The 72,089-nt window shown below is 36.3% G+C and overlaps 3 protein-coding genes across 5 annotated transcripts in view; 2 read left to right on the top strand and 1 right to left on the bottom strand.

Annotated features, from left to right (window-relative positions):
• LOC121430455 (CUB and zona pellucida-like domain-containing protein 1) overlaps positions 1–7,340 on the top strand; it is a 19,973-nt gene extending 12,633 nt beyond the window's left edge. Inside the window, exons 5-7 of the mRNA XM_041627724.1 lie at positions 5,582–5,678; positions 5,876–6,095; positions 6,326–7,340. Coding sequence (XP_041483658.1) covers positions 5,582–5,678; positions 5,876–6,095; positions 6,326–6,480 — 472 coding nt within the window. The 3' untranslated portion in view covers positions 6,481–7,340. The remainder of the gene's footprint in view (positions 1–5,581; positions 5,679–5,875; positions 6,096–6,325) is intronic.
• Positions 7,341–16,125: 8,785 nt separating this feature from the next.
• LOC121431179 (ZP domain-containing protein-like) lies at positions 16,126–21,378 on the bottom strand. The gene is made up of 5 exons (XM_041628689.1): positions 21,002–21,378; positions 19,419–19,524; positions 18,458–18,665; positions 16,334–16,474; positions 16,126–16,252 (listed from the first exon to the last, which is right to left on the bottom strand). Exons 1-4 carry the CDS (start codon positions 21,376–21,378, stop codon positions 16,335–16,337), a joined length of 831 nt encoding a protein of 276 aa, XP_041484623.1. The 3' UTR covers positions 16,126–16,252; position 16,334.
• A 13,960-nt stretch (positions 21,379–35,338) lies between these two features.
• On the top strand, positions 35,339–66,221 carry LOC121430634 (stromal membrane-associated protein 1-like). Of its 3 annotated transcripts, XM_041627951.1 has the most exons (11): positions 35,339–35,577; positions 44,454–44,587; positions 46,492–46,577; positions 47,946–48,033; positions 48,531–48,632; positions 51,675–51,843; positions 53,102–53,344; positions 55,500–55,738; positions 57,558–57,605; positions 58,282–58,368; positions 64,476–66,221. In XM_041627951.1, exons 1-11 carry the CDS (start codon positions 35,463–35,465, stop codon positions 64,716–64,718), a joined length of 1,554 nt encoding a protein of 517 aa, XP_041483885.1. In that variant the 5' UTR covers positions 35,339–35,462; the 3' UTR covers positions 64,719–66,221. The 3 variants fall into 3 exon arrangements, with proteins under 3 accessions (XP_041483885.1, XP_041483886.1, XP_041483887.1); XM_041627952.1 differs by lacking the exon at positions 58,282–58,368 and having other exon boundaries at positions 35,340–35,577; XM_041627953.1 differs by lacking the exons at positions 57,558–57,605; positions 58,282–58,368 and having other exon boundaries at positions 35,340–35,577.
• The last annotated feature ends 5,868 nt before the right edge of the window (positions 66,222–72,089 follow it).

The raw sequence follows: 72,089 nt of genomic DNA, 5'->3' as shown, positions 1-72,089 counted from the left end.
TTGCCCCGAAGTTCCTGCAGTGATTCAGTGTTGGTATCTATAAATGGTACCACCAATACCATGATGATCAGCACTGCACCATTAGCACCATGGAGAAGTCAAAGCATTATACCGAAGACCGTAGGAAACGTGTTGTTGATTTACACAAGTCTGGTTCCTCTTTAGGAGTCATATCAAAGACTCTAATCATGCCTTGTGCTTCAGTGCAAACCATAATATGCAAGCATAACACTCTCGGCACAGTGCAGACTCTACCAAGATCAGGGAGAAAGCGAAAACCCAACCAGACAGCAGTACACAGGCTTGTCCGTACAGTTCAGCTTAACCCATGGATGACAAAAAAGAGATTTGCCAGGATCTTAAAGTTTCAGGAAGCAAGGTATTCCTCTCTACCATAAAGCGAGTCCTCCATGATCATGGACTGAGAGGCTGCAGGGCGGGGAAGAAGCCTTAACTCCAGGACCAACACCGTACAGCCAAACTGAAGTATGCTGATGAACACCTGGGCAGTGGCGGTGGCAGCATCGTGTTGTGGGGATGCTTTGCAGCAAGTGGTACTGGCTCACTCCTGAAGATTGATGGCACCATGAAGAAAGAGGACTACCTGAAAATTCTTCAGCTAAACCTGAAAAAGTCTGCTAAGAACCTCAATCTTAGCCAAAATTGGGTTCCAACATGACAATTGACCCGAAACACTAGAGTCCAGACCTGAACCCTATTGAGAACCTATGGACAGACCTCAAAAAGCATGTTCGGTCAAGGGAACCAAGGAATGTGACTCAAGTCAATGCCATCTACCAAGAGGAGTGGTAAAAAATCCCATTGGAGGTCTGCAAGAAGCTAGTGTCGAATTGTCACGTCTACTGAAAGATGTGAATACGAATGGAGGCAGTGCTACCAAGTATTAGGGCTGATGTATGTAAACATTTGACCCTCCAATAAACTGGAAATATATCTATTATGAACCATATAAATGTCTCCAAGTGTTTTTTTATTGAAGTATATGCCAGATATATTTAGAAAAGACCACACTTGTCTGCATCCATGAAATCATATGTTGGCAGGAATGAGTGAAAGTGTAAAAAATTGAGGTTCACTGTTTGTCTACTAGGTGTACGTAAACTTTTGGCCCCAACTGTATATATATATATATATATATATTGTATTACATAATATTACATTTCAATTTGTTATAACTGTATTTATGATGGGTTTTGTTAACTGTTTTGTTGGAAATGAGAAAAAATAAAACTGAAACTGAATTATTATTCAATTGATCATTAATTATATATACATATATATATTATTTTACTAACTTTTCACCATCAAGTCCATGATATAGAACTAATTAAATGGGCAATTTTATGATACATGTAAATCACGAGATAAGTAGCTTCCTAAGAAGATAATTTTCCAACATAGCCACTTGAAATATGCGGTATTAAATTCAACACCAAACATAGGGAATAGAAATGCGGTGTTGATCAACACTAAATATATTCACTGGAAGTATGTGTTGGTAAATCAACGCCGCTATGTGTTATGAGAAGAGCTGATAAATTAGATATTGCATAATTTAAGGAATAAAAGACAAAAGTAATAGTGAGTGAAGGACATTATCGACTGTATCATTTACATGTCACTGACTTGTGCATAATATCTGTCTTGTTAAAATAAGCGAGATTTTAAAAATGTAAGTTGCTTATTTTACATCCGAATTTGATAACATTTTCAGCATCATGCTGTTTCGATTTTTAGCGCTATGCTAAAGTATTTGCACGTATTTTGGTGAATTAATCATCCAGAGTGCCGTATGGGCATTGCGCATAATATGAGACTATCAAAATATTTTCATAATGTATTGACTTTTAATACAGTGTAAATGTATTTGTCATTTTTGGGAGCTTTGACACATATCTATAATAAGGTAATCATATGATAATATGAACATGTCGCACATACATGTATGTGTCAAGTAAAATCCTACAAGCAAAGGTCACATCAACCGATATAAGGCCATGCATTAAAGCAGACCCTAATGTTATTTTTCTAAAAATGACAACATCAAATATTTCAAAAGGAAGAGGATGTTGGAAAATGAATACAGAGGTGTTAAAGGAAAATGTTATCAAGAGAAAATGAAATTATTAATCACTAATATTTTAGAAAGTACAATTTTATCTCCTATCCAGATATGGGAAAACATAAAGATTGATGCACATGAATTCACACAGAGGTATTGTAGAAGCAAGGCTTGCAAAAGAAAGATACGAAGACTATTTTAGAAAAAAAGAAATTGATGTTGACATGGATCTCGGTGAACAGAAATAATACATATGTATAAAAAAGAATTGGAATATATGAAAGAGAGTGTAAAGATGATGCTATTAGAGCAAGAGTCGGGTGGTTAGAAAAAAAGGGGAAAAGTGCGCAAGTTATTTCTTAGGTGTAAAGAAATGTAATTCAGAAAGAAAAAAATATCACCCAGTTGCTATCTGTAAGCAAAGGTAAATATACGAAGTATACTAAATAAACAGAAATATTACAGAAAACAGTAAATAATTATATCAATTACATATATCAATCAGTATAGGTTCCAAAGCTGAGTGATGAGGGGAGAAATAAATGTGAAGGGTTGTTTACAAGTGCCGAATGCAAACGTGCTGCCTTTTCTATAAATAAAAACAAATCACCTGGTTTGGATGGTATTCCCATAGAGTTTTATCAAACCTTTTCGAACGACATCAAAGCTATTTTATTATTGAGCGCTCTTAATTAATGCTTCACACATTCCGAAATATCTGAAAGTCAGAAAGCTGGCCTTATTACAATGATTTACAAGAAATGAGATCATAAAGAACTTTCAAAAAAACTGGAGGCTAATCTCGCTTTAAAATTGCGATTATAAAATTATGCTCATAGTTTCGGCCGCACGATTGCAAACGCTTATCGGACAAACTGGTTGAACATCACCTGTCTGCTTCCAATATGATGTCATTGAATTTATGAAAAGGAAACACCCGTATGGTGCTTTAGTGATGTCAGACTTTTCTTAGGCTTTTGATGTAATATAGATCAATTTTGTGTCTTCATAGCTGGAAAAATGAATTTTGGAAACAATTTTCAGACATGGATGAAAATATTGTAAACAGATATTTGAAGCTCAGTATTAGGTAATGGCTGGATATCAGTCTTGTTCAATTCAAAGGGGAATCAGACAAGGTTGCCCAATTTCAGCTTTACTTTTTGTCCTCGCAGCAGAATTTATGTCTAATAAAATAATAAATACATAAAAGGTTAACCTGTTTTGAAACCAGAAAATAATTGTGAGGTCAAAGTACTACAATAATGACGAAGAAACCTTGTTCTTTGTGTTGGATAAAAGATCACTAGGATTGATGAATTAAGAATTTAAGTTATTTGGAAATGTAACAGGTCCAAAACGTAATATAATTACTAAAAACAGTGAAAATGTGGGTGGGGAAAAGTGACTCAAAATGGTCACTCAATGATGTTGTTCTATTATGGACAGATGTTCCTACGAAATACTTATAGGGTTTTACACCTCACCTGATATAGAAAAAGCACGTAAATTGAACTGGTAAAATAAAGTAAAGAAAAAACGACGATTATTGGATAATTGGGGAAAAGAAAGCTTACAATATTTGGAAGAGTAACCATTGTCAAATCTTTAGGTTTATGTCAGTTAGTTCACATTCTCATGGTTGATATTATTCCTGAGAAAATCTTTAAAAGACTGAATTCTTCAATATATACTTTTATTTGGCAAACCAAGATTGAAAAAGTTAACGGACTATTATGACCAAGAAACTGGACAACAGAGAGATCAACATGATTATCTACATACCCCAAAATTAAGCTTTCGACTAAGATGGCTGGTGCGCACTCTTGCGTCAAGTAAAGGAATTTGCTTAATATTTTAGGATGGTTGGAAACTGCTCCTTAATTCAGACTTTGATGCTTGGAATGTAAATCATATATGCAAGCACCAACTTCATTGCCTTTTACATTGAAATATTACAGGCCTGGCTAAAGATAAAGAATAATGCTTGTCTACAATATCGCCCTAAAGTAAATTGAAACTTTATTTACCACAATCTTCATAAAAAACATACAAATCAAGAATTATAAATATTTCAATAAAATACATTATAACAAAAGTGAGTATATTTAAGAATAGTGGAAGGATCACTGAGAAGTTACAAGGAACTTATAAGTTAGTGATCCTGAAATTAACACAAAACAACACAATAAAAAAAATGCAATCAGGAAATACAGAACAACAAACATAACAAAATTATACAATTGTATCTATAGTAAATTGTAAATGAACTACAATACGCAACTTTGTGGCACAATAAAAAAATGTTACCTTTCGCAACATCACCCTATTTTTTGAAGGATGGTATAAATCTGGAATAGTATTTTTGAAAAATATTCCCAGGAATGGAAATTTCCTATCTACAATGGAAATTTATTCCCTTCTTAAATCGCAGAAGAGTAAGCAAGTATTGACATTTGACTACACTTTACTACATCAGGTTATCCCTAAAACTTTAATAATTCAACACCTTGTACCAATCGCAATAATAAACCTCCATTGGAAATTCCCAAATTATATGTAGGAGCCAAACAATCATATTAAATATATTCATGATATTTCAAGTGTGGCATATGTGTGGCAGTGTATTAATACTATTTAAAAAAATACCCGACATTGTATGGAATGCGAGTAAACTTAGAAAGGGATATTTTGATAACTTTATGGAAAACAAGAAGGGAATACGTACCTGACAAATCAAGTAATGAGCGCATGCAGTGCGAGCTGAAAATATTGATACAGAGACAATAAAACGGACATTTTACAGAGCACGTTTTGAAAATCAATTTGTAAATAAACTAAAATAATGAAAGCCCGATGTCGGAGCTAAAATATGCTTTGTATCTTGACTTCAAAACTTTACATTTAAAGCTCCTTATCAGCCGATTGAGGAAGAATCTCATCAAACATGCGATGACATGAGAGATTTTTCAATTATATTTTCCAAATCTTCCCTTCACCTTATAGTATTCACTCGTCTTTCTCCATTCTTTTCTCCACCAAGGGGTCCGGGTCACTCGGGCTCCCACTTGGATCCGCCTATGTAAATTTGATAAGGCAAAAAAGGGTTTCGCTGCAAAATGAAGGTCGTTTTCGTGCCAAAAAAATTGACAAACCAAAAAAGAATAGGGCCTCAGCACAAGATGCTGGTCATTTGTTTATACGTTTTTCCTACATGATTGTGACACACCTACCAGAATTCCAGGGGGTACTTCGAATGGGAAATAATGCACGCAGCAGCCCCTGGGAAAATCTTTGGGGTGCTTCAGCACCCCCGCTTCCCAGGGCCATGAGTTTAATCACAATTAATGTACTCAAATAATTGAGTGATTATGACAAGATTAATAAGGGACGTAGGATCCATTATTTCGATACAAGACATGGTTATGTTCATTTTGTGTTTGCGACAATCGTTTATATTTTGATACAATCGCATTGTTCTGAATTTTTGTCATATAGATGCCCGGTTGACGAAACAGCTTTAGTTTACTTTCTTGAACCGCATCAAGAAGGCTTTAGCGTGGACTCTTTCCGTTTCGTCGGAGACCATGAAGAGGTATAATGCAACAATTTTACACATATTTGATATTTTTCAAAATAAAATAAATTGGAACAGTTTTTTCCCTGAAAATCCAGTAAAAAATTCGAAATCTAGCATTTCGAGGAAGCTTGAAAACCAGTACTATAAATTGGATCTATTTTTTTTTAAATCTCTAATTTGATTTTATCCATTGATCACATCCCATTGGACAGGTGTACTTTCACTCTGTGGTGAAGGTATGTGGTGCCAATAAGAGCGACGAGTTGCGATCGACAATCCAAGCTACCTGTGATTCTATAAATGGGTCTCATCCGTCTACCGGAGCACCTCCTCAAGATCGCAAACGACGATCTTCAGACTTCCTTTCCACTCAGACGATCAGCAGTGGACCTTTCCGTGTCCGTAATCCAACCAGCGATATGGCCACTGATGGTATGTTATTATTAACACCCTTCTTCAATCATGTGTTTCATCTTACGTTATCTTAACAATCCAAAACAGAGGTGAAAACGGGAAAAAAAATTAATTGATTTTTTAAATATGATTATGTGCGTGATATGAAAGTGATTAGGAATCAATCGTTCCTTTCTCTTGTTCACTAGATATGTTTTTGTGTAATCCACATTCATTTTTAATGCATTGTTTTATACCCCCTTTTTTAGATGTGTCTTCCTCCAATCCGTTTGCGATGCTCACTCTTGGTATGATCGCTGCAGTGGTTGCCATGGTTATTCTGATGGGCGTGGCCAAACTGGTCGGTCGATCAACCAACTACAACTATCAGCGTGTTTCGACCGAAACCATTGAAGGGATTTAGAGAGGCGAGAGCAACCATTGCTCATACAAAGAGGCCCTAAAGTGGATAGAATCTTCCACTGTAGAATTTGAAAATCTGTTTGCGCCTCCTCAGTCTACTTTTAGTTCTAAAATCTAAAGTGTGTAGGTGAGCAATGGAAACGAATACGGATGAAATTATTACTTCTGATACTGCAAAGAGCGATTAGTAACGATTATTTCTGTGAAAATAAACACAATGTATACCCTTCTTCAAAATTAACTGCAATGATGTTGGTTTGGATAATTTATGATTATGATAAGGTGTCGGGCATCGTGATGATTATTGCAATAATAGTAGTGATCAAGTTGATATTAATGATGAATGTAGTGAGAAACAAATAAACCACAATTCTAATCAATAATCTGATATATATATATATATATATATATATGACATATATGATTGTGGTGATGGTTATGAAAATAATGAATAAGTTTAAGTATAAACATTGAGTATTAAGACTGAGTGTGAAGTACGAGCATAAGCATTAAGCACTAGATATGAATATTAAGTATGAGTAAAAAGTAGATTTTAAGAGTAGCAGAAAAATCTAAACAAATATTGCCGAAGGTGTGAAAAAGTCCATGAAAGAATGAAAACGTTATTGGAATTCTAATATTTTGATTTGTAGCTTGACGTAATTATGTGAGCACTGAATAATCAATAAATTGTCATTTTCTCAGAAAATTTATAAAGGTTAATACTGTACCTTCAGTATATCAGTGGACTAATCATTTCCCATTCGTTCCATAAAAAACCACAAAAATAAGTTATAACGAACCATTAAAGAATTAAATTTAGGCTTTTCATATTACCATGATATCATAGCATATGGGAAAGTTGCTAGTTTATAACGTCACAAAGTTTCACAAATCCAAAACTTTAAATTTTGCCAACTTTCTTAGTCTTTAATGGATTTTCCTCAGACCTTCACAAATATATTTTATTATATTTTCTGCTTTTTGTTTACAAACAATTCTTCAGAGTGAACTTCTCCTTTGAGTGTGGATTATGAAATATGGAATTAAGCTACATGTATCGGTATTATGCCTATATTATCCTTATGTCAAGGAAATAAAATTTCCACTGGTTACATTCCAATATACGAGCATATTCATAACAAGCGAATCATTTAGTGAAACAATATGAATACAATACCTGAATATTATTTAAATTACGCTACAATATGATCACATTGATAATAACAATATTAATTATTTGAAAATTTTAGTTTTTATGTATTGGTAATTTTGATTTATTGGGACATATAATAATGACGGTGATGGTTATTTTAATGATGAATAAGGTAATATTAGTGATCACATCGATGTATACAATAATTAACGTAGTGAAAATCATAAATTTCAATTATTTCGTTTATATGATAATAATGGTGATGGGATGATAAAAACAAAAATAGTAATAATAATAATCATCACTGCTGAAGAAAGAGGTGGTCTGCCGCTATGCTGATAATAAAACCATGTCTTTTCTCATATAGATATATAAGATAGAGAAATAAATTGCCATTGGGGTAAATAAATGCATTACACGATAATAAGTTTAATGATTAATGTTTAAAATTTAATCCAGATTTTGTTAAAATCTTACTAATCTCACTAAGTGGTAAAGACTATTTGGTCTTAAGTGATATCCAATTTATATGCATGAAATTTTGATTTCTTTCATTTCAGAGAAATGGTAATCACACTATTATTCATATTCATGTGTTAAAAGATTGTTGGAGCTTTAAATTTAAGAGGTCATACGTTATGGTTCTAATTGATATCATTTTATTCAGTTTGTGAGGAAGATTCATTATCGACGATTTCATCTTTTTGAGAATGATAGTTGAACTAAAGTGAATCTTACTTTTTTAAAGGAAAAAGCACAGAGTAACTTCTTGACAATACCTAATTTTGAAGATATATAAATAACAAAATTCAGGGAAAAAACATGATAGCCTACTTAGGAGAAACCATATTTGAGTTCTCTCCTCGTTTGATGTAACTCTATACAGTATATAGGCCTCTATTGACCTTTACCTGTTATACAGTGCGTTTTAATGATAAGTTGACATTACAAAAGTATTTTAAACTGAACAATAAATCAATATGGTGATACAATATACAATGATACCAGAAAATGGTTTGCACAAACATTTGTATTTTCCTTTTTTGACGACTTTGCTACCACAAGTAAATATTTCAAACTCAGGTACACATGACTTTGGTCATTTGTGTCAGCTCGACAGAGGAAATAACATGAAACAAATCATTGTAAACAAAGTTTATTTTATACTTGTTTTTTTCTTCAAATCTTTCCCCGGGCATAACAAGGAGTATGTAAAGCGCATCATCGCATATAGTTTTAAAGGACTATTTCACAGTTTAAACCTGGTTTTAAACATACTGTATGCTGAAGAAATTATTATGTAACTGATCGTTTAGCGGCAGATCTCCTCTGGATGATGTGACTGAATAAATGAGGGTACAGCGGGATATGCTCTTGTATAGTTTTGTCATTGATCTCGACAAAGGATAGAGAAAGAGAGGGTGTATGTGAGGGTGTGTGTAGGAGGATGTTTATGAGTGTGTGTGTGTGTGAGAGAGAGAAGGGGGGAGACAGAGCGTGTGTGGGAAGATGTTTATAGGTGTGTGTGTATAATAATATCGGTATATTCACCCTTGATATCAACTTCAGTTCTGAAAACTGTTCTCCCAGCGGGCCCTGCCATTATTGTATGAGAGGTAGGGAGTGAGATGCGTGTGTGGGAGGTTGTCCATTAGTGTGTGTTTGGGAGAGAGCGTGTGTGTGGGGATGTCAGGGTGCGTGTGTGTGTGAGTGCGTGTGAGAGAGGCAGTGACAAAGTGATCTTGCGGGGGTGTGTATGGATGGGTGGGTGAGAGAGGAATAAAGATGTACAGAGAGATGTTTAAAGGGATGCTCTAGGCTTAAATATATATACACTCAGCAAAAAAGTTCTTGGACACTTATAAAAGTTAAAATATTCCATGTAGATATTTGATTAAAGGCAAATTACAACATGACCAGACAATATTCCTCTTCCAGTATGACATGGCATTTTCATGTGAACAGTCATGCATGGATGGTTAAATGCTTTAAACAATAGCAATGTCAGTAAAAGAAAATTGCAAGAAATGGATCAGTCAGTGCATGGCTGGTTACAGGCATTAAACAAGAGCAACGTCAGTAAAAGAAAATTGCAGGAAAACGATCAGTCATTCTTTCAGTTGTGAAAGTTTGTGTGGCATGAATATCCATTAAACGATAAAGACAAACTTAAAGTCAAATACCACTCTAAAAGTGAAGAGAAAGTTATCCAACTTGGATGCATCACTATTCCACTGGAATTTTAAGTCAAAGTTAGTCGATGAAAAAAAATGTCAAATTTCAGTATCTTTGCATACGCAAAATATCCTTTTCTGCAGGGGTGGTGGCCCTAGGTCACCCACTCTTAGGGCGGTCTCTAACTTTATCAGTAGCCATATACATGTACCGCTTGTTCAAATTTGACATTGTTTTTGGTGAAACTTGGAAATATCGAGCTACTTGTCTAAATATGATTACCCAGACTGCAACATTCCTATTGCTCTTGCACGCTCTTGGTTGGAAAGCTTCATCTTGAAAGTAGGTGTCCAAATGATTCATCTCATTATGCATCTCATGATGCATCCCTAAGTATTCAATTCAAATGATAACCACAGTGTCTTAAAATTGTTGAATGTATGCTTACAGGATGGCCATGATCATTAGCATTTGAATGGTCCATTTCTTACAATTTTCTTTTGGTGACATTGCTATTGTTTAAAACATTCAACCACCCGTGCATGACTGTTCACATGAAACTGTCATGTCATACTGGAAGAGGAATATTGTCTGGTCGTCATTGTGACATACAATAATTTGCCTTTAATCAAATATCGATATGGAATATTTTAACTTTTATAAGTGTCCAATAACTTTTTTTGCCGAGTGTATGTTTTGAAGAGATAAAGTAAAATGAGACAAACAAAACACTAAAAAGTGACCAAAATCGGCCAAGGACTCACACACATGACATTTTATCATGTTTATAGATTTGCCTTATTCTGGTGAAACAGTCCTCGGCATGTCTTCATGAATATTCATTCGACAAACTAATGATGTCATATCTCCACCCCTCCACTTGTTAATTGTGCTTTATATCGTAAAAATAGTTGTTCTTTTAATCCCTCCAAGAGCTAAACAATTGATTTATTGCATTAGACAGTTTTTGCTACAACTGCTACTACAATTTCATTATAATAGAGACATACCATACATACCACATGAATGCAAAAAATGAAATAATTATAATGATATTACGTACTAACATAAGCAAAAGGAAAATGGGTGTGTGACATGATTAACCCACCTAATGAATATTCATGATGATTAGCATATAACGTGTTTTCACAATACATTGGTAAACTTTAAATTGCTATAACTCCTCATATTTGTTTTCAGATTTTGATGAAATATTAAGTACTTTAATAATGGAGGAAAATGAAACCTCCGTGTTTTAATGCACTGTGAATTTTACTGTTTATTTAAGTATGTTTTCAGCCTTGAGAGACAGAAAGAGACAATGACCGAGTGGGATCGTGAGGGTGCATGTGTATGTGAGAGAGACATAAAGACAAACGGTCAGAGGGTGAGATGGGGTATGTCTGTGTGTGAGACAGACATAGATAAATAAATACATAAATAGAGAGTGCGGGGGTGTTTAATTATGTGTGAGGGAGAAGGAAATAGTTAAAGGACAAGTCCACCCCAACGAAAACTTGATTCGAATAAAAAGAGAAGTATTCAACAAGAATAACACTAAAAATTTCATCAAAATCGGATGTAAAATAAGAAATTTATGGCATTTTATAGTTTCGCTTCTTTTCACAAAACATTTATATGCACATCTCGGTCGGTATGTTAATGAGGAACTAATGGCATTACTCACTATTTCTTTTGTATTTTAGTATATGAAATATTTTTATTTTTTCGTCATTGTCATGTGAAAAGAAGTTTCATTCCTCCCTGAACACGTGGAATTCCATTATTTTAACATTTTGTGCTTCAGGCAAGGAGGTCCTAATCGTCAAATTCGTAAATATTGAAATATTGTATAATTCAAACAATGAAAAAAGAAATAGTGAGTGAGATCATGGACATCATTGGATTTAACTGGCTCGTTCATGTACTAACTTTGTTAAAAATAAGCGAAACTTGGAAATGTCATAACTTTCTTATTTTACATCCGATTTTGATAAAATTTTCAGCATTGTGCTTGTCTGATTGTTCTCCGTTGATTCAAATCAATACTTTTTTCTGAGGTGGACTTTACCTTTAAAGGGAGCGCGTGCATTTGTGAGAGACGGTGGTATGTATTGAGGATCGGTGTGGAAGGGTGTGTGTGGGTGTGTGTATGTTTATACGTGTGTTTGTGAGATTGTGTGTGTAGGGGTGAATTACAGAGGGCAAGAGAGTGAGAATGGGATAGAGGAATTTGTCTCTTTTTCATCACTGCTTGTGATCAATAGGACTAAGATGTCCCACTCCATCACATTCTTCTCGCCATACTAACGGACTGTGGCATATCATAATCTAAACTGTACCATTAGAGTGATAGAAATGACCAAACTTGACACTTCACATATCCCTAATTTAATGAATCCTTAAAGGGGAATGAAACCTTTGGAACAAGATAGCTTGTGTGAAAACAGAAAAATCACAAAAGAAACACATCAACGAAAGTTTGAGAAAAATCGGACAAATAATGAGAAAGTTATGAGCATTTGAAAATTGCGATCACTATTGCTATGGTAAAACTCCTACTGGCAATGCGACAAGGATGTGTGATGTCACATGTGAACAACTTTCCGTTTGATGGACTATAAAATATACCCAAAATGTCTATTTTTGTTTTTTCTGATGATAATACAAACTCTTTATACATAATGTATTCTTAAAAAATCTGTATTACGTGCCCTCCTATAGAAAGAACACATGATCAACTGATAGATGTGATAAAAGAGGCAGTTTAAGTGAAATATATACTAAGGTAGTAATGGGGAGAGTTGTTCACAAATGACATCACACATCTTTGTCGCATTGCCAATTTGAGGATCTCCAAAGCATTAGTGATCGCAAAATTTCATTATTTCGTTATTTGTCCGATTTATATCAAACTTTCGTTCATGTGTTTCTTTGATTTTTCTGTTTTCACAAAGCTATCTTGTTCCAAAGATTTCATTCTCCTTTAAATGAGGGATATAAGTGGGGTGTTATGAACACAAAATTATTATATGGCCTGAAAGAGTATGACCTCCAAAATAATTTGATACGATATTTATGTAGTATGTGTTAACGCTTCGATGATGAGGCGGTGTCATTTGCAGTGATGTAAATTTTGATTTGCGCCAAAGTAAGGCAAGACTGCAATGAATGAAAATCCGGATGTCAATGATATCATGATCCTACAAGGTTATGAATCCATTTCAAAATACTTTTCAATTGTTTACATTATTATTGTGTAATAAAAACTTTTTTCATATCGATTCTCAAGATAATCTTAAAAAGGGATTTGCAGATAATGCGTACCGAGTCACGTAGGATTATGACATCATTGGCATCTAGATGCATTCAATGCAGTCATGTCTTAATTTCGCGCTAGTCAAAATTTACATCACTGCAAAGAATACCTACTACTTATCCAAGTGTGAAAACATACAACATAAATATAAGATCAAGTTATGGGGGAGAAGATGCTATTTCCATCCATATATATATATATATATATATATAATGATTATGCATTCATAACATATTCTTTCCTTAAATTAAGGATTTGTCAGGTGTCATTCTTTTTAACTCACATGGTATAAAATGAGATTTTCAAAAAATGGAACTATGATATCTAAAAGCTATATTTAAGATAAACGATAAAATAAAGAAGTATGGAGATTAATTTTAAAAAGGAGTAAACAATATTGTAATCAATATCTTCCTATTTGTTCGCGAACTTAAATCATGGCCTTTATGCATTTTTTTGGTGTGCATTTTTTTTACCTGACACCCCTTCTCACTCTATGATTTCCTATCTCCCCATCTTTCTCTTGCCTTTTTATTCTTCTTATCATGTCTGCTCGTTTCTATATCTCCCTCTCTAGATCAATCTGTCTGTATCTTCTGTGTCTCTATCTGTATATCCTTCTATATCTTCTTCTATCGTCCATCTCTGTTTTTCGTTATCCTTCTTTCCTTTGAAACGTCTACCAACCTGAATCACTTCCCACCAGTCGTGTCTAAATGTTAATCTTGGATTTTCGTGGGCACATGGGCGGAAATCCCACGGGGAGGGGACGCGTCCCCCAACCATATGGAAGGGGGGCAGAATATCAAATCCGCCCCCTACTATTCAAGTCTTTTTAGGAAAAATGCATCGTTCAAAATCGAAATATGTAATAGAGAAAAAAAAATCTTTTTTGTTTGCTCGTCAAATTTATTTTGGACGAAATGACCATACCTTTTTGGTGATAGCCTTTCTTTTTACTTGTCAAATTTTCCGGGTGAAAAATCCTTCATCAGCGCCTGGTCCCCCCCCCCTACCTTGGGGGAGAGATTTCCGCCCATGCGTGGGCATATCGTCGGTGGTAGTAAAAAGCCGTATCTGAAAATGAAAGAATATTGATAGAAGATCCAAAAGGGATATATTCAAGAGTAAGAATAAATGACAAGACCTATTTTGCCTGGATGTACGGAAATTAGGAGAATGGTATTATGAGGCTGCTACATTGATTGCCATATTACTGAAATCTAGCTTTTTTTTTCTAAATGACAGTTCCCCCAAATTTCAAATTGTACCTATCGAGGATTTACCTCTTTATGAGACTGTTTTCAGAGGAACACGAGCTTCCTACATTGCCATGTTGCTGAAATACAGCTTTTCTGAGAGAGTTCCCCATTAGTTTCGAATGAGAAGATGCGGGGTTCTACCATCACAACGAAGCTATTCACCTGTAGCAAGGGACGTCTACTCAGGAAAGGGGATGAGTATTATTTCAAAAGGTGATCAGTACGGGTACAAAAGAAAAAAGAGACGACGAAAAAGAAAACATGAACCTAGAAGAGAAGGCCAATAAAGAAAGATTGTTGGGTGAGTCATAATATCCATATGATTCAATTTATGCATGACGACGCGTTCAGGCCATCTTACTCCCATCGGGGGGGGGGGGGCACTTCCATTCACGAGTGGATACCATGCGCGACCATGGGGTCTCGAAAAGCACCCTAAAGACGTATTTTCCATATTCTGAAAATGCACCCCTTAACAAGTATTGACGTGTGAAACCCTATCCTAAACAAGTATTGGAAACGACACTCTTGGTAAGTATTACACATCATTTGGTTAGTACGGCCCCACCTTCCACACCTCGCGAAAATCGGACTCTAAACACGCAGTCACAAAGGACATCCTTTATAAAAAAAAATGTTTTATCATCCCCCCAAATTTGACCTTAAATACGTACCTTTCCTAGCGAAATAGATACCCTTTTTCATTATTTTTGGGTTTTTGACACCCTTATCACGTTACGTACGTAACGTGTCCTATATTGAAAAAGACATCTTTTTACGTGTTTCGGGGGTCGTGCATGGTATCCACTCGTTAATGTAAGTGCCCCCCGGCTCCCATCGAAATGCCCCTCGCAGTCAATGCCTGTATTGTACACTAAATGGCAGTTTCTGTCATTGATTCTGACGTTTATACTAATATTCCGAAAACACAACACCTTTGTTGTTGATTTGACAGTATTTCGATACGAGTCAGGCTTGCCGGAATGTTTGTCGGCATGGAAAGAATAAAATATTGAATATTCTTGGCTGTAAAGATGTTTTTTATTGAATCATAGTTGACCCCCAAAAAACTAACAAGGAAGATTACCTGTTAATCGCCCAAATAGTTCACTTGGTCTTCAAAAAAGCTTGTCTGAAAAAGGGCTTATTCTTCTTTATACTTATAAAAAATCAAAGTTGTAAAGTTAATTTTTAAAAGAAATCAATATACACTGTACAGGTGTTTCTTGACAACATTTTTGTGGACTGATTTGAATTCAATTTCAGCTGGAGGAACCCCGAAATTCAAACATTGTTTCCTCTTACATGTTTGAAGCTCTTGATACGCTTCTGCATTCAATCAAGTAATAATTGTATGGGTTTATTGTTGATCAATTTGAACACGATAGTTCGATATCGCGTTTTCATATTTTGAAGATAAGGGTGTGTTTTATTTTTTCAAACTTAATAGAAACCTAAAAATATACAATTTTGGGCAACTTATTGTTCGATTTGGGGCTGACAGGTCATATATGATTGATGACCAAAAAACAACCACTTAATAATAGACTATAAAGGATACTTATTATTGCGACTCCATTTTATTCCAATACTGATGGTATCTCTAAAATAAAACATTCCAATATTATGTTTTAGATAACATAATTTGATATCATTTGTCAGCTTATACGTGATATTGTAGATATAAAGTAATCACATTACTCATTGTCATGATTATGGTTTTTCTGCGGGTGAATTATTATCACTCGGAAACAAATAAAGCTCCTCTTGATAAATCTAAAAAAATTGAAGGAATTCCCCTTGTTCGTTACTACAGATATTGATCATGCAATCACTATTACAGCGTTAAACAACCTGAACTCTTAACATGCCAGACGAGTTGTAGCTCTGATGTGTATTTTTGGAGCCAATTAGCATCACCAGCATGTTAAGAGTTAAATCCCTTAAATGGTCTCGGTCGACACACGGTGATAGTTGAAGTTGGTACCAACTAGCTTGACCACACCCATCAGAATAAGCATGGCAACCACTGCGGCGCTGATACCAAGGATGAGCATCGCAAACGGGTTGTACAAAGACACATCTGTAGAAGTTTAAAAAAGAATGAATAAGAATTGAATATGAATTACACAAACTCATACCTCGAGTTGGCAACAGGACGAGTGATAATGATTTTCTGTTTAAGCACCTAACGGTATTTTTAAAGTCCACCCAAACCAAAGGCGGCGTAAGCGGAGGGACGGGGGTCCTGCCCCCCCCCCTAAATTTGAGGTGGGGGACCCCCCTAAATTTCTTGTTGGAAACCTTTTTTTCTCTTCTTTTTTTTCCTTGTCAAAAAATGTTGGTTGATAGCTTTTGTTTTTGCTTGTCAATTTTGTTTCCTACGCCCCCCCTTTAATTCAGGTGGACACCCTAAAAGTTTGGTTTATAACTTCTTTTTTGCTTGTCAAATATTTTACCTGTGTCCATGCAAAAATTTCAGGTGGACCCCCCCCCCCTCTTCCCTAAATCATTTGGCTTCCACCAACAGAAAGCTAATTTGAATAGAAAGAGAAAATTAAACAAGTATAACACTGAAAATTTTATCAAAATCAGATCTAAAGTAAGAATGTTATGACATTTTTAATTTTCGCCTAATATCACAAAGCAGTTATATGCACTTCCTGGTCGGTATGCAAATAAGGGGACGGATGACATCACCCACTCACTATTTCTTGTGTATTGTATATATATATATATATATATATATATATATATTCACTCTCCATATATATTATATTATTATATTATATTATATTATTCACTCTCCATGCATATAATATTCTCATTTTTTCCTCATTGTCATGTGAAATAAAGTTGCATTCCCCTCTGAACATGTCTACTTCAATTGTTTTAACATTGTCTAGTTCAAGCAATATGGCCCTTATTGTCAAATCTGTAAAAAATGAAATGATATATAATTCAAACAATAAAAAACAAAATAAAGAGTGACATCATCGACTCTCTCATTAGCATATCACCGTCTTAAGCATAAAACTTTTTTTTCTTTAATTAGCAAAACTTTAAAATGTCATAACTTTCTTATTTTACATCGAATTTTAATGATTTTTTCAGCCTTCATTGTTCTTTTTTTTCCATCTATCATTATTTTTTTTTCTGAGGTGGACTTCACCTCAGACTTTGTGGATAAGTTTTAATCCACACATGTTGGCATTCACAAGGCAGGCCGCGAAATCCTACACGTATGTTCATAATTTTTTCGGTAAATTTTACGTAATTTTTCATTCATGAAAAATAACCGCTACGAAATTGAGTCCTCATTTTTAGTAACTTAAAAACTCCTTCCTAGCATGGAGCTTATAGATATATTATCCCAATGTTCCAAGAAACGTAATAATTTCGCTTGATAGTGGATAATGGCCCCCATCCACTCTTTTGATGAATATGATTGCTCTATATTCAAGGGGATCAGTACTTTTTCGTACTATGAATATATCGAAAAAATCTTCGAAAGTAGAAGCATTTACCATGGATAGTCCAACAGAAATTTGCCAGGATTTTACTTCAAATGAAACTAAAAGATATCACGCAAAAAAACGCAAGAACTATACAGCAGTTCACTTCTTTTTTTAATTCATTTTCACTTCTGGCCATATCAATTATGTGCAAATAACCATGATCATATTCACGGTTTCTTCGTGAAATTTGTACCACAAAACTTGTTTCCCATTTGAGAAATTTGAAAGTGTTAAAACACGTAAATGGAGAAAAAACGAAGCCAATTCATAGAACCAAATTTTTCAATTCAGAAAATCTCAATGTTTTTTTACAAAGCATTTGCTCTATTGTAATGAACTGTTCGGCTAGATTTAATTGGATTATGAATTTAAAATTCAAATAAACATGTTTTTTTACTGGAATTAAACAAAATGGTATCGTTTGACAATTTAACATTAATTCACACAAAGCATTTTTTTTATAAAAAACAGTAAATGTAAATAGTGTTTCGTTACAGAGATAGGAGCGATTCCATAAAAAAAGGCTTTTGAAGGATCAATTGGTATACCATTAGTTGCCATGCCACTGGTAGGGTTACGGATACGAATCGGACCACTACTGATCGTTTGAGTGGAAAGGGATGACGTAGATCGTCGTTTGCGAACCGGTGATGAGTTCCAAAATGCAGCTTCACCGTCGTTTGAGGGGCAGCCCATGTCTCGATTCAACCGAGCCTCCTCTGCACCGCATACCATCACTAAACAGTGAACGTATACCTACCAAAAAGAAAATGACATGAGCATAAGAAATTAGGGGCACAACATGACGTATGTCATGTATGTGACAAAATTCTATGAAGAATATGTCCAAATTTTTTGAAATAATATTCAGCATTTATAATAGATTTTGACCAAAGGTGTTCTAAATTACAATTCGTTCACATTTCCCCCTTTCCAATTCTTTCATTTTGAAGTTTTTCTGTTTTTCTATCACAGTTTAGGGGGATGGTCAGGTGGCAAGCCCTCAATTTAAACAAAACAGTCCACATACATTCGTAGACCTATGACCCAGAAGGATTATTTGATTATTACTTTAAAATAGAAAAAGAACTAAGAAGAGCTGAGGAGCCATTGTATTTCGGTGAGGGACATGGTGACGTTAATGTGAGGGTTTTTATAAAACTGGTAGACTAACGAACCTCTTTTTGATTATTTATAGATTCATTTAATATTCATGTTTTTACTTTCAACTATTCAAATAGGGTAGTTTAGTCAGCAAGAAACTATTCTTTTTCATTGGACCATTTAGTAAATGGTAAATATTCAGACATAACAAAGAAATGATTATACGTAAAATAAGACCAATACTAGCTACAGATAAAGTGTCACGAGAGAAAATGATTATTGATTTTCCCTTTTCTTCCTCGATTTCTTCACTCCTCATTTTGTCATTATTTTCCAAATTATAATGCCATGTGGCGTTCACCACTCTCCCCTTTTTTAGCGTAGAACCAGAATGATTAACTTTACCTGGGTGTTTTGATTGTCACCAGTGAATGCAAATGCCTGAAAGGAAAAACTTTCTCGATCCAAATCAAGGTCATTATTGATGGACGTTGTTGGATCTTCTGGGCATCTGTAGAATCAAGGAAGAAGAAATATATTCCTTTAAGGAGAACTCAGAATTGAAAGGGGTCTGGGAACGATTCTTTTCAATGGGGTGCTAGTTTTGAGGGGAAAATACGAAAAGTATATGTAAAAGTGTAGTATACTGCTTAAATCACATACATTTTTGGTTGATAACTATGAATGGTAACGGACGACTTCATTTGCCAAATGAATACCAGTGAATCTTTATACAAACATGTAACATGTTTGGGGTCCATCGATTTATTTGCAAAGGTGCTTTCACATTTGCTAGTGCGATCGTTTACGATCATTTGGTCACAATATATGTTCCACACAATCACAACTGATACCCCTTTCATACTGCCCTCTTCATTTTTCACCGGTGAACTTCGCCGGCGAAGTTCTCCGCCTCGCATTCCTCACTTCACCGGCAAAGAAAAAAATGTACCCTTTCGCACTGACATTTCTTCCCCGGCGAAAGTCAACGAAAGTCAAAGAAAATTGTAAACATTACTTCTTACCTTTTACAAAAAGGTATAAAAAAAATAATTACAACATATTTTGAAAGTATTACGAGAAAAACAAGCAATATCACCTTGTTTTTATATTTTTGCGCATTTTATACATGTAAAAAGTGCTTTTAAATAAATATTGTCGAGGGTATTTTCTTGGCCATAGCATTCAGTTGAGCTTGCAACTTTATCGCGCGCGGAATCTCGGTACAGGGGACTTTGGGAGAGATAAAAAATTACCTCTGACGTCATTAAACGAGGAGAAGTTCACCGGTTTGCTTTCATACTGGCCTTTTCACCGGCGAAGTTCTCCACCTAGAGGTAAAGAAGTTTGCCGGCGAACTTTACCGGTGAAGTTCTCCTGTGTACCTTTCATACTGGACACTTTCCCCTTCGCTGGCGAACTTCGCCGGTGAAAAGCGCAATATGAAAGTGGTATAAAACGGTTGTAAGCAGTCGCACCACTAATTGAGAAAGGGCTTAATCGGAGAAGAGCAGGCTTTGAATGTCCTCATGTCCCTTACCCCTCTTTTCTATTGCTGACATAAAATATGCGTGTTTAAAAGTGTTAAGTGTTTTAGGTTTATCTTCATGATGGCGGCCTTTGACATGAACTATGCAAAATAGCATGAATAAACGTAAAAATGTATAGCAATGTTGTGAGACTATGTTCTTTCCCTGTTCTTTAGTTTTGGTGATCAGAATCTAGCAGACGCTTGCATTAGAAATGGCCACATTTTAATGGGGAAATCATACCTGTTTGAACCCAGGCCCATTTACACTGATCTCAATGGGGGCAAAGTAGGTATCCATTCGGACACACGTTGGGTTCCAATGGACCGCTTTTTTTTCGAAAAGATGATTTACATCATGCACGGTTTGGATATGGTACAAAGAACCATGAAAACAATGAAAGTTGATTTTTTTAAAAGCGAAATCAATGTTTTGGTACATCTAAAATCGCCTACTCACCTTGAGGAAATCAGAGAGTGGTGTGGATTTGTCGCTGGGTCCACGGTTGCTGTAGCCCAACAGCTCTCTATGAACATACCAGGGATTTCTACCGATTTAAGACTGACTTCAAAGAAGAGTTCTTGGCCTAGCGACACCGAGCTAGAGTCAACTTCCTGAATATTCTCTGTCTTGAACCTTGCCAGATTTAGATCGAAGTTACCAGTGCTCTTGTCGCTGAAGGCAACCTTACCAAGGCGTGGTTTGAAGGACCCATCAACTGTTTCTGATTTGTTTAAACAACATTCCACCCGAAGCTGCATTTGATATTCTCGAGTGATTGCTGTATCTCCTTCAGCTTCAGGTTTTTCATAAGTGATAACATTAGAAAAAGTCATAATAGAGACATCATCCTGTATTGATATAGAGGGCAGAAATATATTTTAAAAAATATCAAATCAAGTATTAAATAGAAAGTCTCTCTAAGTTGGTATTACATGATCATGGCACTATTGTTTAAATGATCCCTGACACACAAAGTCATGTTATGTGTACGAGTCTATACTTCACTTAATTATTACCTCTTGAGTTTAGATGTGCATCATATAAATTGAATATGTTTTATTTCATTTTTTCTTGCATTTATCTTCAGCCTCGCCCGATTAAAATCCACTATATCACTTTTTGCCTATTTTGATGTCACAGGAGGCAGAAGTAAGCATAACAATTCACAATGCTATGCAACTTGCCATAACTATGCCATTGCGAACAATCACAAATCTTCAAACAGCTCTAGGGCCTGCATATCAAACATTCAAGCTGTCATTTATACTTCGGTCATATTTGCTCTGCGGCGGGCGTACGGCGGCCGTAGTATTCGAGAGATTACTGCGGCAGCCGCAGAAAATCTGCGGTGGCCGCATGGTCGACGTACGGCGGATTCCTACTTTTTACCGGCCGGAGGGGAGGCCGTAGAATTTTAACGCGGAGTTATAACATTTTTTTTCTTTTCTACGCTCGCCGTATAAATGGGACTAGCCGTATCCATGGCGTAGAACGGTATACGCGGCCGTACGTCGAGCTTACGATGGCCGTGCGGCTGCCCTTGTGTTATGCTCTTGTCTTTCAAACAGAGTGACGTGGATTTGAATCCAAGCCATTGCGTGTTTTCCTTCAGCAAGAAATTTACTCACATTGTGGTGCACTCGACCCAAGTCAGGTGAATAGGTAACTTGTAGGAAGTAATTCCTCGAATGCTCGATCACGGTATAGCCGTGCTAAAGCCGGGTAATAATAACATTATCGTATTAAACAGGGCCCGCCGGGAGAATAGTTTTCAGAGCTGAAGCGGCTAAAATACTCCGTTATTAGTTTTATTATTATTATTATTATCATGAACATTATGTTATTATTATTATCGGGAATTAAATGCTGATTTTTTTTATTTAGGAAGTAATTCTTACTTAAGACTAAGGCGTTTATTAACATCTAAACTTTATTCATACAAACAAGTTAAGGGAGATTTATTAAAATTCAGATCAGTGTCGAACGTCTATTTGGCGGCCCTTACTCAAACATTAAATTGGCGCCCCTAATGTAGATTATCAAATTTGGCGCCCCGCACTTTTATTATTTTACCCTCTTTCTAGCTCTTCTTCTCCCCTTTTTCCTTCTTTCTTTCTTTCTTTTCTCCCTTTTCCCTTACTCTTAATTCCCCTTCCTTTTTCTATCTCCCATTTTCTTTCTCTCTCTTTTGGCGCCCTCTTTTCGCCTAACCGGAGGCCCGGGCCCCGAAAAAACCTCCCGGCCAAAATACGCACATGATGGTCATGGTGCGACACTTTCTGAAATGAAATGTCTAATGTCTAGATGTCTAAATATCATGATGAGTGTGATAAGCAAGTCCCCCTGCGGCTGCCGTGAGGGTCTGCCGTAGCATTTGTCAAAAACCTACGGCCACCGCAGGGTTACCCTAGGGCGACCGTACGTCATGATTTCAAGGACATACGTCAGCCGCAGATTTTCTGTCTCCATAAATTAAAAAATACGCCGTGCGGCGACCCAAACATAAGTGACCGCTAGAGTACATAATATAGGATATTTATATTGCGCACATATCCACCTTGTTAGGTGCTGAAGGCGCTCCTATACATGTAAGTGGCCCTGGAAATTGTACAGCGACCGTAGAGCCACTCGCCGTAGAAATTTTAGAATCTACGGCGGCCGTAGCAAATGTGACAGGGGTATTAGTGACTGCTTTTGAGGTGGTATTGTATGAAGACTTGTTATTGAAAGCAATGGCACATAATTATGTATCGTCATGCTTATTTCTACCTCCTGTGACATCACAAGAGGCAAAAAAATGATCTAGTGAAAGTAAAGGAGACGGGGCTAGCATATTACAGACTAATGCAAGAAAAATGAAAAAAAAAAGAATGAAATTATATGATGCACCCTTAAACCCAGGAGGACATGATTTGGTTAAGTAAAGACTACTACACATGAACAGAAAGTATTCTGTATTTTCACGTCAGGGTACCTTTTAAGCTATTTATACATTCTCTACGTTATCCTTATTGTTTAATCACTATATGACTGGTTGCCAATATTCATCTGTCTCTGTCATTATCATCATCATCATTATTTGTATTATTATTTGTTTGGCGTCACCCGTGCCTGGGAGGCGATAAGCGAACTGAGTCACTTTGGCACACAGGTCTCTCCTCTCGATATAACTGATTTGGGAGATTGCAGGTGGACCACTACACAAGGGTTTATCATGTATGTGATATTTTTATGTGCAATTAACGTGGCTGGTTTCGTCATGTATATCAGCTGACAAGCAATCAAATTCATACTTCACTTCTAATTTTAAACCTTAGGAGCTTATTTCTAATGTATGACACTATAGTTTATACACAGACCTTGTCATATTGTCATGGTGGTCAATGCATGATATATGATGTAGTATGTACAGTAACAGTACATTGTATACTGTATAGCCCCTATGGATAATTAACATTTTTTGATTTAATAAGATATATTTCACAAATATCCGTAAAACCCATAGTAGAGGAATAAAAGCAATATAGCTCTATGAAGCTGCTTGCTATTGTTGACCTCGTACCATCTAATATCCAAGAACTCCAGGACGATACCTACATTTGGCTGAAAAAGGGCTATAAAAATTGGAAAATTTAGGTATAATTACCTTTTAACTCTACAAATAATGGTTTAAAAGTGCTAATTATAGGAAAAACAAATTGCCTGCTCCCAAAAACTTATGAATAGACACCAAAACCAGAGAAAAAGACCACCAAATAAAAAGTTGGGCCAAAACTGTGATTTTGGGGGGTTTTGGCGGCCATTTTGGATTTTGGCTAGGCACACTTTTTTCTCGGACCCGAGACAAAAAATATTGTCATTTCATGTTGAGATAGATAAAAGGAACACAAAAAAACTGTTCCCACAGTAAAACCAAACATCACCCATTTATAGCCCACTCCTATAAGAGCTACTTTAAGAATGAGTGGTGAACCTTTCTTACGCGCTAAGCCATCGCCAATGGTGTCTACCATTTACTACAAGAAAGGATCACCAGTCGTTCTTAAAGTCGCTATTAACTTACGTGCTCCTATCCTAAAGTATTTGACAAAGGCAGAGTCACCTGCATACTTATAAAATTAATTTCTTTGGTTTTCATCTTCAATTGTTTTGTCACTTCCGTTTGCTTTCCATCCAGAACGAAGCTGCTTGCGTGTTCCATGACATCAGACCGTCCACCAAGGAGCACCTTCTTATCATCCCGAAGTCACACAACGGTAACGTCAAATCACTTGAAAAATGCAAGATACCTCTTGGTAAGAGTGCAATCTTCACTCTGCAGATCTTGTTTGTAACTTTACGTCAGTGGTGGAGATATGATTGAGCACTTGGTACAAGATGACGTCATTTTTTGGTGTTCCATATGCCTCAGGGGCCGATTGCACGAAAGGGTCTTTGCAAGGACCGTCTTTCGTGTCGCCCATCCTTTATGATGCGCCATGTGAAACGCATTTTAAACCAATCATCTGCAAACATATTCTATTCGTCCGTTAAAATAAACAAAATATTTGTTTATAAAATGATGTAATATATCATGAAATTGTATAAAATTTGATTTAAGAACAAACTAACGAAACTAGCCAATCAATCGCACACGCACCACTCGCACTCAGTCATGCACTGTCGATCCAACTCACTGCTCTCTAACGTTAGATCTGTAGCTAAAGCAGACTTACCTAATTCCACATTCGACCACACTCGCATCCATCACAATCTACATTACACTTTCTTAATAAAAATACTTCCAAAAATCACACTTACCCTCAAAATTTTTGACGGCTGACGTGACTCGAACCCCCAATCGCAAAGCAATTCCTTGGCACTCTCCATTTTGGATATCAAAAGTTTACGTAAAACTTTTATGACAGCTGATTGGCTGTCTCAAGTCACGTGGTAAATTTATGTACACAACTGTTGTGAAACGGGTGCTTGGCGGGAATTGACGTGAAATCGTAACCTCTTATTGAAGAAAACTCTTTACGCAACCAATATTTAACGTAACTCGGGTAAGATTACGCAGGGTTGTGAAAAAAAAATACACAACCGTTCGTACACAGCACCGATTTTACACAGCGGTCTAACAGTGTACAAAATACATGTATTTTTCCAAAGAAATTATGAGCAAATTTTGTAAGCTTGTAACCAAATTATGAAAAAAAAAATCCTGTACATCTGTACTGTTCATTGTTTGGGGGTGTTAAAAATAAATTCTTAAATGCTGACACGCATGATCTGACCAATGCTGTCATGCATTTTATATCGCACATATTAAGTGCAACTCTAATTCATACTTGAATATTTTTTAAACGACCCCCCCCCCCTTCCTCCTCCCCCAGATTTATCACTTGTTGAGATTGAGATTATGGCGATGTGATTGTGATACTCAACTCATAAAGAATATGCCATTTTCAAGTATAAGAATTAAGCTTTTTTAAATATTTATCTCATAAATTTTTTTACTTTCGAGAATTACCTTTTGATATGTTTCTGTACTTATGAAATAATTTTTATTCCTAGTGTTGTTATTCTATATTGAAAGTGTAACCATGTCCCTTCTGTAACGCAGGACTGCAGACATGCCAACCGTTCCACTTTTAGAGTATTTGTTCGGGGACATCCCGATAGACCGCGGGTCCGATAGACCGCGGGTCCGATAGTCCGCGGGTCCGATAGTCCGCGGGTCCGATAGACCGCGGGTCCGATAGTCCGCGGGTCCGATAGACCTCGGGTCCGTTAGACCGCGGGTCCGATAGACCGCGGGTCCGATAGTCCGCAGTGTGTGTAAAATTATGATCAGATATATCATATGTCATCGAGAGGTCCAAAGGTCAAACGACACGAGACCATGGGGTTCTATCAGGTGCGGATCCATGGGGGGGAGGGGGAACTGCCTCACCCACCCCCCCCCCCCCCGCTCAAAAAAGGGGAGAGGGGAAAAGGAGAGAATAAAGAGAGAGGAAGATGGGAAAAGAAGATAATAGAAAAGAGAGTAAGAGGGGGAAAGGAAAGACAAAGAAAAAGGGAGAGAACAGGGGGAAAGAAGAGAAAAAAAGAGAGGAGGGAAAAGGAAGAGAAAAGAAAGCTAGGAGAAAGGAAAAGGAGGAAAAAGAAGAAGAAAAAAAGAGGAAGGAAGAGAAGAATATTTAAATAGAGAGGAAGATGGGAAGAAAGATACGAAAAAGAGAGACAGAGGAAGAGGGGAAAAGAAGAAAATAAAGAGAAAGAGAGTGGAAGGGGGAGGGAGAGAAGAAAACAAATTAAAAGAGAAAAAAGGGGAAAGGAAAGAAAAAGAAAGAGGGATAAGTAATGGGGAAAGAGAAAAAAGAGGAAGAGGGAAAAGAAAGAAAAAGAAAAGAAAGGAATAGAAGAAGAAAAATAGGAAGAGAATAATATTAAAAAGAGAGAAAGATGGGAAGAAAGATAAAAAAAGGAGAGATGGAAATGAATGTCGAATGTCCCATTGGGGGATTTGAAATCTCATCTTTTTAGGTTGGAGTATCAAAAATTTTCAGTTTAATCGTTGAAATATGTATCGTCTTGATGACTAACTTTTCGACCAGTCCATAATATTTAACATTTCTGCTCGCGCTTCGCGCTCATGGTAATTATCTAGTTACATACGCATCCTGTTCAGGTTCTCAAACATTGCCAAGAGTGTTAAATTTTGAGGACAATATACATGAAATTTAATTTTTAGCTTGCATATGGCTTATGAGATTATAACACATTTACGTTGCTTATAAAGTAAATCTAGGAAATGTTAGGACATGGGCGTTTGCCCCCCCCCCAACAAAAAAAGAGAGAATCAAGGCTAAGAAAAAATAGAGAGAAAAGGAAAGGGATTAGGATGAAATATACTATTATTTTCCAAATATTATGTAAAAATCTATCACAACCTTGTATTTTTGTAATAAAAGTGTCAACATATTTGCTTGCTCGCTTCGCTCACTGCCAACTTCTTATTAATTTTATGCGATACGCCATATCGAGCCCCCTCGAAATTGTTGGCTCATTACGGCTTTTGGACAAATCAACTTTGAGCGGCCGATCGGGGAAAAGATGGGTGAAAAAAATGGCCCCTCCCCCTATTGGCGGAAGCTGGGTCCGTCCTTGACTTAGGCTTTCAGGATAAAATACAGGAAAATTCTATTAAAAAAATCAGATCGCGCTTCGCGTTCTCATTATTTATTTAGGCCTTGCGAGATACCGTAATGTGTTTTTCAAGAATAAAATCTCAGATTTTCTTTAACGTCTACCCCCCCCCATTTAATTTATTTTTTTTATCTTGGTGCCCTCCCCCCCCCCCTGCACCCATGCTGAATAAATACGCCACTGATGAGGATATTAGTCGAGCTTGCATATTTCCTAGAGGTTATCATTGATAATTTTGAAGGGTATACTAAAACAACAGTACAGAAACTACAGCTCCCGTTCACAATATTCTAGTAGGGCCTACTCTGGTGAGAAGTTAAACCAAATTGACCCCCCCCCCCGAAAAAAAAAATCACTCGTGCTTCGCGCTCCCATTGATATTACATCATGGGCGGAAATCCCAGGGGGGACGTGTCCCACCTACTCAAAATAGTAGGGGGACACAATATCAAATGTCCCCCTACTATTTTGGTCTTTGATAATCATAGAAATACATCATTCTAAATCGAAATAAAACATGTATTTTGGGACGAGATGACCTTACTTTGGCGATAACCTTTTTTCCCCACCCCTTGTCCCCATAGGCGGATCCAGGGGGCCGAGCTCCCCCCCCCCCTCTTGGCAGAGCAAAAAAAGAAAAAAAAGAGGAAAGAAAGAAGGAAAAAATGATGAAAAAGAGAGGAGAAAAGGAAGAGAAGGACGACGAAGGCATAAAATAAGATGAGGGGAAGACTTGGAAGATAAAAAAGAATCTTTCGTGCAACTATATAAAACTTTCGCTCGCGCTTCGCGCTAACATTGCCTATTAGGTGATCTACATAAGTTGTTCAATATGGAGTTCGAATATCAAGTTTGGAAGTCAATATACAACACATATTTCACCTCGGAAATCGAACTTTCATTATTTTGTGTAATTTACAATTGGTTTTTAAAAAGTGCTCTGTAAAAATGTCAATTTTATGGTTTGAATGTTAACATTTGCTGCTTGCGCTACGCGCTCGCAAATTTTGATTTATCAGGTACCTATATTTTCGTGTAATCCATAAAGTTTTCAAAATATCCCTTTTCTGGTCTGATTGTTAAGGCGCATCAGCTAGAGCGCTGCACGCTCGCATTTTGATTGGCGAGTTATATAAATGTTTCAATATTGTTTATACAACAAACTACTTAAAATCCCCTTTTCATGACAGTTTATCAAAAATTATAGCTCGCGACTTGCGCTCGCATTAATGGTTAAAAATATATAAACTGATGCATCCTATTCATAATCACAAAAGTGAAATGTCCAGTTTTATGCCATGATATCATCAGATTTCGCGCCCTCATTAGGCATTAATAAATATGATATCAATTTAATAATTGAATTGTCCCTTTGTTTCATCTCGCGCTTATCAAGATGAATAGGAAGATAGTCATCATTTTCATGGTGGCAAAACTCAAAGTAATAATAATATCAGCTCCTTTTTAAGTGCGATCCATATCCACCTTACAATTTTTCTACATAGTGCTAGAAATATAAAGCTGAAATTGACTCCTTTTTTCAGATCGGACTATCAAAGTTTCATGATTTTCATGATTAAAGTTGTATTCAGAATGCCTAGATTCTAGGTCTAAATATGAAACACGCTCGCGCATGTTAATTCAGATACCCAACTTGTTCTCTAATTTAAATCATTATCTAGTTTCAGATCACAATATCAAAAATTTTCTGCTCGCGCTTTGTGCTCGCATTATTAATGTAGGTAGACGCCATATTACTCATCCTTTTAATGATTTACAAAACATGAACAGAGTGGCCCACTTTTAGGTCTAAATCTCGATTTTTTTTCTGCTCGCGCTTCGCACTCGTATCAATCGTTAAATTACATAGCTATCCTGTTCACGATTACAAAAACTGATTGGAATTTTCCATTCTTTCTTTAAAAAAGTTCAAAAATGTTCAGCTCGCGCTTCGCGCTCGCATTTTTTGATTGTTGAAATATGTGACGCCTTCATGGCTAAGTGCAAGCAGTCCTTAATAGGTACCAGTTTAAAACGTATAATTTTTTTTGCTCGCGCTTTGCACTTGCATTTTTAATAATCATATTTTTTTAGGATTTTCAAATCATGAATCGAGTGTCTCGTTCAGTAAATATTATAGGACTAAATCTACAAATTTTCCGCTCGCGCTTCGCGCTTGCTTTAATTGTTTACTCATATACCTATTCTGCTTGAGTTAAAAAAAGTGCTTAGAATTTCCTTTTTTTGGGTGAAAATTTCAAAAAGATACAGCTCGCGCTTCGCGCTCGCATTTTGGATTGTTAAATGCTACTTTAACAGGTATTTTTTTCATCAGTTCATTTCCCCTCGCGCTTTGCGTTTGTAGTAATTATTAAGTTGCATACATGTCTTTTTCAGGATAACAAACATTGCCCAGAATCAGTTCAAATTTTAGGAAAAAAATACATAAAATTCCCCCAAAATTAGCTCGCGCTTCGCGCTCGCATCATATAAATGAGGATTATGATATTATGTATTAATTTATAAGAATAAAGCCAAGAAGTGACTAATGAGGACTACGCCTTCAAAGAAACAAACAAAAATTATCTTCGAGCTGCCGATCGGGGAACATATGGCTGAAACAAATTTCCGCCCCAACCCCCCCCCCATTGGCGAAGGCTGGAACCGCTCCTGTGTCCCCCCTAGCTTTTGGTATTTATGTATTCATGGATTTTTTTCAAGAACACATTAAAAAGTGGTCTTTATTTTTTTTAATGTGATTATAAGATAATTTAAGTTAGCCTGGCCGGGACGGAGTGGGCGCCATTTTTCGAAAAGTACACATGGGCGCCAAACATCAGGTCAAATTTGCTCCACCTCCCTCCCCTTGAAATCCTGGATCCGCGCTTGGGTTCTATAACAATAACCCAATTAGGGCAATCATCCCCTGACAACTACTTCAAGGAAAATATTATCCCCATATTTTTTACCGCCGGGGACTGTTACCCCCCCCCGGAAATTTACTCTCCAGATAATTATGAAAATAATAATTGTGAAAATGCCTTAACGTGACGACATGGCGTGGTACTTTATCTTACCATGTCTTAATTAATCATTGGCGGCCGAAGGCAAAACATTTAGGGGGATCCACCTGAAATTTTGGGATGGACACAGGTAAAAAATTGACAAGCAAATCAACCAAAATTTTAGTAGGGACCACCAAAATATTTTGACAAGGAAAAAAAAGGTTATCACCAAAATTAGGGGGGGGGGCAAAAATATTCTAGGGTGGTATACCTCAATTTAGGGGGGGACGTAGAAAAGAAATTGACGACCAAAAAAGGTTCTCAACTAAAAATTTAGGGGGACCGTCCTCCCACCTCAAATTTAGGGGGAAAGCCCCCCCCCCGCTTCCGCCGCCTATTAAAGTAATTAATAAGTTTATTATTTCGACATAGCGATGTATTCTATCTTGTCAAGTCGATATGTCCGCATGGCGACATGTGAAGTGTACAATTCCCGGCAAGAATCCCGATATATCGCCATGTTGACATATAACAAAGTGGACTGACTTGGTAAGATAATGGATCTCGCCATGCGGACATAATAAGCTTATATAGTCGACATGGCAAGATAAAGTATCTCGCCATGTCGTCACGTCGATGGCATTTTAAAGGCTCCCTATGGCGTCTAGAGGGCAAATTTCTGGGGGGGGGGGTGTAACAGTCCCTGACGATAAAAATATGGAGATAATATTTTCCTTGAAGTAGATGTCAGGGGGCGATTTGTCCTGTGGGTCATCGTTATAGAACCCCATGGACTCGTATCAATGACCTTTTGACCTCTTGATGACATGGATTTCACTATGTTGTCCTGATCATAATTTTACACACACCGCGGACTATCGGACCTGCGGTATAACGGACCCGCGGTCTATCGGACCCGCGGTCTATCGGACCCGCGGTCTAACGGACCCGCGGTCTATCGGACCCGCGGTCTAACGGACCCGCGGTCTATCGGACCCGCGGTCTATCGGGCTGTAACCATTTGTTCCTCTTATTTGCTATGAATACGCCAATACTTTTTTGTATGATTTGTTACTTTTTAAAAATTTTCAATCATGGAGTATGTATTAATTATACACAGCGCGCAACAATAGTGCCGGTCCGACAGTCCCAGACCGGTAAAAATCGCTGTCGGGCCAGTAACTTGTAGCCTGAAAAGAAATATTCCTGCCTTTGAGCACATGTTTATTTGGGGAATTATCAGGTTTTCAAGTAGAGTCTTTTCACGTTTTTTCACTGATTGTTAAAGGACAAGTCCACCCCAACAAAAACTTGATTTGAATAAAAAGAGAAAAATTCAACAAGCATAACACTGAAAATTTCATCAAAATCGGATGTAAAATAAGAAAGTTATGGCATTTTAAAGTTTCGCTTAATTTCACAAAAACAGTTATATGAACGAGCCATCTACATCCAAGAGAGAGAGTCGATGATGTCATTCACTCACTGTTTCTTTTGTTTTCATTATGAAAGATTTCTGCCTAAATGAGACAGAAAATCGTGTACAACTCTTGAACGCACACACAGGTCACGGAGTGACCCTGAGTGCAACAGCCGACTGTGTTACAACTTAGGGGTGATACATTTTCACAATAGGGGTGAGGCAAACTCACTGGAGGGACTTTAATTCACTTATAACAAAGAAATGTGTACTACAGTACTCCTGTTGAATGCTCTGATGGAAATTATATGAGTTTCACATTCATTTGAACGGGAGGACAAGATTATTGTATATATCGAGTGCATTATGCATAAATCATATACCATTGCGACCCCTGCCTAGCCGATGGTCCAGGCATGACGATCCTGAGTGACGTCACCGATAGAGACCTCAAATGCCAGGAGAGCCTATTCGATAACTGATTTCATCTAAAAAACACGTATTGAAGATAACATCCAATGGGGAAATGGCTTTCATTTTCATGAAATATACATTCCATTCTTCAATAAATCTTTAACCCTGTCGTTAACTGCCCATTCATTCTCGAGCAATGGGGGAATGAATCCCGGGGGGCCACTTCCATTCACGAGTGGATACCATGCGCGACCATGGGGTCTCGAAAAGCACCCTAAACACGTAATTTCCATATTCTGAAAATGCACCCTTTAACAAGTATTGACGGGTGAAACCCTACCCTTAACAAGTATTGGAAACAAAACGATACTCTTGGCAAATATTCCCTGAAATGAACCCCTAAACAAGTACAGGAATGCTTTATTGTTACGGGTCCTTCGGTCGTCGGCTTTACCTTACTTTGGTTTAGTGCGACCCCACCTTCTACACCTCGCGCAAATAGGACTCTAAACACGTAGTTTTGGGGCAAAAAGGACATCCTTTATAAACATTTTAAGTTTGTTTTATCATCCCCGCAAATTCGACCCTAAACACGTAATTTTCCTAGCGAAATAGATACCCTTTTTTCATTATTTTCGTGTTTTTGACACCCTTATCACGTTACGTACGTAACGTGCCCTATCGTGAAAAGGACATCCTTTTTACGTGTTTTTTTGGTCGCGCATGGTATCCACTCGTCAATGTAAGTGGCCCCCCCGGGGAATGAATACAGAGTGTCTCAAAGTTTGTGTGAAAAAAGGTGCATTTTCCATAGGTAGAGCTGTTAACTTCTGCCAAAAAGCAATGCGTAAGGGAAAGATTAGCCCCAAAACACGAATAGATGAGTTAATCAAATGGGATGAATCATAAAAATCAGTGAAATATAGTTTCTCTTGTACTCATTATATTACTGAATACCCCGACTTGATACGATTAATTTTTCTCCCTCTCCATCAACTTTTAAGAAAAAAGGTGCATATTTTCATAAAAATATTATGTGTTATATCGACGGACGCCCGTGCGTACGAGCAGGAGGAAGTCAAATGTCTCGTATTTTTCATAATGTATTGTTTGAAATATGAAATATTTTGATTTTCTCGTCATTGCCATGTGAAATGAAGTTTCATTCCTCCCTGAACACGTGGAATTCCATTATTTTAACATTTTGTGCTTCAGGCAAGGAGGTCCCAATCGTCAAATTCGTAAAAATTGAAATATTGTATAATTCAAACAATAAAAAACAAAAGAAATAGTGAGTGAGTGACATCATCAACTCTCTCATTTGGATGTAACTGGCTCGTTCATATAACTATTTTGTTAAAAATAAGCGAAACTTTGAAATGTCATTATTTTATTTTACATCCGATTTGGATGAAATCTTCAGCATTGTGCTTGTCTGATTTTTCTTATTGATTCAAATCAACATTTTTCTGAGGTGTACTTGACCTTTAAGTTAAGACAACTTTTTAAAAATTCTCTTTTTTTGTCAAAGAATACTTTTTTTCTCTCTTCTAAGAATACCTTTTTTTTGGTTGTATAAGGCTGGCAGGTCTGGGACTGGACATAAACTAGTTGTGCTTCATGTGCATTTTCAGCAATATTCAGTCGTATTCTATGTGACATAGGTAAAAAGTTTACCTAAGAAAATAACCTTATTTTTACATTTTAGTAAAACCAGAGCCATATTTTTTTTCAATATCCAGTAAACGTTTTCCAGGTATAAAACAAAAAATTACTAAGAAGCATCAGGAGGGGGAAATCACCCCTTTTCTGTCAAAGTACATGCTTAAAAACACCCTTTTTCCCCCATTTTGAGTAGGTATACCCTTTTCATGCCATATGTGGAGCGGTCTTATTGACACTTATGAATATAAAATGACAATTTATCCCTAGGCTTGATCAAATTAAAGGAGAAGTTTAGCCCTCAAAAAATTGGATTTGGATTTTAGAAAATACAGCAAGCATTAAACTGAATATTTTTTGCCCAAAATTGGAGGTTCCTGTAAAATATGAAAGTCCACTAGATATTTTAAAGTTTTGCCTATTCTCAAGAAGCCCAGTCCAAGTGAGAAAGAACCAATGATGTAACCAGGCCATGTTACACTGCCATATATTTGTATTTTATTACATGAAATATATATGGAAACTAAATTTGATTCTTCCCTGATATAAATTTTTTATGGTTCCTGATGAATTAATTTTGTTTTCTATTCATGATTGGGTGTGAAATGATTTGTCTATTGATATACAAAAGGTACAGAGAAAACCATTTTCAATTTTTTGAGAAAATGACATTTCATTGACTTTTTACCATTCACTATGTAGGAATGCTGCTCGCATATGACGTCACAAATCAAATTATTGAAATTCTAATAACTTTTTAATTATTTGATGAATTTTTCTCAAACCTTCGGCAATATTTTTAATTATTTTTTCTGCTATTTTTACAATAAACTTTTTGTCAGGGTGAACTTCCCCTTTAATAGACTTGCATGGAGCTAATTTCATGTATCAATTAATTTGAATCTGTAGATTCATTACTCTGTTTAGAGATCCCTAGAAGCGAGCAGGGGGGGGGGCAGAGGGAAGCGGAGCATGACGCAGCCCCCCCCCCCCCTAGGTAATATCTCTCCCCTCCATCTCGTCTTTCCCTTTCTCTCTCTATAACCTTTCACACATTGACACATAACACTTCCGGTTTACAATAAGTGGGTGTACAACATTTCAACGCGATGCGCTAGCCGCAGCGGTGATCGATGGTCCATGGAGTTCCGTGTGTGTAAGACGGAGAAAGAAACGCCGGCTGTATTTAATTTTTGAAGGAATTTGAAGAGAAATCGGAAGCGAAATGTCGAGATCTCAGACAGAGAAAGACAGGAAATCTCAGGAGAAATACCAGGCAGTATTGGCAAGATTACTACGAGAAGAAGACAATAAATCCTGCGTTGACTGTCTAGCAAAAGGTATCTGTAAATACGGTGAACGGGTTTGCATGTATTGTCATTTGTATCGCACTGGCAATTTTCATTGATTGAGCAAAGCAGTGCCAGAGCTTTTTTTCACTGCAACGTGTTTATGTCATGTGTATTAGATTGTGATTTGAATGTCTGTGTGCTGTGTGAATATGTTAAATTTGATATATGATTAGATTCATGTATCCAATTTAACACACATGCAAAGCACATATCACATGAAACGGTGCAGTGAAAAAAGGCTCTGGTTTTGCCCAAGAATGTTTGCCATGGATCCGACTCACAGCTATTTAATTGGCTGATTGGTGTCGAAGGAGAAGAAAAAATATTTTTCTTATTTCAAGAAAATATAGGGGCCTATATCAAATTTTCTTTGTGAATTTGAAGAGAAATGACCTTCAGGCTTCAGACTACAGAAATGTAACATTTTTTAAATTTGTTTCTTGGCTGCAAAAAAGAAGAATGAAATTAGGTCAATTTTCAGTTTCAGCATTTCTCTGCCGCCATAGCCTGTGTAGCTAGAAATGGACACACACAAATCCAAATATTTATTTTAGTTTCCAAGAGCTGTTATAAATTTATTATTAATGCCAAAATTACTTGTCCTTAAGAGTCCAATAGGATTTTTTATGCTCTTTCTGGTATGATTTTTATAAAGACTTGGAAACCAGACCACAATGAAAATTTGCAAAAAATGTGAAAAAAAATTGTGCAGAACAGAAATTTCATTTTCCCATAGAAAACCCATGGGGAAATGGCAATCCCAACACACACACAAATAAGGGTTTGCAATTTATCTCTTAATCCTTATTCCAAATAATCCTATAAAATTGTCCTTTCTGTCAAAAAAAGCCCCTGAATTTTCTCTTTCCATACATGCCAAACAAGTTAAACAAAATCAGATCACATTTTTCTAGCAGCCTGAATGTCCAGAAAAATGTGCAATATTTTCCCCTAAATCAGCCTGTATTATGCTGACACTTTTCAGTGTGGCTTCAGACTAGTCTTGAGGACGCAATGATGATGACTTTTGAAATCCTGGATACTTCTTCATCATTGACATCTTGAACTGGGGCGGTATTCTGAGGTCATTTTATCTTTAAAATATTTTATTTTATCTCTTAAAATGAAATTGGTATTCTGAGATGCCATATTATCTCTCAGATGAAATTTAAAATTTTATCTTGCATATCTATGATGATACGCAACAGAACAGTGGCTGCGAAGACATACCCATTGCGTATCTGGACATTGCAACGCGGGTGATGTGCTGAATTGCGCCCAAGTTACATGTACTTTGAAGAAAAAATAAAATAAACTTAAGAGGGTAAGGGCTATTTTATCTCCGCGATGTTGATTTCGTCAATATTTGTAGGTGAATGAACTCCAAATGTTGACAAGAAAATGAAGAAAAATTATATATTCATTGAGAACAACACCTTAAAGTTATCCCTCTACAATCAGGAAGTATTTCATAATAATTTTCTTGACTAATATTGTCTATGAAATGATGCGTGAAAAGATGCGAAATAACGTATTTCGCACGATCCTGTTATGAAAAGTGGATTTCCTAGGGAATCCATCTTTGTTTACTTCGTTCTCTTACATGTCTATGACAGGGTGACCAGATTTCACAAAATGAAATACGGGACAATTGACAAACGAAGATCAACAAAGAAGCCCACACAAAGTGTTACACTTGTGAAAAAAAATATAAAGAATTGGAAGGGAAGGTGAATGAAAGAATGAAGGAGAATGGAAGAATGAAGGAGAGAAAGAAAAGAGATGATTGAGAAGGAAAGAAAATATTGGAAAACAGAAAATAATAACAGAAAGTTAGAATAAAAGAAGGATGAAAGAAATAAAAGAGATAAAAAAAGGTTTCCGTCATTCTTTGAAATGAATATAGAAAGAAAGAAAAACAGAAAGAAAGAAAGAAAGAAAAGGAAGGGGAGATGAATAAATGTCTGAAAGACAAAATATAGGAGAGAATTAAAGGGGGAAAAGGTTAAGAAAAAGAAGGAGCAAAGAAATAATGAAGGAAATAAACATGTTTCCTTCATTCTTTGAAAGAAAGAATAAGGGAAAAAATAAAGAAAGGAAGAAAGAGTGGAAGGGAAGAATGAAGGGAGGAGAGAACGAAAAAAAAGAGAGAAAATAATGGAAGGAGAGAAACAACGAAAAGAAACAGGAGACGAAGAGAGAAGGAAGCCAAGGTAATTATAAGGAAAGAGAGAATGAAGGAAATGATAAAGGATATTTGATAAAGAAGGAAAGTAAGAGAAAGAAGGAAAGAAAGAAAAATTAACAGAGAGAGAAAAGAAAATGTCTATGAAAGAAAAATAGGAAATAGATAAATGGTGTATTAAAAAAAATCAAGACATCGCGGCTAAGGCAGAAGTGCGATGTATTCATAATTAATAAAGACACAAAAATATTCAAACAATAACACAGATAATTACAAAATAAATAATGCGGATAAAGTATGGTATTGGAAATAAAGATAGATGGAACAAAAAAGGGCAAGCAGAAAGGATAGGGTATATATAAAAGAAAGAAAAAGGGAAAAGTTCAAACTTCAAGTAAACAAAAAATCTAATAAAAAATCATAATTTCCTTTGGTGTTTTTTTATGTATTTTTAAAATCTAAAAAATAAAATGTTTTAGAAATGAATAAAATTTTAAAGTGAAACATATTGTTAAACTTAAAACTACATCGCGGCATCACGTGCACACCAAGACTCAAAATGAAAGCTGAAACAACTAGATCTATAAAAACTCAAGAACTTGTTCCTCCGATTACATCTCCAAATCATTAATCTGAGAATAAGAATTTCCCGCCGATTTTGTGATAATTTTGGTGGAAAACTGTTTATCATTTGAGATTGTTTTCACCATTGAGAATTTGCTTAAATCGATCCTACATGTACATGTCTAGCTAGTAGCCTGCCACACACAGGCAGGAGGCCAGTTCGTTTGCAATGTATTTGGTTAGCAAGAAGTCACCGCAGAACTTACAAAAGTTTACAGTAAATATCGATTTAATTGTCCCTGCTTCGTCAGCTGTTGGTTATTTTATGAAAGTTCGTCACTTCCTAATGTATTAACTACATTTTGTTCAATATTCTGAAATACGGGACAAATAGGCATCCCGGGAAGGGTTTGTCGGGGCGCCGGGACACAGGAGCAAAATATGGGACAATCCCGGGAAATACGGGACGTCTGGTCACCCTGGTCTATGAAGGCCTGTTCAAGACGTCAATGATGAAGTATATGACAGGATTTCAAAAGTCATCATCATTGCGTCCTCAAGACTAGCTTCAGACACCCTATTTTTATTTCAATTTTTGTCATTTTTGTGTCGCCTGCATAGCAGAGCGAGACTGTTATTTCAACATTGAAATCTTAAGTTAAGACTTTATTAACCAAGGTTAAGTTTTTGAAATGTCAGTACCATATATGGACCTAGTTCTTGAAACTTGGACATAAAGGGTAATCAAGTATTACTGAACATCCTGCCTGAGTTTAAGGTCACATGACCAAGGTCAAAGATCATTTCGATGAACTTAGACCATGCTGGGGGAACCAATATTGAAATATTAACCAAGGTCAAGTGTTTGAAATATTGTCATCGCTTCAAAAGTATTAGTTTTCCTACCATATGATCCACTAGCGTACCTAAGGGGGGGGCAGACTCTCCCCCCCCCCCCCCCGACGAGTCACAAGCACAAATAAAGGAAAAGAAAAGAGGAAAGAGAAAAAGGGGGGAAGGGGGAAAAAATTAAGAAAAAGGGGTAAACAAAAACTGGACTGCAGACTGTCAGAAAAAATAACTGTCAGGCACTCAGGGCTGTTCCAACCGATTTGGTTTTTTAGTTCCACCATCTTTGTTGGTAAATGTGAATTTAAAACTGTACACTTTTATCGGTAAATTGTGATTTTTACGCAATGCGACTTTTAGAGCTCTCGATCTGTACCATTAGTGAGGACGGACTGGGCTGACCAGTGACTGGAAAAAGTTAGAGAAAAACTTTTAGGTAATATAATTATAACAATAGAAATTTCGAGCGCTGTGATTGCATTTATTTTTTAGTTAGGTACCTATGATAAATGTCTAGTTTTCATGTTGAAATATCAAAAATTTTCAGCTTGCTCTTCGCGCTCGCGTCAATTGATTAGTTAGAAACCAATTTGTTCACGGTTACAAAAATTGCTTAGAATATCAAGTTCTTAGGTCGAAATGTCAAAAATTTCAGCTCGAGCTTCGCACTCGCATAAAACTTCATCCTATTCATAATTAAATGAAGTGCTCAGAATGTAAAGTTTTCAGGTCAAAATATAAAAAGAATTTAGCTCACGCTCACACCAATTAATTGTTTTTAATTACCATTTTGTTCATAGTTTGAAAAAAAAGTGCTTAGAATGTCCACTTTTCAGGGGGGAATATCTTAAATTTTCAGCTCGCTCTTCGCGCTCGCATCTATTAATTATAAAGATAGAAACCAATTTGTTCATGGTTACTAAAAGTGCTTAGAATGTCCAGTTCTTAAGTCAGAATATCAAAAGTTTTAGCTCGCACTTCGCACCGCACGACTGTTTAGAAACCCATCATGTAAAACTGCTTTAACGGCAAAATTTTAGCTCGCGCTTTGCGCTCGCATAATTTATTAAGGAAAAAACCATCCTATTCATAATTAAGTGCACAAAAAGTTTTGTTTTAGGTCTAAATTTTTAGAACAAATTCAGCTCGCGCTTCGCACTCGCAATTATTATTCTTAACTGATTTCAATGTCAAATACATGTACCTCTTTTATAGCGTCTCCAAATGAGCAGAACTGGGAATATAATTTAAACACTTGATTAGAAATATACATGTATATCCAATACATTTCATTTCTGGAATAATATACAAAAAATAATTAATTTCGACAATAATGTACAATCGCCCAATAGCGAATATCAGTAGTAGCAAGATCCCAACTCTTTTATTGGGCACCCCCTGGGTAACCTTTCTCATCTTCAGTGGCACTGCCAGACATCCAAACGTGTATTAAAGGGGGTTGGGCTGCGAAATGCAGGGTAACAAGGAGGGCAATGAGGACTGCGAGGTGCCCAAATATCCTTGTGTATTGGTAATTTTATGACCGAATGTATAATTTCTGCACGTTTCACATCATGTACATCTACATGTAAAAAAGCTAAATAATAATTGAAAAAAATGTTCACTCGCTTGAAAATTAATAACTATGAAGTTTATATTTGGGCAATGATTATAACCCCCCCCCCTTCAAAAAAATGTGCCTACGTGTATATACATGTACGTCCATGCCTACACCCCCCCCCCCCCCCTTTCTCATCCTGTCGCTAGCACTTTTTGGGGGTATCATCAGGGATCACAATATTTACATGATGAAATAAAAAATCATGGAACATAATTTGACAGTTGTCATCATTGGTCTTTTTATTATTTAAGGGTTGGTCCGGGCTGAAAATATAAATGAAAATTCACAGAGCAAAATACTGAAAATTTTATCAAAATGCCTATTAACAGAACTGTTTCACCAGAATAATGCAAATGGTCGCATTTCGTAAGTTGGGTATGCAAAAAGGGTGGCGTATGAACAATTTTCCACACGGTGCCATGGATAAATTGTTGCTACATCACAGCATCTACATGTAAGACCAAATTTATTGAGTAATATCTCATTTTGAAGCTAGAACTATAGGCTAAATATATTACTATGAATTAGATCAGTACAATATCAGGAACAAAAACTATAGGACATTAAGTTTGAAGTAACAGGGGTGGCTGAGCCGGTGGATGCGGTGAATGATAAAATATTGATTAAACCTAATTAACAACTTACTATAATATGTAATATGACTGAATTATCCTCATATAAAGCAGGGAACAACTAAATGTCATAAAAATTTGGTAATTTTGAAAATATGCAGCAATGAAATACATGTATATATCAGCTCTGATCTGCAACCTTATCAGTTAGTAAACTGGAGAGATTTGATTAATTATCTAATTTGTAATCTTAATTTTTAGTACAAGTGTTGTGTATCATTGCAACAAACATTTCTACCCATGATGTTGTCATTTTGCAAAGCATATAAATACAGTGACAGGTATTTTGGGGGCAAAAATGTGAAATTAAATACTGTTAATTAATTAGTATAATTAATATGCATAAAATAATAGATAACTAATCGATTTTTGGTACAGATTTAATTATTGATGTTTCAAGATTATAACTGCAAAATACTAGGGTGATCCAATGTTGCATTAACTTTTGACACCATTTTATGTGCAGCAGGTCCAATTTGAGAAAAACATATTTCAAAATTCACATTTACATTGATGTCTATGTAATAATTAGCTGTTATTTAGTTATTTTAAGGAAAAATAAAGGTATTCGAGACTTAAAACTTTTTCATTATTTAGAGAATGGTAATAGCTACATGTATAACATATAAAAAAATGAACTTTTTGACCATTTTTACCCTGTTCGCGAAATTGGACCACCTTATGACATGCAACCAAATCTTTAAAATTCAATAACTTTGTTATTATCCAATTTTGATCAAATTTTCATTATTTTGCTTTGTGAATTTTACTTTATTTATGGGCAAGTCCAAGAAATGGTCACCCCAGAAGGCAAAATTTCATCTTTAATTTAAGAAGTTATCTTTGGTGGGGTAAGAAAGCCCAAGTGTTGAATTTTCAAATTTCATTAAGAAAAATTTGATAATATGCATATTTATGCTAATTTGGGGCACCTAATTTGCATAATTGTTAAAATGGGCGTTACGTATGGGACAATTATAAAAACTCATAGAAAATAAAAACAAAACTTCTGAGATTTAGTCATAGGTGGGACATGGACCCCCTAACATCTTATTACTTTTGAGGGAAAAAAAGTGGTATCATCTAATTAATTATGCAAATTAGGTCTTGTCCAAGGATGGAATGTCCCATACGTAACATTTTGAGGATGTTTTTTTAAGTTATTTCTCATAATACAATACTTGAATTGTTGCATCTCTGGGAAGTTCTAATTTATTAAGTATGAAAATGTTATACCACAAAAAGTTTCAAAAATAGATTTTTCTTTTTAATTAAGAGTTAATTAAAAAATTGTTACGTATGGGACAACATGTTACGTATGGGACATTTACACACAATGTCAATTGGGAGATTTGTGTACAAAGTGAATGGAGAAAAACAATTCTCAAGAGTGCTCTAAAAAGTGATTATTTACCTTTTCTTTGGTTTTTAAAGACTAATTTGTTATGAATACTGATTAATGAAAACTATTGAAGCAAAAAAATTGTGAAAATTGAAAAATGTGAAAAAATAAAAAACAATAGAAATACATAAGAAATTCATGAAACCATGAAAAGCAAGAAAAAAAAATGTTGAAATGACCAATTTCCTTTTCAGTCATTCAAATATGTCTCAATAGAACATTGTAAAAGAATGACACTCTTGTTATTTCTATATTTTAAATTATTTCAATTATTTGAATTATAGGGAAGATTGTGTACGTTCTCTATGGGGACAAAATGTCCCATACGTAACTGTCCCATACGTAACATGTTATTAATTTGTTTAATTAGAGTCTGTAATTAGAAGTATTTGGCATATGACATGAAACTTGCCTTAGATATACTATAGTATTGTGACTTCTATCACACTAAGTTACAAGTTGTCAAATGAAATACTTTCAGAGAATTCTCAACTTGAAAAAAATGTTTGAAAAATTGTCTTTTTTCTGCGTCCCATACGTAACGGCACATCTTTTCTCTCTAAAAGGTCAAGGTCGAGGTCATATGTCACCATTTTTTGCATGATTATTCTTCTCCTAGATGTCTAACATCATGAGGGTATTCAATCTAATCAAAGTCATTTAACACTATTTTTCAGGTCATTAAAGCTTCTGAAATGTCCCATACGTAACGCGCGCGAATTCTTGGACTTGCCCTAATAAAGATATGAATTCATATATGTATCCAGCCTGGACCATCCCTTTAACATTGTACATGTACCTTTTTTTACTCTTTAAAATGTACATGTACATGTACAGTATGCAGTGTTTCTTCTATAGAAGTCATTCATATTCATCACCCACCTGCAAAATACATGAACTTTGAATGGCAATCAGATCAATAATAATAATTTAAGATTTTCATCTGCTCCTTAAAGTTCTGTGAAGTTATATTTTTTACAGGAATGCACCCAAAGTCCTTTCCAATTCTTTCATTGTTTCATGTTTTATTTGATGGAAAATTGGTAATAAATGTTGGCAGGCATTTTATTAGATTTTATTGAGGACTGTCCCTCCGAGGCACTGCACTGTACAGTCATCTATATACACACATACGTAGACTAGTTGATACACTCTGTATTTGTAATCTGAGAAGTTGAAAGGTAACTTGGCAGGCATCAACTTTAATTATTTACTTGGATTATGTGTAGGCCTAAAAGGTGATTTGGATTACTGATATTATTAGTGAATTTGTGATTCATTCATTCTTTTTTATTGCTTTTACATGTAGAATATTTTTGTTCAAAAAACATAATTTCTTTTGTTCTTTCATTTTGTGTTTTATTCTGTTTTCTTTCTTTCTTTATTTCGTGATTTCTTTTTTCCTTCCTTTTCCCCCTCCCCCTCCCCCTTTCCTTCCTGTCTTCATTATTTTGTTCCTTTCTCTCTTTCTTTGTTTTTTCCTTTCTTTGTTCTCTCTCTCTCTTTCTCTCTCATTTTCCCATGCTTTTCTTTTTTCCCCTACATGAATAATGCATTTCCCTGAAGAAAGAAAACTAATTTCACCCATGTTCAATTTTCAATCCATTATAGGGCCAAGATGGGCATCGTGGAACCTTGGCTTGTTCCTGTGCATACGATGTGCTGGCATCCATCGCAACCTTGGCGTTCACATATCCAAAGTCAAATCAGTCAATCTGGATTCTTGGACAGAGGAACAAATAATGGTAATAATAGTTAAGGAAAAGGCCACCCTAACAAAAAATCTTAATTGAAATTTCAATCAGCCTAATGTCGAATATTTCATCAAGATGGATGCAGAAGTAGAAAGAAGTGACAAAAATATTGCTCAATATTTTTACAAACATTTATTAGTTACCAACTTTTCACACGGTAAAATAATTGTAATTTGAATGATGATTCCAATGAAAAATAAGGCTAATGACATATTTTTAGCACGGGTAGAACCAAACTAGAACATGATTAGAATCACAAAGGCTAATCAAAATCACGAATTCAAATTCTACTTCTGAGGTGAATTCCAGTTTCACTCAACTTACGGTAAAAATTTTTCATGTGAAAGGCTTGACCTCAAAGGCCTGTATTCTGAAGTCGGGTTTAACTTAAACTTAAGTTGTGGTTTAAGTATGGGAAGCCAAAAGTATCAACGTTTTTTATTAAGTTGTATGTTTCTTATGTTTACTGTGCTCTTTCCTGATTCATCGATGGTGAAGACAATCATCTCCATTACACAATTATGATGATTTGAGAGCCGAAATGAGCTGAAAGTAGGATATCTCTACTTTTAGTGATTTATGTAACAATTGGCTGTCCATACTTAAACCACAACTTCAAACCTGAGTGTAAGTTAAACCCCACTTCAGAATACGGGCCAAAGACATCTTTTGGGGCGGAGCTTACATGACCTTTCAAGCACTTCCGTAGATGATCATTGTCATGCACTCATTGTAGTTTGTATTTGCGATACAGTGCTTTGATTGACAAGTAACCAAGGACAAATTCTGCCTTCACTTGGGAATTCTAAATCGAATCAGAGAGTGAGCATATGAAAGGTCCAATGATTCTAAAGACTAATTGCAATCATCATTACAATGATGATTCAAGATTCATGTGTGAAAAGGCCCATAGTTAACGATGTCACACACTATTTTTTTTAGCTTGTTTATAATATACATGCAGATTAATTCAATTTTAGAATTTTAACTGTAAAGAAGTGATTCAGTCGAGCGCAATACATGTACATATGTAGGCTTACAACATTAATTGTATGTTCACAAGTTTGTTGCAGGATCAGACTTTAATTATAGAATTAAAAAAAGATTAGATAGATTTTGTACCAGTTAGAACAAAAAATAGTGAGTGGTAACATCATTGGTATGCATGCTGATCATCAATATCCCAGCTGTTTCCTATTCCTCTACTATTATTATCATGTGTTTGGCATTACCTGTGCCTGGGAGGCGAAAAGCGAACTGAATCACTATGACCCGCAGGTCTCTCCTCCTGATATAACTGATTGGGAGAGTGCAGTGCAGGTGAACCACTACACCAATGGGTTCTTAATGTGCAAAGGTGGTGACTCTTCTGTACACGGGGCATCCATTTAACATTCTATCCGAGGGACAGAGTGTTTTCCATTGTAACATAGCCTGCGTCTATGAAACATGGGAGAGACGTTTACACACAACGCACTGGCTTTAGTCATCCGTCCGGGATGGACTCGGACCCATGATCTTTGGTTTGATGGGCAAAAGCGTTACCAGCTGAGCCAACAACGCTCTCTACACATTATTTCTATGCATGAATTATTTGGTTGAAAGGGGAAAGACAAAGTATGATTTTTGTGACAATAAAATCCAGAATAGAATGGCGTAGACCCAGGAACAGTAATGTACATGCACATGTACCATCCTGTACATGCAAATTATTAGGATAAAGATACAACATGCCTATTTCCATATTTACAGATGTTATATTTTCACTTTGTGGTTTACCAGATTGATTCCCCATATATGTACATTTACAAATAGACTTTGAAATAAAAAAAGAAAGATATAATTTTTTGTTTTGGCTTTATAACCTGTTTAAATTTCTTTTTTTTTCTTTTCAGTACATGGAGACTATTGGAAACGCACTTGCCAGGAAATACTATGAATGCAATCTCCCTGCAGAGTTCCGAAGACCACAGACAGACTCGTATCCTTTCCTGATTATTTGTTTTAACTAAATTTCAGTGATTTTTAAGAAAATATTGATAATTTTGAGTTTTATCATTTGGTGTGATCATTACTGATGTTATTATCATCATTGTTATCAGTATCATTATCAATTCAAGTATCATCAGTTATCAAATTGATAAAAAAAAACATGACTATCATTATAGCATCATGATACATCAATTCATTCCTTAATTTTCTGTACCTTTATTATTATTCTTGTATCATTTTTATTATTTGTATCTTCATAGTGTCATTGTTATATCCCAGCAATTTCAGTATTGGTATGTTCATCATCATGGAGATGCATTTTATCTTTGGTGTTACTATCATCCTCCTTACCTTCAATTCTTCTAGTTTATATTGAATTGCCACAAGTTGAAGCATTTTTTTTTTTTTGGTATTGTAGTTTTCATCATCCTCTATAGAGTACCAAAATGTGATGTCATCAGTTTTCACTTTTTGCATATCAGCGTTTTTTTATACCATGTTTTGGTAGAGCATGATGAAAAACCCTCACAACCCAAATTTTTGTAGGAATTGGTCCATGGGGGCCTTAGATATGAGCTCTAAATACATATTAAAGTAGCTCCATTGAAGTCGGTGTATTATTGACCTGGTTCCTAACATTTTAGAACCAGGCCAATAATACACTGACCTACATTGTAAATGGGGCTAATTATGTATTCATGAGGTCATATCTAAGGCCTTTATGGACCGATATCCACCAAATTTTGGTAGATGCTCTACCAAAATATGGTATAAACAACACTGACATATAATCTGCCTTCATGGGAATCAGTTCTAGTGGTGGCTGTAGGCAAGTGGATGCTATAGACAGGTTCTTATATTAATCTGCCTTTATGGGAATATGTTTTAGTGGTGGCTATAGGCAGGTGGATGCTATAGACAGGTTCTTATATTAATCTGCCTTTATGGGAATCTGTTATAGTGGTGGCTATAGGCAGGTGGATGCTATAGACAGGTTCTTATACCCACAATCTGCCTCCGTGAGAAGTAGTTTTAGTTGTCACTATATAGGCAGGTGGATGCTATAGACAGGTTCTTATATTAATCTGCCTTTAGGGGAATCTGTTATAGTGGTGGCTATAGGCAGGTGGATGCTATAGACAGGTTCTTATACACATAATCTGCCTTCATGGGAATCAGTTTTAGTGGTCACTATGGTCTGGTAGCTCGAAAGGTGGCCACTACACTGGTTTGACTTTACATGCACAGTGTGCAATGTAATGTTATCCTGTGTCTGTGTGCTCTACAGGTGTTCTTTGATTTTATCATAGTGTGAAAGTCCTTGTTTTTCTTGACCATCTTCGCCATCTTTTGACAGCCCAGTAGAACAGTTTATCAGGAACAAGTACGAGCACAAGAAGTATGTTGACAAGACCATGCAGCCGCCAAAACCATCTACATCTCGGGTGAGTGCATGATCAAGAATGTGTCCTCTACAGTGTCACAATAGCGACACGTATATACACTGTACACATCACTGTTTGCATGATGGCCTGCCATCGCGGTTTGGAGTCATTTACATTGCTTTGACTGTACAAACTTGGCCATTTCTGAATTTTCATACGGTCATGATCATGAAAGCAAGCAGTATTATGTACATGTATGTACTTGAGGGTGATTATTAATGGAAGACACTTTTCTTGAGATGCTTTAATTTATAATACAGTAGGCAATACAGAAATACATTTCAATAGAGTGAAAGTTTTGTACTGTTCATTTAAAATCTAATACTGATTGCATACTGATTCTGGAATAGAGATTAATTCCTAGTCTTTATCAACACTACACATGCTACAAAAAAGGATTGTAAATTAACGGATTCTTTTGTAGCTCCATTTGTTTGACAAGTCCTATTCCAATACTGAATCTTTTCTGGGTTTATTCAATTCTCATTCCTCTATAGGTGAAGAAGGAAAGCAACAAAGAGAACCGAGATGGGGACAAGGAGAAAAGGAGAGCAAAGAAACAAGAGAAGAATAACATTGCCCTTCCAAGACCATCAGATGTAAGCTATACAAATGTAGCTCATTATATAATGATATAATAATAAATAATAATAAAATCATAATAAATAATAACAATAATGAAATAATACAGGATTTGTATAGCGCACGTATCCACCTTGCTAGGTGCTCAAGGCGCTCCTTTATTACCCCGGCTAAGGTAGTCTACCGATTCTGGTGCGCACAGCTTTTTGAGGAACTACCTCCTGCCGGTACCCATTTACCTCACCTGGGTCGAGTGTAGCACAGTGTGGATAAATACTGTATCTTGATGAAGGAAAAACATGCCATGGCTAGGATCGAACCCATGACCCTCTGTTTGAAAGATGGGTCAGAACCACTAGACCACGACGCACCCACATATACCCCATATAGATATTTTCCCAGTAGTCTGCTGTGCAAACCCTTCACTCAAAATATTGGTCTGAATGCGACGGCATGTGTAATGATGGCCCTCTCGCTCAGGAAAATGAGACAGCAAGTTTGATATGTGGTACTTGTTGATCAAATTTTCAATCAGGGTCTGCTCTTGTGCCTGTTATTGTCTCTGATCTCTGCCCAGCCCGTAATTAGCTGCATGCCAAAAAAAAAAAATGTTCAAGGACCACCAAGAATTATAAAACCTAGTTAGTTCGAGAAGGTTCACACAATTCTGGCCCTCGTGTAGGTTGAGGGCTTACAGTAGGGACCCGATTTACGTTGTCTAGATAAAAAAATGTTCTGTCCAAAAGCCGCTCAGATGCAGATTAGCCCACTCTTGGCCACCATTATGAAGCATATCTGTTCGCTTGCAGGAATGCAGATTCTCAAGTGCACCAAAACGCTTACATGTATGAGCACCCTTGAAAAACAGTGTTGCCCATTCAAGATTCCTGATATTGTTAGGAATATAGAATAGCAGAATGTCCAAAACGTACATCAGGGGCCCGTCTTACAAAGACTTGCTATTGATCCGATCAATCGTAACTATGTAAAGCCAGCAAAGTCAACATATGAAATGGATGTTTGCCCAAATTTTTTTCTAGATATGAATTCATATCCATAAATTCATTGATTTCTTGACAGTTTGGTGTGTTCTCCTTTGTTTACAAAGGATATTTTGCACATTTCCTGTAGAAAAAATTATGACACTGATGGATTTCTATAGAGTTAAGATTGATTGGACCAATCGTAACTCTTTGTAAGACGGGCCCAGGGGTGAATAAAACCGTGGCAATGCCTAGTGATTGATTGTAAATTTGATTTCGAAAATCCATTACCCATACAGGTAAAGACGGTGATTTTCCGTTTCAAAAAAACGATCTTGTCCGTTTCTCAAAATCTATAATTCCATTTCAACTTGATCTACAAGAAATTCCGTTTTGTCACTGAAAATGTACGCAGCAAAATCCTGAATTCCGTTTAGCAAAGGTGAATTCCATGAATTTTTACATGAGAAGTATAAGAATCAAATGCATTTTCCGTTTTATTTAGCGGTAAAATGAAAAATCACTTCCCCTACCCATATTGATCAATGATTGAGGAATGAAATCAGCCCTATAATCAAATGCAAAGGTTTGCGATGAAGAGCCCAGATCAATCCAGGAAACGCATGGACAACTTTAGAGTGTTCTCTTGCTGAACTTCCTTCCCTTTTCCTGAGTAATGGTTTCAAATAAGAGGGAAAAAAGGATATATGGTTCTTTCAAGATTTAATCATTGCAACACTTGTTTTCACCATCCCAATGGGTATGTAGGCCTACATGTAAAAATAATAATATACTATTCTTGCATAGCGCATATCACATTATGAATAATGTCTCTATGCGCTTCCAAAGGACTTGGATATTATTACCCCAGCTGTAGCTTGAAAGTAATTCATGGAATGAATTCCTTGTATGGTGATTTAAGGAACGGTTCTGCTTTATGTAATAGCAGTTTGGTCATTGGAGAAAAGAATTCAACGACATTGCTTAATACAGTCCTATGTATGAAGCATGCTACACAATAGACATTTTGCGATGCAAACTGCAATCTGATACCAGGAAAATTATTCCTTGTATTGTCCTGTGGTTTTAACGGTGTAAAATGTAATACTTGCAATTATAAACACAGCATTTATTATGCGCCATCTATCTAGTGAACTATTCCGAGGTGCAGAGGGATTGGGAATTACAGATAAAATAATTTGCATATGTATGGGTGCATGAATAAATGAAATTAGCTAACAATTAGCTAACAATTACATTTAATACCTGCAAAATGAAATGCTGCAATGTATTTTGCAATTCATGTACTTGTATTTTTAGAGTAAAGTATTTTTTCATGACATCTTCTCAAGTATATACCGTGTTCAGACTAGGAATTATCCATACACTACATGTATACAGTAAGAACACTACAAGACGAATTAATGAACTACACGTACATATATATTTTGTAAATGAGAAATAAAAAAACACCAAACCTAAAAACCTGGCTATCACTCAGTAGCATACCCGGAAAATCTTGTCGGGAGGGGCAAACATTTAACATGTAATAAACAGAAAGAAGAGGTCAAAGGTCACCACCATTTATAGATCAATTAGAATGTTCCTCAATTGCCTTCCATGTCATCAGCTACATTTGTTTGATTCGTCATAGCAAGATATTGTGGGCAATGACTAAATAATTGCATTTGGCATGCTACATGTAGTACATGTAGGTTACCATTGTACCAACCTATTACCATTAGATTCTTCTCGGTTCAAAAAAGGGAATTTTTTTCCCCTGGTAAATGAAGAGGCTTTTTATAGGAGGAAATTATAATTTGTTAACAAATTTTCGGCATTACTCCTATTTGTTTAAGATCAGTATGCTCGATCTGTAATGAAAATCATAAGATCACAAGTCAGAAAAAATTGGAACCAGTGGGATTCTAACCTGCCATCTACTGCTTTCCGGGCATCGAGCATACTGATCTTATGATTTTCATTACAGATTGAGCATACTGATCTTTTTCCACCATTACTTCTTCCTTAAGAACCTCTTTAACATCCTCTTGCTTTTCTCTTTTCTTCCATCAGAATACTCCAGCAGTCAAGAAGCAACAAGCTCCACCGGCACAAACCCTCGCTGCCCAGGCAGCTACCATCACAGCAGTGCAGAGCGCCCCCACACTCTCTGCTGCCCCTACGAGTTCCACAGTAGCTCCTGCTGCCAAGTCTTCAAGTGCTGTTGATCTCTTTGGACTAGGTAAAACATGTTTATGTTATTATTTGTCTCCATTTTGTTGTTCTTCTGCAATAGTCTATCTTTCATATTGGAAGATCAACACACCGCAGACTGGTGTGCGTGCAGTAGATAAGGCTGAAACAGACTTTCATGTGAATAAGGTGTCATGCGGTAATAAACATGTGAAGTGCAGATAAAAAAAAGGTTGTAGATATGACTGCATGATAAACTGAAGCCTTTCCTCAACGCCTTAGCCTGTTTAAAGGGGAATTTAGCCTTGGTCATTACTGTTGCGTTGAAAAGGGGAAAAATAAAGAAAACAGAATGGTGAAAATTTGAAAAAAATCGGAAAAGAAAGATAAGAAAGTTATGGCTCCTTTAAAATTAAGATCCCTAAGACTATGTAGATTTCAAATTGGCAACGGGGTAAGTAAATTATGACAAGGGGCAAGGACAACTCGACCATAGGCTATGTACTTCATTATCAGGGATGTGTGGTTTTCTCCTAAGTACCCATTCCCCTGGCGCAGTAATCTAAATATAACCAAGGTAGTATATTATTTTATGTCCTCATGAAAGAAATATATAATTTGAAGTATAACTTTAAAGGTATCCATGGAAGGGAAGACAGCAGGATTGTTTTTCATGTCATTCCATGTTGAGAAGAAAGATGGGTATTTGTTGAAATGGGAGGGGTATTTTACAAATATTTTAAATATGATGTAGAATCACACTTTAATAACATCTCCATTGAGAATGGAACATACATGTAATTGTACCTCCCCCCATCATATCAGATAATCCTTCAACACTGATTGGTCATATGGTGATCTTCTCGGTCTTAACACACCAGAGAAATCGATCCAGAGCCGAGGGGGGAGGGGGGTTGTCATCAATAAGAATTTTCCAACAAGTTGTCATCTGACAACCTTCCCGGAATTTCATTGGTTGAGAAATACTCTTACTACGGTAACTATCAGGTAGAACAGGACTTGTCAGATGAATCATTCGACAAATTCTTTCTTGAAAAGCTCCCCCGATTTCTTCCGTACTTGATCCAAACACTCTGAAACACTCATTTGACTATCCAAACAAAGAAGTATTTCCTGAAATAATTACAGTACTGATGGGTAATGGTGATCTTCATGGTCTTCACATACCCCCAAAAGTAATCCACAGCAAGGTCTCCATGTACTCGCTGAAACGCCCAAATGCATGTCTAAACAATGAAGTAACTCCTCAAATTACTATTGTTACCTTATTCCTTCGATCATATCAGATACTCCTACAGCACCGATGGGTAACGGTGATCTTCTTGGCCTGAACACACCCGAGAAACCAATCCAGAGCCAGATCTCCCCTGCGCACAGTGCGAACGCCCCGGCACCTGAACCAGTCATTGAGGAGTCCCTCTTCGGCACAGAAGACACCTCCAAGTCAGCGTCGTCCAAGACGTCCAAAGAATCAATCCTGGCACTCTACGGGTCATCAAGTCAGAGCCAACAGAATTATGGTGTTCCAGGTAGCAAGAATTTGATTGAATATGAAGCGCTCACGGAGTGTTGCAAGAAAATATTTGCAATCAATTTCACAATTCTGGTGCAATTTTTGTCTCACCTGCATAGCAGAGTGAGACTATAGGCGCCGCTTTTCCGACGGCGGCGGCGGCGTCAACATCAAATCTTAACCTGAGGTTAAGTTTTTGAAATGACATCATAACTTAGAAAGTATATGGACCTAGTTCATGAAACTTGGCCATAAGGTTAATCAAGTATTACTGAACATCCTATTAGAGTTTCATGTCACATGACCAAGGTCAAAGGTCATTTAGGGTCAATGAACTTAGACCATGTTGGAGGAATCAACATCGAAATCTTAACCTGAGGTTAAGTTTTTGAAATGTCATCATAACTTAGAAATATATGGACCTAGTTCATGAAACTTGGACATAAGGTTAATCAAGTATCACTGAACATCCTGCATGAGTTTCACATCACATGACCAAGGTCAAAGGTCATTTAGGGTCAATGAACTTAGACCATGTTGGAGGAATCAACATCGAAATCTTAACCTGAGGTTAAGTTTTTGAAATGTCATCATAACTTAGAAATATATGGACCTAGTTCATGAAACTTGGACATAAGGTTAATCAAGTATCACTGAACATCCTGCATGAGTTTCACATCACATGACCAAGGTCAAAGGTCATTTAGGGTCAATGAACTTTGGCCGAATTGGGGGTATCTGTTGAATTCCCATCATAACTTTGAAAGTTTATGGATCTGATTCATGAAACTTGTAAATAATAGTAACCAAGCATCACTGAACATTTTGTGCAAGTTTCAGGTCTCATGATTAAGGTCAAAGGTCATTTAGGGTCAATGAACTTTGGCCGAATCGGGGGTATCTGTTGAATTACCATCATAACTTTGAAAGTTTATTGATCTAGTTCATTAAACTTGGACATTAAAGTAATCAAGTATCACTGAACATCCTGTGCGCGTTTCAGGTCACATGACCAAGGTCAAAGGTCAATGAACTTTGGCCGAATTGGGTTATCTGATGAATTACCATCATAACTTTGAAAGTTTATGGATCTGATTCATGAAACTTGTACATAAGAGTAATCAAGTATCACTGAACATCCTGTGCGAGTTTCAGGTCACATGATCAAGGTCAAAGGTCATGTAAGGTCAATGAACTTTGGCCATGTTGGGTGTTTTTGTTGAATAACCATCATATCTCTGTAAGTTTATTGGTCTAGTTCATAAAAAGTGGACATAAGAGTAACCATGTATCACTAAACATCTTGTGCGAGTTAGAGTAGTTTTCAAAGTCAGCACTGCTGCTATATTGAACTGCGTGATGCAGGTGAGACGGCCAGAGGCATTCCACTTGTGTGATCAATAGATCAATTTTAGCTTGCATAGTTAATTAGTTTAAACTCTGTTGAAAGAAGCAGATAGGCAATCGATTGAAAGACATGTGATTGATTTTTTGACCCCACATTGTTTGGGAAGTTTCTTGTAAAGCTCCAAGAGTGTCTCGAGCAAAATATGAAACCTCCCTGCTCAGTGCCCAAGGTTACAATTATCTCACAAAGCAAAAAAACTCCTTTGGGCTTTATACAAGGCAATTCCGTAAAAAAGTTAACCTTGTGGAGGTCTCACCCACATTTTAAATCTGCTTCATAACTTGATCAGCAAGCCATACCAGTTATTAGAGCATTACAACAGTTCTTATAAACTAAAAAATTAAGACAAATACTTTCAGGTAGGTCACACTTGAACACCTTTAAAACATAATTGCCCAAAACTCACATTTAAGAAATTGGCTGATATGTTTGCCAGCCAACACTGAAGTGATTTCCTATCATGCAAAACGAAAAATGTTCCTTGCCTTAATTGGGAAAGGAGTATTTAGAGATGTTTAATTCAAGGTTATCATTTTAGTGTTAAACTAACACAACACATACTTAGGGTTGTGATGCATTTAGGATTTTGGTTTATATGGACATTGTTTATATTATGTTGGGGGGTATATATACATCTTTGGCGTTACCTTCTCTTTTCTGTTAGAGTGACCGTCACGGGAGCAATTTTTTTTAACCTTCTTGTATTTCTGTGCAACCCTATGTCACTATGCTATGAAACCATTCCTGCCTTTTTTCACCTCAGGAGGTGTGTACATTCCATCGCAACAACCAAACCAAGTGATGAATGGTGGTATGCCAGCAACTCAGGGAGGTGTACCGCAGCAACAACCCAATGCAGGGTTCCCGCCGCAAAACAGCTACAACATGGGCATGATGGGTGGTGTACAGCCGATGCCAGGGCAGAACGTGATGGGCATGTACAACCCACAGCAAGCCCATTTACAACAGCAACACCAGCAACAAGCTATGTTTCTACAGCAAGTAAGTCTTGACTTCCATTGCCGTTTAACATATTGTCATATCACAGAGAAAGCTTTTTTTTCCCAAATGTTTATAGAATAACAAAGTGTGATGTCATGATGTCATGAGAATGAGCTGGCTGGTTCTATTCTGAGTCGCAGCTGCACATTTGTATTTGCAAATTTGGTTGTTCCCATCATTCTGAGAGTCGTAACAGGGCGCCGTTTGATAAAGCTGTTCGTATTAAGGTAAGAGCGACTTTAAGAACCACTTGTGATCCTTTCTTGTGGTAAATACATGGTGTAATGAATTAGCGAAGGTTTAGCGCCTGAGAAAGGATCACCAGTCGTTCTTAAAGTCGCTCCTAACTTATGAACGGCTTTGTGAAAAGGCACCAGGGCACCAGACCGCCTCGACATCATGGCAACTGACGACATAACTTTTGATACTCTTAATACTATTTCATGGCCATCATTAATCCATTAAATTCCGGAGAAAAAATATCCACATAACTGATTATATTCAAGCATTTTTTTATTTGGATGGAGTGAAATTACGCAATTCATCAGTCATATTACTAGCCTGGATGATATGAATGGTTTTAAATGCTAACATCTTTGCTGTGCAATTAATTCTACACAATTAAAAATAAAATGAAACTGGCTTTTCTCATTGCCTGTATTGCTGTGTACTGATACTTCCTACGTCATACATGTATCATGCCCAAAGAGATATTCATCACATGGGGGCCGTTTCATAAAGCTGTTCGTAAGTTAAGAGCGACTTTAAGAACGACTGGTGAACCTTTCTTACGCACTTAACCATCGCCAATGAATAAACCATTTTCCCCAGAAAGGATCACCATTCGTTCTTAAAGTCGCTCTTAACTTATGAATAGCTTTATGAAACACCTACCTCAATCTCCCTTTTTTAAAGCCCATATATGCGACATTGATCCAGGTTTTGACCTCCATTTGAATACAATTAATTGCTTGTTCTTTTTTATTTCATATCCAAACCTAAGCAAGATTGGGATCTCATGTTTGCTTTAATGGATTTCCATGGTCCTGCAGAATTTAATTGTTTTACAGAAAAATCACCTACAAGCAACTGCGTTTTGAATTTTATGGAATCCATGTATTGGACTACAAATTTCTAAGTCACATAGCCTCATGGGGCACTTAGAGAAACTTATGTTCAATTACTGATCAAGGGTGGGTCCCAAAATTGAGTTTAGTGGGATGTTGCAAGAAAGATGAGTTGCAGTATTAAGCAAATCAACTTCAAATTTGTGCTTTAAAGGCTTATAATGCTTGATTTTGGGACTTACATATGTGTACTTGATTTTGAAATAGAATGTTAATTTCTTTCAATTCCCCATTAAAAATCATGCAGCTCAGACAATACATTTTGTTGTTATTGCAAGGCAATAAAAAAAACCCTAAATAATTGGTTTGAGTTGCTTCATTCATATCGACCCATGACATTTAATACTATAAAATCATCATAACATCATATATGAATAATTGCATGAGTAAAGACATCATAATGCAATGATTATTTTAAAAGGATTTGCCCACTTTACCTTCAGATGTTTTGTGATTAGTTGAATATCTATTGATTATTGCATGTTAGTGGTAAGATTGTTGAGACAAATATGTCTCGACCTTTCTGCAAATTAACAATGCAGGCTTTGACACATTATACCCAAAGACAGTGGTTTATTGCTGCGATATTTTTCAAATTTTATGTTTACATTGTACATGTGCCATTCACTATAACCCATGCACCATAACCCATGTTTTCACCTACAACTGAAACTTGTCACAACTCATTGCAGCAACAGCAGCAGCAACAACAACAAGCACAGGCTCAAGCTCTACAACAGGTTTGGCTGGTTTTCTAACAATTTTTCACTGTTTTTTTTTTAGTATTTATTAGTATGTCTGGCTTCACAGTAAATTGTTTGTTCCTCTTTGTGTACACTATATGAGATTAGCCTTGGAATATAGTAATGCTAACTATTATTATTAGGTGTAAAACTAACAATATAATACAACAACAAATAACAAATTGAATGCTTGTTAGGTGCTCAATTCCTTATCTTTTATACATGTATATTAAAGTAAAAGCTTAATATCAAAGTGGGAACTTTCTTGCAAATTTTCCTTCAAATTTTGATAATTCAACCTCATGCAAACAGGTACATAATTATAATAAAGTCTGGTATTTAATGACTTTTGATGGATAAATGTTACAGGACTTGATCTTTTAGGACTGAAGTTATTTCAGCAAAGCTTTTCCCAATTTAGTATTTTTTATTGTTTTAATCCTGTTGTTGCTCCTTGTACAGTACTTGTGTTTTCAATATTGTTTGATTACTAACAACGCCGTATTTGTTTTATCACTGTTTTATAAACTTTTAGTTCCTTTTGTTTCTCACTTATTTGTCCGTCTAATTTGTATTTGAAATTCTATTCACAAGTAACCCAACAACACAATCTTGCTCCTTTTTCCAATCCCCAAAAATGCACCTGGTTTCCTCTGAATTACCCATAATGCAGCAGCAGCAGCAGTATCAATGGGAGCAGATGCAGCTCATGCATATGCAACAGATGCAAATGCAGCAGCAGTACGATATGATGCACCAGGTTGGCTTATGCATAATACAAGATGTTAATTTGCTTAACTCTTTCTCATGCATATTCATTTTGCAACCATGCATTTTCATGCATACAGTAATATTGGAATTCCACCCTGACATCGAGACAAAGTGTATGAAATGCAGAATGATAAAAGACATAATATTTTTTAAGGTTTATCAAAAACTTTCTCCTTGTAAGCCTGCATGCATGTAGATTATGTGATATATATATTTTTTTTAGACATTGAAAAGAATCAAATTTATACACATGAGATGGGAGAGCTGCTTGCATCGAATAGAAGAAAATTAAATCTTCAGAAATTGATAATTCTGTGATGTTGTTATATCTTTATGTCATTTATCTGCTTTTTCATAAAATCTTGCTTGACGTCCGGCAGAGTTCCAGTTCATTGCACTTTCTCTTGCATTTTTCTCTAAAATTCTTGCATAGTAAAATCAGTGATCTGTGCATTATTTCATTAACATTTACACTGTATGGCATTTAGTACCATTTATGAGCATGGTTGATTGCAAAACTTTAGTATGAGAAAACATTTCAATTCTTACATGTATCACGGTACAATCATATACCGAAGTAAAAATATTTCCAAATATATGTCACATGCCAAACTGTACATCAAATATGAATTTATAAAGTTTATATGTTTTCCATGTCGAGGAAAATTCAATTTCCTGTTAGTTATTGGCAACTTTGGAATGGTATAGTAGACTGTCAATATATTTTTTTTATGTTTGGATATACATTTTTTTTTATAGTAAAAATGCATGGACAAGTAACAATCAGCAGTGTATTCTAATAAAATGAAATTTAATGACTGCATCATGGGAATCTTCTTTCCCTGTATTCTTGTAGAAAATAATGTTTCAATATAAATCATCCAATAGAATCGCACTGTCTATGGGAGGTCCTTTCCAAGCTGATGTTAATGCATGTGCCCATGTGTGCTGGCAATTTCTAAGGTACTTGTTCTTATGGTACATGTACATGCAGGCTTGCTTCAACTACGTCAGAATACGTCACAATCTGCAATGATATGCATGCTCACTATTCACTGGAAATAAAAAAAAATCTCTCGAAATCATTGCCCATTGCGTCTACGTGTAATGTACATTAGCTTTGAATTTTGAAGAAGAAAAAAATGTAAAATATTACCCTTAGATAAAATCAAGCATGTTTGCTCAGTGAATTTGTCCGGATAATCTTTCCCATTATATTAGGAGTGGGCTATACATGGGTCAAAAATACTTTTTTTGTAATTTCAGTATGGGAACAGTTTTTTTTTATTCCTTGTAATGTATCTCAACATGAAATGACAATATTTTTTGTCTTGGGTCCGAGAAAAAAGTGTGCCGGGCCAAAATCCAAAATGGCCGCCAAAACCACCCAAAATGACAGTTTTGGCCACAACTTCTTTATTTGGTGGTCTTTTTCTTTGGTTTTGGTGTCTATTCATATGTATTTGGGGTAAGGCAATTTGTTTTTCCTATAATTAGTACTTTTAAACCATTATTTGTAGAGTTAAAAGGTAATTATACCTAAATTTTTCAATTTTTATAGCCTTTTTTCAGCCAAAAAGTAGATTTTATCATCCTGGGGTTCTTGGATATTAGATGATACGAAGTCAACAATAGCAAGCAGCTTCATAGTGCTATATGGCTTTTATTCCTCTACTATGGGTTTTTGGGTATTTTTGCAATATATCTCAAATAAAAAAAATGTTAATTATCCATAGGGGCTATTCAGTATACAATGTACTGTACATACTGCACTGCATAAATGCATTGGCCACCATGACAAGCCATGTAAAAACTATAGTGTTATACATGTAGAAATGAGCTCTTAGGTTTAGAATTAGATGCCTCAGAAATTGAAGATATTTTTTGTCTCAAAATCTGAGGACATGTTTTGTCAAATATGCTAATTCAGGGGGCGGAGAAAGGTAATTAATCCCACATCATGGCATTTACACTGTAGATATCTGGGCCCCATTGCATAAAAATTTACCATTATGTTAACTTAATGGTAACTTACATGGAATCCTTGGTTCTGATTGGCTGTTGATCAACGTTACCATGATTATAGTTACCTGACCCCATAAACATAGGCCAGTTTAATAGACACCACAACCAGGTAAAAAAAGCCTCCAAATGAAGAAGATATGGCTACATGTAGATATGTGATGTACGCATATGATATGTGATATTTTATGTGCAATTTACGTTGCTAGTTTCATCATGTACATCAGTTGACAAGCAATCAAATTCACAATTCACAATCTAATTTTAAACCTTAGGAGCTTACATGTATTTCTATGACACTATAGTTTATACACAGGCCTTGTCATATGTCATGGTGGTCAATGCATGGAAATATGCAGTGTAGTATGTACAGTAACAGTACATTGTATACTGCATTGCCCCTATGGATAATGAACATTTTTTTTTATTTCATAAGATATATTTCACAAATATCCGTAAAACTCATAGTAGAGGAATAAAAGCAATATAGCTCTATGAAGCTGCTTGCTATTGTTGACCTCGTACCATCTAATATCCAAGAACTCCAGGACAATAAAACCTACATTTGGCTGAAAAAAGGCTATAAAAATTGGAAAATTTAGGTATAATTACCTTTTAACTATACAAATAATGGTTTAAAAGTGCTCATTATAGGAAAAACAGATTGCCTGCCCCCTAAAACATATGAATAGACACCAAAACCAGAGAAAAAGACCACCAAATAAAGAAGTTGTGGCCAAAACTGTGATTTTGGGGGGTTTTGGCGGCCATTTTGGATTTTGGCCCGGCACACTTTTTTCTCGGACCCGAGACAAAAAATATTGTCATTTCATGTTGAGATAAGGTAAAAGGAACACAAAAAAACTGTTCCAACAGCAAAACCCCAAATCACCCATTTATAGCCCACTCCTAATTATATTTCAATTAATTTTCAAGCTCCGTAGCAGTCTAGCCAGATTGACGATCAAAATATTGAACAATTAACATTCATGTACACAAGAAGGTTTTAAAAAACTAATACTTTTATTAGGTTCAGTTAAAAAACATGTTTCACATTGAATCCCCCTCCCCCCCCAAAAAAAAAGAAGGGAAAGAAAAGAAAAAAGGAGCTCTTAATATCAGCATCACTTGGTTATTTCAACCGTGGTATTAGCGCTGTCAGCAATAATACAACTCTAACACCTGAAAACTGCCAACTTACAAACTTGATCCAAATCCCATCGAAAGCTTTACGCCTATGTCCTCTTCAGACCGGCTTATTCAATTGGGGTGGTGTGCTGATTTTGAAAATCAACCTAACACCAACCCCAAAAGGTGTCAACACTGAACTTTAAAGAACCAAATGATCAGAGAACGAATAAAACTTACAGGGTGCACTGATATGTGAATCCCAGTACCATTACCAACCTTGTTTAGAGTTAAGGTGCCCCCCCCCCCCCTCACCCCCCCACACACCAGCTAGTGCTCAACACTGAAATTGATTGGAGATTTCCCTTCTGTCTATTGTTATTGTTCTGTTGATTGTTTTTGATGTATTAAAATGAGCGTTATTGTTTCTTGCTCTGCATGTTTCATGTTCTTGTTCATTACAGTTTCTGCCACAGTCACTCCAATGAAACTAAAGTCCTGACTAATATTAAAAGCTATGGTGCTATTTCTAATGGCGTACCATTGTTGATTGGAGTTGTTTTTCATTGGGGTGACTTTAGTAGCACAAGCTTGTGTTTAATTGTGAGATTGGTTCCACGACATTTGCTCTGGCAACAATTACTCCATTGTAAATTCCACACACTAATAGAACGACCAACTTCAACCCAGGATTTAACACTATACCCTATCCTAAACCTAATTTAAAACCCTATGGCAACTCTAACCCTATATCTACAAAATAAAGCCCAGAGCAGTTGTTGTCGGAGCAAATGTCGTGTTGCCGTGAGATTATTTGACTGTGTGTTGCATGCTATGTTTTGCTTGTCGCATTTCTTGCAACTTCTTTCTTGTATTGTAGCTGAATAGTGTCAACTTCGTCCTGCTTCATGGTTGTTTGGGATGTTTTGATTATTTTTTTTTTCCTTTTCTCAGTGAATAATTTGAATAATTCTTGATTCTTTCATTCATTTTGTAATGTTTATAATTGTATAAATTGGCACATATATGTGATGTATGTATTTATATATATTCGTTTTTTGTCTGTTTTTCCTTTCAATATTTCGATATTCGATGTAGAAATTATTATGTATTTTTGTCATTGGTTGTATTATTTTTTTCTTGTACACAATTGTAAATCATCTGATGGACATGAAATCTGATAGAAATGTTTTCATATTGTTTGTATAGATAAAACATTTGAGAGTCAATAGTACATTGCCCCACCCATCTCTCTCCCTCCCTTCACACTTAAGCATCATGGTTTACACTTTATCAGCTGTTTGATCTGGAGTTTAAGTATTGAATTTTAAGTCTTGCAAAGTGTCATGGAATCAAATGGAACCTGTTCTAGGTGCTATAACGTCAGCTAAAAAGGGATATGTCAATATAGAGTCACCGTTTTTTGGATTGAACAGCTTCATGTGAAATCCATGACCACAATGCACTTGCAATTTTCATTGTACCATCTATGACGCATTGCTGATCTCATTTTTTTAACACCAAACTCAGTTTGTGCTTCAGAATGATCATCTAGTATCTTAGGAGATGTTCATGAAGATGTATAATGGATGAATGAATTCACACATCTGGGTACAGCCTATTGGAAATACCATTACATATACATGTAGTATGTTTAGTTTTTCGGTGACATGACATATGTTTTAGAGACAATTGCTCCAGGCTTTATTTCGTCTAATATGGTTAGGGTTCAGGTTGCACAAGGGTTTTATGTTAGGTTTAGGCCCTAGGGTTAAGGGTAGGATAGGGTAATTATTATAATAATAATGAAAATAATAATGATATATTTACCCAGGGTAGCCACGTCAGGTCCGAAATCTGTTCTTACAGCAGGCTCTGCTATTATCACCCAGCTAAGCTTGGCTACCTTCAGGTGCACACATCTTTTGGTATAGTGTTAAATCCAGGGTTGAAGTTGGTCATTCCACTAATGTATGGAATTTGCAGAAGAGCAATTGTCCCCCGAGCAATTGTCATGGAACCAGTTTTTCATTACTGAAAATATATGTGCTTGTTGTCCATGCAATACTGTCGTGGGATTTTTGAGGCTATCCTCTGCTTCTCTTCCCCATTCTCATCATGAAGCATCTACCATTTCATGTTTTCCTTGATGTGATATTTTCATGGTGGTGGTGAAACGCAAGTTTCCATAGACAGCATGGTTTTCAGGAATAGATATTCGGTAATATGGCATTCATAGGTGGGTGACCAGTCTGATGATGATCCTGAATCCGTGGAAACCGTTATCAGGGCCTCGCAACACAATTGCTAGCAATCGATTGCAGGCTTGACTTTCACCATTGATTGTACATTGCGGTCAATGGAATCAATCTTAAAGATATTTTTCTACGATGATTGCTAATCTTTGTGTTAAGGGCCCCTGATTTTTTTTATGAAAATGAGTATATTAATGATAATAATTGCAAATTGAATTGAAATAGTGTAGATTATTACTGCACACACCAATCAGATGCATTACTGGCCTCGATTGAGAAAGTACCTGTCTAAAATTTAATCTCTTTGGACCACAGAAATTTGTTGGACTTTGGCAAAATTTGACTCTACATGTATGTATATATTAAGCACATGTTTGCATATGCTAGGGGCCATTTCATAAAGTTGTCTGTAAGTTAAGAACGATTTAAAAAGCGACTGGTGATCCTTTCTTATGCTCTAGGCCATTGCCCATGAATATACCATTTACCACAATAAAGGATCACCAGTCGTTTTTAAAGTCGCTCTTATGTACAGCTTTATGGAACACCCACGGATCTGAAAAGACGTTTGACTTTAACAAGCAATTATTAGACCTAGGAAAAATTGACTTCAGCAGAGTTTCCTGTATTATAAGATGCTATGCCAATGTAGATCATAATTCTCTCTCTTTTCCTCTGAATTTTTCTGTAGGTCCAAGCACAAATGCAGAACATGAGGGTGGGCGGGGCTCCAGGAACAATGCCTCAGCAGCAGCAGCAGCCCGGTGGATGGGGCATGCCCAGCAATAACCCTCCCCAGCCAGCTACGGGAGGAATGCATGGTGGCTTCGCCGGTGCACAGCAACCCATGGTCGGAGCGGGCGGAGCCGGGGCTGGATGGGGCGCCACCGGCATGTCATCAGGACAGACGCTGAGCAGTAACTTATGGAAATGATGATAGCGGGTGTGCGCTTGGTCAGCGACATAGTGTGTGTATGTATGTAGGTTTTACGATAGAGCTTGGATACGCCCCCTGCTGCTCTGTTGTATGAGCATGTTGAGAGTGGAAACTCTGTCTACCATCGCCCTTGTGACCATCAAATTAACCTTGCCCTATATGGATACAGTAGGCAGCAAAGAATGAGTTAAACCGTTTACTACTTTATCCTGCATTTTTATAAGCTTTGTAGAGGGACCATCCTGTTCTGGTAGAAGACAGGTTAACCCGTTGACTACTGAGTCCTGCATTTCTTAGAACTTTCCTATAGGGACCATCGGACCAGTAGAAAACGGGTTGACCTTTTGACTACTGATTCCTACATTTCCTGTAAGCTTTGTTCAGGTACCATCTGATTCCAGTAAAAATACTGAATCCTGTGTTTCCTATAAGCTTTGTAAAGGAACCATCTGGTTCCAGTTGAAAACAGGTTAACCTGGTAACTACTGAATCCTGCTTTTCCTAAAAGCTTTGTACAGGAACCACCTGGTCCAGTAGAAAACAGGTTGACTTGCTGACTACTGATTCCTGCCTTTCCTATAAGCTTTGTACAGGAACCACCTGGTTCCAGTTTAAAACAGGTTAACCTGGTAACTACTGAATCCTGTGTTTCATATAAGCTTTTTACAGGAACCGTCTGGTTCCAGTAGACCATAGGTGAACATATCCTCATAGTTGCATGTTCTTGGGCAGGTTTGATTGCGATGTCGTAGAGAACACATGTTTACACATTCCTTTGATAGTAAACTACTTTGAAATACCAAATGCCATGACAAACAGCATAATTCATTTTTATTCCTACTCAGAAGTCGGTCATACGCAGCTACCCAAAGCCAATTTAATGCGCTATCATTGTACTGCATAATCCTGATTTACAGTGTAGGGTAAAAATAAATTATTGGGGTTTACCATGACCTAGCTTTTTTAATGCAGTTTACCTCGTCATGTTCGGGTAAGGCGGAAGCTTTGCATGTTTGGATGAACACCAAGACACTTTTGAGGCCATTTTATAAATATTATATGAGTACTATAACTGCTGGAAAGAACAGTGTGACACAGTGTGTTCATAAAGTGCACATAAAGATACACATACGGCCAGAAGGTGGGTTGACGTGTGTGCATATGCTCACAATTTTTATTGTCAGACCGGATTGAGTAAAAAATGACAGCTTGACCACTGAACTAGAAATCGGTATAATAGCAAACAATAGCTATTGCTAAACAGACAATAGAAAATGTTGATTTGAAAAGACAGGCACACGTGTCTCTTAAAAAGTTGTCATGGATAAAGAATCTCAAAGCGGGTTTCAGTTTACTTCTGGTGTGTGTGTATACGCACCAAATTGCAGGCTGGAGGCCGGTGTCGGAGGCGGTTTCCAACCCAACGCATATGTATCTTGGGCCTATGTGAAGATGTGATACACATGGGGCTCGGAAACGGGGCTGCCTGCACTTTTTCCCAAAACCGAGTACAAAAAACGTTAAAATGACCATCAGGGGACAGTTTCATCATCATTTTTGTCTGACAAGATGTCAGATCTGACATCTTTCCTTGATTCCGATTTGCCGAGAGGCACTGTTACTAGAGTAACTGTCGGATAAAATGGACTTGTCGGAGAAAACGTCCTACAAGTCTTTTCATGAAACGCTCCCTTGATTATGATTATTTTTTGCGCGGTCAGCCCCTGTACTTTCGGCACAGCCCCCACCCCCCACTTTCAAAACCATTCTGTGGCCCGTGATACACACTGTGGATACGCTGTGGGACACAGTGTTCTTTCCACCAAGGACGAGACCTGACAAACGCATGCCATTGGACATTGGGTGTGCAGAAGTGTGTATCTTGTCTCTCATGTAGTAAACTGTATGTAATAGCTCTACTCAATTTTCCAAAAGTGCAAAGCCTTCCACCTCTCCCCCCCCCAATATTCATATTATGAGAGTCTATTATATATTGTACAGCATATCTAAGACAAGTGTGTCAGATAGAGTGTGAAAGAGGAGAGAGTGTCTTTTTGTGTGTGTGCGTGAGTGGAAGAGGGCAATGTTTTTGTGCATAGAGATGTTTATACAAAAAAATAGAGTACAGAGTCAACCTGTTGAATTTTGATTGTATCTGTGGATAGGCAATATGTTACATGTATCTATTTAAAAATTTGGTTGGTTAGATTACCATGTATGTCCTTTTTTAATAATAGATTGGACATCCGATTGCAAATTATACACGTTTCTTCATAGGTGTTAACTGACAGTTTCTGTAGAAAGCAAGCTGATGTATTGAAACGAAAGCTTTTTTTAATAAATCATTAAAAGAGCTGGTGGGTTATGTAGATGAAATACAAAACAAACGCTTGTCAAGTGATTTTTATGTTCCTCAGCTACAGAGAGGCCAATTGGTCTTTCCATTTCCTCCCCCTCTATTCCGGGAAGTATTTCAGCCCTAACCCCCCCCCCCTCTAGAATATGATGATACAGGTGATGTACAGGCTTAATTAGATATACCCCCCCCCCCCGAATATGATGAAACGGGTGATATACAGGCCTGAATAAGACATACTCACCCCCCCCCCCCTCCCCATCTGATGTATAACAGTAATGCTTTCAATATAATGTTCAGTAACATTCCAACATACTATGTATTAAATGTACATGCATATAATATGTAGATTAGACTGAGCAGAGTTTTGAGAATTCTTTCTGTTCCACAAATGTTCGGTATAGTGGTTCAGACCATCTAGTTTTATTCAGAGATTTATTGTCCGGATATAGGATATAGTTTCACAGAGCAGCTTGTTTGTGATGTACGCCAAGAAATGTGGGCCAATCTGACAGGGTTCCACACCAACACCTTTTTCCTACTGGTCCAACCTACTCGTGTCGGACCAGTAGATACCCAGGGGCCTGTTGCATAAAACTTTTTACCCGAGAAAACTCTGGTAAATACTTAAAACTAAGGTTAGTCTGATTTCTGCCATTGACTTTAACACGGGGCAATAACTCCGGTAAAAACAACCTGAGTTTTCTCAGGTAAAAAGTTACATGCAACAGGCCCCAGATTTTCAACTTTTTACTGGTCTGAACCTAAAATTTAACTGGTCCCCCAAAATAAATAAAAACATTAGAAATTATTATGCTGTTGTTTATTGATTTTATCCCCCCCCCCCACCCCCGAATACAAATAAACAGTACACACAACATAATTCATGAGCGCAATTTCTCGATTTTGGAGAACCATTTTTATAATTTACAAAAAGAGGAGAAAAGATCAATTGTATCAGTTTGATATATTTTTACAGGTCATGTCGGACCAGTAAATCTGGGTATTTCTGAAAAGGTACTGGCCCAGCAGCAATTTTTACTGGTCTGGTACCGTCGGACCAGGGATGCATGAATTTCAGTAGTTAACAATAATTGGGGAAAATCATTGGCTTTGTTGTTTCATGAAATTCCCCCTCGGACCTTGAGTTGATAGCTAATATTGGTAAGATATAGATAAATGAATGAAGGAAGTACTTGTACTTTCAGACTCACATATTTGCTTAATAGTAAAAGTTATTGAATAAAGCATGAATCGCATACATGTTTGAAAAAAACTCATAGTGGCATGTCTTCCTTCGGATAAGAAGCATGTACATAGAAAAGGCTTGGGTCATGTCACAAACAGTCTTGTCAGTGATTTCAGTTGCTAAATTACTCTCAGCCAATCACATGCAAGAACTTTCAGTAGCTTGTAAACAGTTGTCGGTGAAAAATCAAACAAGAAATTTCTTCATAAAATGATTTTCATCTGTTGTTGTATGTGGAAATAAGTTCCTACCAAGCATTTGCTACCAATCTACTAGCAAACATCTTGAATTATCTGTTCCAGCTGTCGCACTTTGCGTTATGAACAGACCCGTTGCTTGTTCACGTATTTTGGGTTTGTGCCTTTGTTTCTAAGCATGCACCAAATTCCATTTTTAACATACATGGAATGAATCTTGTTCATTTAGCTGTTGACAAACCACAGCTCTCAATTCCTTGGGATCATATGAAGGTCACAGGTATTGCTTTACTATTGAAGTTGTTCTCAAATCCGGCAAAAGAAATCTCCTAGATACATTTTGGCAATTGCTGTTACGACTCTCAAGTCTATATTACGTACTTCGGATTGTCAAAAGAAAATCATACATTTATTTACAATGTACTCTTGTTTTATGTTATATATTTTGTTTTGTTTTATTTCAAATTTTTATTCTAGTATATTTAGAGCAAGTTAACATATTTAACAAGATAAAGCATCTATTCATTTTCAAGCAGGGGATGCCAATAGCTTAAGAAATAAAACTAGATGTAAAGGACCTATTTAGATCATTGATATATTCATTTCTTGTAAATTTCCTTATGCGTTTACCAAGAAAACAATCTGTAGTTTAGTTATAGTATTTTCCTTACTTACTTTTTTTGTGTATATACGTACATGTATGCTAGAGATTTTAATATATATAATGCGATGGAATGTATCTCATCCCCTTACCCATTCTTTAAAACAGTGACGTATCCAGCAGGATTTTGCACAATACCATTTCACGGCCCAGTGCTATTTCACAGGGCGTATTTTCAACGAACAATGGCGAGTCCGACCACAGTATTGGGTGGAATTCGGCTGGATCCACCACTGCTATAATTATAAACACCACAAAACTTTTCATCCTTAAAGTCCTGTTCCTTTTGTTTTTCTTCTTTCTTTTTTTTGACTCGTTCAATTTCAACCTATGGGTAAGGCTCTTTCTTTCAAACCATGGGGGTGTTTCACAAAGATTTAAGTATGACTTAGAGTCGCACTTAAATGTCTAGTTGCGCGCAGTATAAAAGGCATGACAGCATTGGTCAGATCATGCCAAGAGGACGCGCACTACTGCGTATTGATCAATAAGATTGCGCGTTGCATATCATGTACGCGTCGACATTTAAGTGCGACCTAAGTCATACTTAAATCTTTGTGAAACACCCCCATATCACTTAAACTTGTTTTGAGTTTCAGGTATTTGGGGCTAGGCATTCACAAATGGGAGGTTGAACCAGTTTGTAGTGTGTACATGTTGCAGCAGTGTCCAAGCAACCGTATCTATTATATTTGTCTGAGGTTGATTTAAAGGTTTATTTCCATTTGGTCTAATGCCAATTTGTCCTATTACCAACTCGTCTACTTTCATTTGGTCTACCATCAGTTTTTCCACTATCCACATGGTCTCATTGCCATTTCGTCCACCCATCATTTTGTCTTATAACCAGTTGGTCCAATAGCCACTTAGTCCATATACCATGTGGATGAATGAATTAAGTGTTAATTGGGGGAAATAGAAAATGGTTGGGTATTAGACCAACTGGTTATGAGATAAATGGTCATAGATGAAGTGATTATTGAACCAAATGGTTATTTGACCAAATGGTTGTTAGACCAAATTTTATGGACGGAATGGCATTAGACTGAATGAAGTTGGACCATGTGAAGAGTTGGCAATAGACGAATCGGCAGTTAACTGATTTAAATGCCAGTATGGATATCTTGCATAAATCATGTTCCTGTGAATCATATTTTCTTTTTATGATTTAACATCTCAATGGTTGCCCTTAATGTTTCTGAAGTAGCATCTGATTAATGTCATGTGTTTTAAATGCAGTCTCTTCTGTGCCATGTGTACATTTTAACTGTTTACGTACGTGTATGTACAAAGCAATTTTCCTGACCGTATTGTGAATGGGTATAGTCATTTAGAGAGGATATCTTGTAGGATCATACTTTAGAACGAGTGGATCGTAAAGCAGCAGAATATGTACTAAATTATATATACATAAATGCCCACCAAATTGAATGTTTCATGGTCACAAATTTATGTAAAAGTAACTTATTAAAGTTGTGAGACTTTTTTTACCTGTGTTGTGGAACTTGTTAAAAGTGGTGAGAGAAATGCTTGTACTTTATTTATTCTGTACATGTAGCTGTAACAAAATCCAAAGAGTTTCATTCATTTGGGGAATCATTTGGGGAAATGAAACAAATGTAACTGCTGCAAAAATACTTTCAGATAAATTTACTTGAAAATTATTGATATCAATTGGGTGGTCCAGTTTATTGTCACGTGTGTTTCTTTTCTTCAACTAAAAACTTATTAATAAATGACAAACTTATAATCGAGTTTGCGTATGATTATTTCTTGAGATATCTTAAAGATGCTCAACTTAGGTTGTGGATTAAATCTTTGTTCGAAAGTATTTGAATTAGATTTGAATACATGAAATAGGCTTTTGCTTTTAAATCTTCGGGTAGTGTGGGGATAGAGTGGTTATGATAGTAAAAGGGCCCTTCTGTGTTCTGTTCAGAAAGAGTTGCATTTGAACGCAAGCAGAGGATTAAGCTCTTTGATTGATTTAATATCATGTCGCATTTGCTTTTTTTGAGTTCCGTTTGATTGCAACTTTTTCTGTAAAAGGGTCCAGGTGGAGCGAGTATATGTTTTAAGGAAACAAAATAAAATTAATATTGAATATGAATTTGTTTTGATGTTTTTAATTGCAAAATATTGTATGTATGCAGCACTTTGAACCATCAGGAAGAGAAGTGCATGCAGGTACCTTTGGAATTTTAGCTGTAGTTTTTTTTTGGGGGGGGGTCAGGGACATAATTTGCCAAATGTTATTTACGCTAAATTCCTTCACCAAAGTCTTTCTGTTACTTTCTCTTCCACATTTTGTGGTACTGATGGATTTTAATCACCCAAGTTTTGCTTCATTAGGGATGTGGTCTGTCTGAAATTGCAACCGACAATCTCAAATCGAAACATGACCACAAACGAATATATTTATATTGACACCGCTAGGCATGGGAAACTGGGGTCACATATTACTTTGACCAAAGAATTTGTCTAGTTCGACCTTTTGCATTTTTTCCTTTACTTGATTCTAAATGTGGTAGGTCTGCCTAGTTTACCCTTCATATAATAAGGTTGTTCCGTATGCCTGTGTATGTGCATAAAGAAACCATAAAAGGGACTTGTACTAATGTTGATATTCTATACATTTAATATTTCACCCCTCTTGGATATGTTAAGATTTCTATATTATGTTAGATTACACACTGCTAAATTAGATTTAGTTTATATATTGGAGAACTAAAGAAAATCTGATGGATAAATTGGATATTGCCATGTTAGAGACTAACTCCCTGTTTACATTATTTTAAGTCTTTAATTGGGTATATGAATATTATAATTGTGCTTCATTTAAGTTGTAAATACAACAAATGTAAAGAAAAGAACTGAGTTGTATAGTATGTGTTCTTCCTTGTAT

Source organism: Lytechinus variegatus, chromosome 17, assembly GCF_018143015.1.
Source record: "Lytechinus variegatus isolate NC3 chromosome 17, Lvar_3.0, whole genome shotgun sequence".
In the NCBI taxonomy this organism is placed as follows: Eukaryota; Metazoa; Echinodermata; class Echinoidea; order Temnopleuroida; family Toxopneustidae; genus Lytechinus; species Lytechinus variegatus.
The sequence above is the reverse complement of the archived record's forward strand: the minus strand, read 5'-3'. Positions and strand labels throughout refer to the sequence as shown.

Excerpts from the sequence above, each read along its gene's own strand:
- LOC121430634 (XM_041627951.1), top strand. The coding sequence starts at position 35,463 with ATGTCGAGATCTCAGACAGAGAAAGACAGGAAATCTCAGGAGAAATAC. Across the intron at positions 48,633-51,674 it reads CCCTTCCAAGACCATCAGAT|AATACTCCAGCAGTCAAGAA; the intron begins GTAAGCTATACA and ends TTCTTCCATCAG. Across the intron at positions 53,345-55,499 it reads ACAGAATTATGGTGTTCCAG|GAGGTGTGTACATTCCATCG; the intron begins GTAGCAAGAATT and ends TTTTCACCTCAG.
- LOC121431179 (XM_041628689.1), bottom strand. The coding sequence starts at position 21,378 with ATGACTTTTTCTAATGTTATCACTTATGAAAAACCTGAAGCTGAAGGA. Across the intron at positions 18,666-19,418 it reads GTGACAATCAAAACACCCAG|GTATACGTTCACTGTTTAGT; the intron begins GTAAAGTTAATC and ends TCTTTTTGGTAG. Across the intron at positions 16,475-18,457 it reads CAGTGGCATGGCAACTAATG|ATGTGTCTTTGTACAACCCG; the intron begins GTATACCAATTG and ends AAACTTCTACAG.